The following is a 69,468-nucleotide window of genomic DNA, read 5'->3' on the forward strand; positions in this document are numbered from 1 at the left end:
CTTTCTTGACCAAAGCTGCGTTTCATGCACCGAAAGCTGCTGAGCCAAGGGTAGAAAAATTGAAACTTACCCTTTATATCCTGCAATCCCTCCCCATCATCCCACCCCCCCTCTCCTACAACACCCAGGCATGCACAGACGGCACACATGCTCACGCACATGCACATAAACGCACACACCAACCCCCTCTTATAGTTGCTGCCTGTAAACACACCAGCTTCAGTGGTATATATGGTGCTGCCTATTGAACAGATGTTGTGGAATTTAAGATGCAAATGCACCCCCTCACCACCACCACCACCCTTACACACACACACACATACACACACACACACACACACACACACACACACACACACAGAAACATAGACACACACACGCACAGACGCACACACACGCACGAACCTTCACCATCTCCCTCCCCCTCAGCTGGCCCTGCCATGAATGTGCCATGTGGCGCTCCATTCCCCCTGGCACTCCGACTCTGGCTGTTCCAACTCTGCCGCGTCTGGCCGCCGCCAACTGGAAAGACCAAGAAAACAGCAGACTCAAAGTGGACTGTTTCTTTGTGTGCCTGCTGAAAGTGTCTGTGTGTGAGTGTGTGTGTGTGTAGGGGGGGTTATACCTGCAGAAGTAGAAGACTCTGCAAAACTTGAGTTGTCATTTCGAGTTGTTTACTTAAAATTGAAGAGGAAATTATCCGACATTCAGTTTTTCTGTGTGAAAAATGACTTAAATGTCCTGTTTGTGTGTGCGTGCGTGTGTGTGTGTCTACATTTAGTGTACCTTTTGTATGCCAGTGCAGGTGCACGGCGTATATGCAGCGTGCACACAGCGTGTCACACTGTCAGTCCGTACATGCCGGCAGCGAATTCACTTGGGAATGGCGGTGGAATTCCTGTTACCATGGAGATGTCCAAGCTCATCTGTAATAGAATTTCAACTTGAGAGAGATTAATTCAGGGGAAAGTGTTGATTTATTCATCCTGGTGGATACAGATGCACTTCCTCATTCGCTCTGATCTTTGACTGCGATGGCTGCCCATTCGCTGACTGGTTTTCATTTTTCAAACCGTGTCACTCTTGAAACTAACTGATGCGGCTGCTGCTTTTTTTTTTTATATCTTCATCACGCGTTAGTATTTTCTACTTGAAAGTCAACAAATCCCATGAACGAGCCAAAACCAACTGAAACAGTCCCACTAACAACTTTTTCATGTGTAACCTGAAATATCTTTAAAGCTTCAAAAATGGTAACAGCAACAAATGGTTGTTTTGCACCTTCATGACAATGACTGTGAGCATTGTAGTTTATTTGAAGTCAATCCAATGCTCACTTCCCTGCTGTTCACTATAGAGAACCAAATGTGTATTTATCCACAGCTGAAAAAAGACCCCAACACATACAGTACACTACTCCTGTTTGAGTAATGTGTGCTCACATCTATACACTCTTAGGTAATTGAGTTAAAAAACATATTGCTGATCACTGCTTTTTTTTAGAGTACCAATGGGCTGGGGGCTGAGAGCTACACAAAGGGACGGTAAGACAGAAAGTACTGATAAGGCTCATTTATGCTCCATGTTAGATGTGTACACGTTAATGGCTGGAGCCTTATGTCCGTACTCTGCGTTCATTTTGTCCATTACATCTTCTGAAAACTTGTGGATACGGACGAAACAGACAAAACGGAGCCGGACCACAGGAAATCGTGGGGGGGGGGGGGGGGGGGGGGAGTGTAGCCAATAGTTCAGTTGCGATGACTGACGGGAAGCAGAACCATTTCTGTTGTTTACTGTCAAAAACTCTCGACTCTGCACCGCCCTCTAGTGGTTGTATCGTTTGACGACCACGCCAACGTAAACGACGCATGGAAGTAAGTGTCAGTTATGATTAAATCGCTTTTCTTATTTACAGGCAGCGTAAACGAGCCTTTAGATTAATTGACGTGTTGCTGATTTAGGTCTTCCTGTGGGACTTGTGGACAGTCAGAGGTTTATGAAAAAGCTTTAGCCTTGAAAACGTTAATAATCTCCAAAAGGAAAATGATTATTTTTCAAATGAAGCGTATTATTTGCCTGTTCATTAGTTCCTGGTGCCCAGAAAGAAGCTGGTCTCTGAACATGAGCTTTCACTCCCCCCTTTAAAGCCTGTTTAAAATACATACGTTACACTGATGTTTTTTACAACCCTGTCAATTTGTCACATGTCGTCACCTATTACACAACACAGACAAACATGTGTCCTCATTGGTTCAAACGATGTTGATACACGAGTGGTGCCGGTCCTACGCCGCTGTGTATGTTTGTGTACAGATTGATGCATTCCCGTGTGCATATGCATGAGCATGTGTTTCGATATCAGGGTGTCTCTGTGCGACCCTCAAGTCTCCCTTTCATTCAACGCATGACCCCCGCCACCCTCCACCACCCTCCACCCCCTCGTCCCATGCGGCGGCGGGAAGAGAGGGCTCCTCTCTCCATCTCTCTTCTGGTAATCTCTTCTCATCTGAAGAAGGGGGCGCAGGGGCCGCTGTGACAATACCTCATCTCGAGGCTGCCACAGGGACGCACACTCCATTTTGTTTACTTCTTCTCAGCATCCGTGCAGGGGTCGAGGGGGACGGATCAGAAGACAAAGAGAGGGAGAGGGGGATCGAGTAGGGGAGAGAGAGAGAGAAAGAGAGAGAGAGAGAGAGGAGAAGTGGGCACAGACTCATGGGAAATGGCGAGAACGGCGATGACGTACAGGTTTGACTTCTGTTAGACATCATGAGAGCGTCGAGATAAAGGTCAACGATACCGAGTAATTATCAGGACATTATTGCCAGTCATTAGTCATTTGCTACTCTACATAATAACGTGTAGCTCGAATCAGTCATCGTGATAAGGAGAACGTTTATAAAATGTATCTTTGAATGCGCCACCACTTTATATATGCTGGATGATGTCATTAAAACCGTGACATAGGTAAAACATACAACGCCTCTCTAAATAATCAAGCTGTAAACCAGCTCAACATGTCTTTCCAACCATGTATTAACAGGATTAACAGCACTGCATTAATTGTTAATTACTTCACCACAGTGAGAGGCTATTTGTCAACCTGCACAGTTTCTGTTCCCTCCATACAGAATACTGTATACGGTAGCAGCTAAAGAAAAGAATTCACAGTAAAGCACATAACCACTTGTCTTTTCCTTGACATTAATATTAATATTATTGATATCATAAAAAATCAATATATCATAAAGACCAAGCGTTAAAATCACAAAGAAAGTAAAACCAAAGGTCAAAATCTGATCAATGAGTGATAGATAAGATGTTATGTACTTCTTACATTATTGTGCTGTGCATCTTGAAGTATAACAAATACGTTTGGAATTGATGACAAAATATCTAATGCTTTTATAAAGAGAAAACAGAAAGTCCCCTTTTTAAAATCACGTTTAAATTCACTACATCCTTTTTTTTCTGATCTGCATCAAGGTGCACACACTCAGAAATATCAGTCCCCTAAACACATCCGATTTTTTTCATCAAGATGCATGAATTATTATCTGAAATCAATGAAAATGTTGCAAAACATCCTGGCTGGCAATGACAATAATGACATTACTTTAAGTAGGATTAACAAAATTTGTCCTTTAATGTTTCCTGCATGTGCACAATTTGTCATTTGGCTACAAGAGGATGTAAAATGTGTAAAAATGAAATGTCTTGTTAATCAGTCTGTTTAAGTCTGTTGCACTCCAGCTAAAGATTAACAAAGAAATATCTTAAATAAATCATGACTGACTGATGTTATAATAACAAGCCCATAGTAAGACTGATACGTTACAGTTACCGTGAATAAGAAAGCAGACGGCCGGTGAAAATAGCTGGAATAAACATTAGAGTGATATTACATAATGTGTCGAGACACTTCAGGCTGCTCCTGAAAATGAAAAACGGGAAATTCTCTCCAACCACACAAAGAACATTTTCCAAAATGAACATCATTAACCGACCTGTTTCTGATCCGCAAACAAATGTCACACGTGCACACAAAACTAAATAAGCATGTCGACAAATTCACACTTAGAGGTCAGACCCACACAAAGTCAAAACCTGTGGGTGGCTGCTATACTTGAGGCCAGCGCTTAAAGAGCTGCATGCATGTTTGTGTGTGTGTGTGTGTGTGTGTGTGTGTGTGTCCGTGTGTGTCATGCATGTGTGTGTGTGTGTGTTGTGAGCATCTGCATGTGCGAGACTGCGGTGTGTAAGAGAGTTTAAATTCAGTGACAGCTGTTCATTAGTCCATTACAACCCCACACTGCTGATTCCTCAAAGCAGCCGACACCGGCAGAGAGAAACACTGACGGCACGAGCTCTGCAGGAAGGACAAGGCATATTCAGCGGGTGCAGAAAAAAATGTTCATTTGATTCTGTTAATTTCTAGATTGAATATTTGTATTTATATATATATTATCTTTATATACACATGTCATATACAGATCTTGTCCCAGTTTATGTGCGCTTTTGGCAGCGATGTCCTTTTTTTTTGCATAAATATGTGTAGGTGGAGCTCTTTGTTACTCTCTGTTTTGCCATTGACCCATTAACTCACTCATTACTCCAGGGGACATTGGGGTTCAGTGCCTTGCCCAAGGACACAAAATGGAGGAGCAGGGGGTTGAACCACCGATTTTCTGGTTAGTGGACTGCACCTTTGATCAGGTCTTTGGTGGTTTCACTTGCAGGTTCTGATGCTTGGAAATGTTTGATTACATTGGAAAGGAAAACAATGTCTAACTTTGAATAAAATATCCTGCATCACATGTTCAGTCTCCATTTTTTCTGCTTTAGCTCTAAATCAAAATTTCTCCTTAGAGCTGAAACATAAAGTCACACAAAGTCAACACAAACTTAATTGCATTTTTGAGCCACTTAACTTTTTGTTTCCTCTTTATTTATATTCTCCCTTTTGATTTTTTTTTTTTACTGTGAGAACAGGCCTGTCTGCACCACCATCTTCTTGTCGTGATACACTCCACTTGCATCTTGGCTGTCGGCCTGGAAATCTACTCTTCTGTTTTATACAAGCAGCAATTATACGGCAACTATTTCATGTTATGTGGGAAATTTTGCAGGTTAGAGAAAAAACGATGCATCATAGGAACATCCAGACCTACGTGAGTAGTAATATAACTTTTTACTGACCTGATGTCCTCTCAGTTAACATCTGATCCTCTTATTACATTTTCAATTTCGTCAACCTCTAACTTCACCTGCATCAGTACGGGGCAAAAAAGACAGACGCGATCATACGAGTAGGAACCATCCTGAGTGTCTTGCTTGAGGCGTGTTTAAGTGTGAAGAGTTTGTGTATGAGTGTGTGTCGTGTGTGTCGTGTGTGTCGTGTGTGCATGTGGGTGACCGGCGATGAAGGAGCTAAGCGAGGGTGTGATGTACTTTACGAAGTTGAACGTGTTAGATAGACATGACCATGTGCCATCAGTGAGAAAAACTGGAGAGGAGAGAGGAGAGAAAGGTGAGGAAAAAAAGTGATATGCTGGGAGGGCAAAGTGGGAGAAAAAAAAAAAGTGATGCGTGTGATTAAAAGAAAAGAAGGGAGTTTGGTGTATAAGTTGTGTGTGTGTGTGTGTGTGTGATGAATCAGTGAAGATGGGTAAAAGGGCAGAGAAGGGAGGGGAGCAGAAAAGAAGCGAAGAAGCAAAGATGCCAGGGAAGAAGTGCAGACAGAGGGAGAGAGAGGAGAAAGGAGCAGAGGAGCGAGGGCAATGAGCTGGATTGAATACCATCTGACAGGTCCAGCTGGGAGTTTGCCCACCCCACAGCACCGCAAAACCCCTCAATATGGAGGCCAATTACTGCTGCCCGCGTGACCGTGGCATGGCAGCATCAGAGATGCAACCCTCCTCCTCGCCCTCTCCTTTTCCCTTTTCCTCCGCCACCCCCCATTTCCTCAACCCACCCCCCCCCCCCTCCTCCCAAAAAAATAAATAAATAAAAAAACACTCCCACCATCTGTGCAGAGTGACAACAACCTCTATACCCTACTACGCACAACACAGACTGTACACTGCACACACACACTTGGGGCAAACACACACATCAAACATGACAAATCCTCACTCATGGGCTCTGTGTGCTTTCATACTCGACAGCAACTCTCTGAGTGTGTGTGTGTGTGTGTGTGTGTGTGTGTGTGTGTGTGTGTGTGTGTGTGTGTGTGTGTGAGTGCGTGCGTGCGTGCGTGCGTGCGTGCGTGCGTGCGTGCGTGCGTGCGTGCGTGCGTGCGTGCGTGCGTGCGTGTGTGTGTGCATGCATCTTCTTTGACGAAAGAAAACATAAAAAGGTCTGATACTTTCGCACTTTCTGCATCCACTATATGTAACACAAAGACAGTTAGACACAAGCAGGAACACACACTCACATGCACAAATGCACTCACACGCCCAAACTTGCACACATGCACACACACACATGTGGGGCAAACACACACTTCAAATATGACAAATCTTTACTCATGGGCTCATGTGTGCTTTTATTCTCGATGGGTGTGTGTGTGTTTGTGTGTGTGTGTGTGTGTGTGTGTGTGTGTGTGTGTGTGTGCATCTTTTCTGACAAAAGAAAACATAATAATACCTTCACAGCCGGTCAGGGACACCCACACACACTTACACACACTTGCACACATGCACACATGCACAGAGGCACACAGCACCATCATTGTTCAACAGATGCAATGGAATTTCGCCCTATGCCAGCTTCATCTCTTTTCACAGAGCTGGGCGTGGTGCTCGCAGGCTGGCAGGGTGGGGATGGTGGGAGGGTGCAAGGTGGGTGAGCGTGATGCATGTGCCCGCTGTGGTGGAGGTGACTCCCAGCTCCAGCTCCATGAGCAGCCAGACAAGCTCGTCTAAATGGGTGCTTTTTGTTTTTGTGCCCTCTCCTGAACCGGGTGTGTGGGAAAGAGGGGAGTAAGTGACAAATAAAACATGTTGCACATATATCACGCGGACACACACACACACACACACACACACACACACACACACACACACACACACACACACACACACACACACACACACACACACACACACACACACACACACACACACACACACTTTTAAATATTTGAATTGTTGTGTTGGGATCGGTTGATTTCTGTCCCTGTCCTCTCCTGGACAACAAACCACATTCTAATTATGACACTGATTAATCCAAATGAAAGATTTTTTCCCCCAGATTAACCCCAAAATAATTAATCCAATAAATGTTTACCTAATCTGATGAATGGGGGTAAAACTCTCCAGATGGAGATTTATGTACAGTATAGGCTTGGGCCTGCTTCGGTGTCGCTGCGATTTTTAGCGGATAAGTTGATCTTTTATATTTTTATAAGCAGTTAAACTGAGCTGATGTGGCGGATTATTTCATTACAGTAATTGCATGGTATTTAACCGTTAATTTGAACAATTACGCATGAATTGAAATTCCAGATAATTGACTTTTATGGATATTAGTGACGTCAGATAAACCCACTTGTCAGAGATATTTAGAACAAGCAGCACAATAATGATCAATTCAGCTGGAGGATATGACTGCTGAGTAAAATCCATCAATATATGGAATTAATCATAATTAGTAGATAAATTAAAAAAATAGTTTACCCCCAAAATCTATTCAGTTAATCAATTAATTGAATCTTATATGATTGATTTAATGTGTTCGTGTAATACTACTACTAATACTACTACTAATAATTATTATAATGATAATAATAATCATAATGAATTGTTGACAACATGGAACCACAGGTGTATTAAAGTGGATTCAAGTCACACACTGTTCAAAAAGCTGCTGCAGGATTTAAACTCCTGTAAAATCGTTTCCTCGAAAAGTGCATGACCGACAATGTCTTTCTGTCCGGAACCGTGTGCGCGCGTGTTTGGTATGTGTGTGTGTGTGTGTGTGAGTGTGTGTGTGTGTGTGTGTGTGGACCCTCAGCCTCCTTTACCGGCGGAGAATAATGAACAGATGCTGAGTGAATTAGGAAAGAAATACTGGGTCCCTCCCACAAGGGCCACTTTGGCAGGGGCCGCCTGGCTGCCACGTGGCGCAGCTGGCACCGGGTCGCTGGTGGCGGTGGTGGCCGGTGGCTTTATCCCGGTCCCTGGCTTTACTGGTGCCGCGCAGACATTTAGCGACTTGGCACCGCGCTGCGCCGTCAGCCCCTCTGCCAGCCGCCGTGCAGCCCGCCCCACTCAAATATTATTAATAATAACATTAAATAATAAATGATTAAAAAAAGAGGTTAGAGCAGCAAATCAAATCAGAAACGTGTCTCTCACCTTGACCTTCACCGGGGACATGTGGACTAATCATGACCCAGAGACCTGCTGAACACAGACCATTACTCATTATTATAGTTTTTATTTATTTTGTCCTACAAAAAACACAATTATATATTTACTGCCCTCAGCTTTAGGCGTTTGACCACTCATACAAGTGTTTAGGGATTTGTCTCTCTCTGTTACAAAGCAAAAATTGACTAATTTCAAGACTTTAATTTTCCTTAAACAAAGTGTTTTCATATTGTTTAATACACCTGTAGCCTGGAAACCCAAAATGATCAGGTTCAGTTTCCTTAAATAAATAAAAGTTGGGTATTTACAGTATCAGTAGCTCCTTAGTGATCTCTTAATTGTTATTTGTTAATTACTATTTTCAGATTTATATTTTTTGTTGAGGAAAAAATTTAATTTCCCTGTGCATTTGCCAACTTATAAACTGAGATATTATTAGGAAAAATAAATAATGAGCAATATGACTCGTCAGTATGAAATGATGAAGAATATCCTGTTCATGTTGCAGAAAAATAAACCTGCTATTTGAGGAAAAACAAGGAGAAAGATCAGAAAATATATAAAAACGCCGCTTTCTGTTTGTTTGTCCTTGATGATTACCAAAATTACAGCTTTTCAGATTTATCGTGTGTGTATGTGTGTGTGAGGGTTTTTAAATGTGTGTGTGTGTGTGTGTGTGTGTGTGTGTGTGTGTGTGTGTGTGTGTGTGTGTGTGTGTGTGTGTGTGTGTGTGTGTGTGTGTGTGTGTGTCCATAATACCATCCCTGGGCTTTTTCATTTCAAACCAACGGGCCATTGATTCACCTGATTTCGCACCTGCCCAGCTCTTCCACTGATGTGATGAGTCAGATGGGTCTTTTTTTTTGGCCAAAATATAAAACAAATATATAAACATGCTCAAACCTTTTTTTTTTATATAATAAATTGTTTATTTTTGTGAAACCTCCTTTCAATGTGGAACCTGCTTACATCTCGTGGTGTTGTGTCTTCGTCCGGGTCAGTGTCGGATGGGACAGCGTCCACCCTGCAGTGCCCCGGTGCTGATTTCCCCTGGATGTCTGCACCAACATATGGGACCCAGGGCAGTGGTCCAAAGACGGAGCTGGACTCGGCCATTGATTTGATAAATCAGCAGAGATGTGATCCAGCCTACATAAACTCAAATGATCTTTATATTCATTGTATATTTTTAGAATTGTTCAAAATGACGGAAAGAATTTGGCAATTTTGCAACCGTCTGTGTTTAATATTTTCAGAACGGCCCCATGAGCAGGTTCAGGGAATAATCAGGTCTTTGAGAGTGTATCAGTATATTTGTTTTAATATATTGTGTAATGCATTTTTGTGAATTAGTACTATATCATTTTATAATTGTAATTTTATCATTTAACCATCCGGACAAATACACACTCACCTGCTGTGACCAGGCTCAGCTCCACCTTCAGCGAGCTGGAAAACAAATTGACCAGAGCTCGTCTTAAAATGATCTTTGTTTGTGGAATATACGTGCTGGTACTTGTTCTGTCTCGTGCTCTGGGTGACCGAGGCCTTTTGCTCTGCACTCTCTAACTCACCATCAACCACTGTTGAGTGTATCTGGAAGCTCAGAGTGAAATAACACATGTTGTCATCGTGGTTGTGTCGCTTTTTTGGTTCCAAAGAGCTAATTTGAGCTTGAAACCGTCTGATGTGCAGGTCAGTTTCTGCTGCAGCACCATTTTACTGATATAATATATATAAAATATGTATATTATTTATAATAGGAGCTCACTCGTGATTAGCTGTGGGTTTTCATAAAGCTTAACATGTCCATAGTTTGTAGGTTTGTCTAGGCTGTGTCCGTTTATTCCAGCCTGTTGCTGCATGTGCATATGCAACAGTTTTACAGATCAGCATTTCAATTTCACTGATTTAATCATTTCTACGGATGCATGCATTTGCACATTTTTAGCAGAATCGTTCAGAGCTGCCTTAATTTCTAGGCTAGACTGAGAGATTCAAGAAAAACTGAGAATTTAGACCAAAAATAAAGAACCAATTACAATCACATTTTTTCCAAACATCTTTTTTAAAGGTTTATGCATATTCTGTTCTCAGTTCCACCAATTGCTTTAACAGGTTTGTTTAATTTCTTCTATGTTAACTGTCCAATATCCAGTGTTTATTTTCTCAGAATACAGACATGTTGTCTCTTTTGATATCATGTGGTTATTAATCACATTAGTCATATATAGGCCTGCACCATGTTAGATTTTATATATCAGCCTGGATTGTTCTTCAGCTATATGCAACAGGCCAAGACACTAAATTCAAACCCTAAACCAAACTGTGTGTGTCTCTCATCATCCATTTTGTTTCTATAGATAACTTGTGTTTATAAAGTATTAATTTATAAAGATATATAAAGATTAAACTCAGGGGTTCATGTTTAATTTAATTAGACATTGTGATTTTTTTTTGATAAATCAAAAAAGTGCTTTATCGGAATAAAGCAAATGACATAAATCCCATTAAAGCAATCACAACACAGGCTGCAACTTTCACCACCTAAACCGATTTTAATATCTAATTTCAAGAGCTAATTTAAACAAATAATAACAATAATGATAAATAGGATGAAGTAACTCTAAATATATTTAACATACCTATAGACAACATATTTGATTTCAGTTTAACTTTAAAAACTCACTGGCGTATTTTTTTTATGTCCTTTACGAGTATTTATTTATCTACTTGTGTATTTATTTTTCTTGTGTGTTTGTGTGTGTGTTGCAGTTTTAAATCATTTAAGATATTTGAGTTGAAACAAACAGAGCCTAACCTCAAGGCCTCAGTCTCACTGTTCACAAGAAGATTCGTTCATCACTTCAGACAATTATAAAACATTTTTTTTATTTCTGTTTCTTTTTTTTTCTCGTGGGCCTGTACATCGTTTAGGTCAACTGCAGTCGTTCTGCATACATGATAATACCGGACACACTTTGAGAGGATGTACAACAGTATAGGGATGACATCAGTAGAATACAGAAGGTAAATCAGAGGGGTTCTGTGCCACTTCCTTCTCTCGTCCTCTTGTTTCCAAACATCGTTTTACACATTATGGGATTGTCACTGGAAGGTCGATGAGCCTGACTGGGGCTCAGTTGTGGAAAAACGCATTGAGGTCCTCGTATGGAGGAGCCCTGTCGTGGTGCAAGTGCACGTCGTGGAAGGGGGGAATGTTTTCCGAGTGCGGACCACCTCCTCCACCACCTCCACCTCCACCACCTCCTCCACCACCACCACCACCACCACCACTACTGCGGGCTCCCGAGGGCCCGAAAGGTAGACTGTGGCCTGGTGGTCGAGACGTGGTCAGTCCGGAGTAATGCATAGAGTAGTGATAGTTCCTGTCCGTGTCAGAGGACTCCTGCTGCCTCCCGGACAGTCCGCCGTTCAGGCACACAGGCGGGCTGTGCTGGCCCTCATAGTCCGGGCTGTTGTAGTCAGGAGACGTGCCCCCCGGTGGGTACACGCCCTCGTATCCAGATCCGTAGGAATGGCCCCGCAAGTTGAGCGCACCGCCGGATCCGGGCTGGTAGTGCGGGCTGGAGAGGCGGGAGCAGCGGTAGGAGTAGGGGTGGACGGAGAAGGGAGAGGTGGGCACGTGGAAGCGGGCTGTGTCTGAACACGGTTCAGTCAGGAAGTTCCTGGTGTTGAGCTGCAGGCAGCCTGCCACCAGGTTGGTGGTGGGCTGTGACAGGCCTTTGCACAACATCTGCACGTAGGCCACCACATCTGGGCGCTTCCCGTTGCGTAAAATCTCCCCCAGAGCTAAGATGTAATTTTTGGCCAGCCTCAGAGTCTCGATCTTGGAGAGTTTTTGGGTTTTGGAGTAGCACGGAACCACTTTGCGCAGATTGTCCAATGCAGAATTCAAGTCGTGCATGCGCGTGCGCTCCCGCGCGTTCGCCTTATGTCGACGCACCTTGGAGCGCTCCGCGCGCGCCGGGGTCATCTTGCGCTTCTTTGGGCCGCGCTTCTTGGGCTTATCTCCGCTGTTCTCGTCTCCGCACTCCTCTTCCTCGGCCTCGTCCTCCTCGTCGTCGTCGTCGTCGTCGTCGGCCATCTCAGACTCAGCTCGGCTGATGCCTTCCAGCGGCTCGTCCAGATCGTCGTCCCCGAGTTGACCGGGCTCGTGCACGTCGTCCTTGTCCTTGCCGTCCTCGCTCTCGTTGTCGTCCGCCCAGTCGGCCGCGAGCCTCTGGACGTCCGGCAGCACCTCGCTGAACAGACGGCTCAACATAGTGGCGAGAGACCTGCAAGAGACAAGCAAAGCTTCAGCCGGACTGTTGTGCGTCCTGCTGCTCTTTACGCACAGAGAGAGCCCGGCTCAGGGAGATCCACGAGGCCGGAGGATGCATATTTTTCCCTGGAGAAAATGTCCTATATTGTTCCCTAAGCAGTTAATTTATGTTTGTAAATATATGTGTTATGAGATTATAACTGAGGGCCTTTACGGAATTTATTTCCCCTTTCGATCTCAGGCTGAACTTATCAATCGCACATTTAGAAAATTGAAATCAAAGTTTTCTTGTTTAATCCGTCATAAATCTGGTTGATTATTGGTTAACCTGAACTAACTGGGCCTTATCTAAAGGTTTGTGTATGATTTGGATCATTTTCTCACCTTTTTAATTCTAACAATACTTGTGCTTGTTGTTATAAAGATTACCCAAAAGACTGGATATTGGTCTTTTTTTGAATTCTATGATTAAACGCAATTATTTATATAGCAACAGTGTCAGGGCCAGTCCTCGGCCTCCACACGTGCCTCGGTCTGTCCCCCTCCAGCAGTCCGGCACAGGGAGCGGAGCTGGCCTTCATGCTTCATGGTCCCCCAGGGACGCATTAAGGGTGCGGTCCCTCCTCCGTCCTATAAATTACACCAACCTGGAGGAATTCCAGCACAGCCACGGCTGCCCCGCTGGACCACTGGATCCCCAACATTTGACTTTTATGTCTCAATTAACAGGTTTTTGTCCAAATCCGATTTAAAAAGGACTTTACCCATACGACACCCATCCTCCCAGCCCCCTTGAGAATATCTCTGTAATGTAAAAATAACACACAATTCAGTGGGAAACATTTAAATTACAATAACGATATTGAAATTTGGCTTAAGGAGAAGAGTCCCTGCAAGATTATGAAGCCAATTTTGGACACCAAAGGGCCACAGACGTTATCCAACACTGTTCTTAGCTGAAATCCAGTCTGTTTAACTCTTATATGTCTCACTGACGTCTTTTTTTCCTTATTTAAAAATGCATTTATTGGTAAATCAAACCTCCATTGAAAGGTTCCCAGGCCCAGGTGTTAACAAGGTATTTTAATATTATAATTTGTCGGTATAAACGTGTATTTCCCTCTATGTTTATGGCATCACACTGACCAGTAATTCAGACTACTAGTTATTTATTAAAGCAGATTTTAAATGCTATGATTCCTCCATGTACTTTCCAGCATCCTGAGCTCAGCTGTGCGTGTGGAGTCGCATTTTTTTTCTAATCTTGTAACCACAATGTAATTAATGCCAACCAATACCTTGTCAATTACCCCGCGTGTCTCCACGGAGAATTATACCCCCACGGTGCTCTGAAGCACGTCGTGCGCACGGAACACACACACGCGCACACAAACACACACACAGTAAAAAAAACAAAACAATTATAACAAAACAAAAATACTCTCTCTAATGCTCTTTGAAAAGATAGAACAGTGGAAATGACACATGTCAAAACGACCGGAGTAGAATTCCTCTGAATTTGATCAATGTGGATTTATTGATTTACTGGAACGAAATATTGGGGGGGTCGATATCTTCGATAAGACCTGCGATGAAGAGCCTGAAGAGGAGATTTAAAAAAACAAAAAAACCCTAATCTGATCACGTCGCATGCGAGAAAACGACGAGCGAAGAGAAATGCTCCCTAATTCCAAAGAGCGGGTTTTAATGATCTCTGTCCGTGAACGAAACACAAAGACAGAAGCGACACATATCTGATCATGCACAGAATCGATCGATTGGAAATGTGTCCTACCTCCGTGGTGGAGCTCAGTGACGGGGCGAAGGCTCGGTTTGTTTACACCATGTCTCTCCGGGTGGGCATCACATCCACACGCCCTGCACGGATGCTCAGCTCTCACACCTCTCTCTCTCTCTCTCTCTCTCTCTCTCTCTCTCTCTTCTCCTCCTCTGTCTGATGCTGCTGATGCTGCTGATGCTGCTGATCTCCAGCCCAAACGCGCGGAGCGGGAGCCGTGCATGTGGCACCTCAGAGGCAGGACTGGGTGGGTTACATACCAGCTCTGATGCCAGGCCCATATGGCTGGCACGTCATTGGCAAGAGCCATCACATGAGAGCCGGTGATTGACATGCGGCCGCATTCACAGAGACTGGCTTCCCCCTGGGGGAGAGGGACTCGCCATCTGTCACCGAGCTGAAAGAGAAAATGGAATAAGGAGTGAATGGCACACAAAAAATCAAACCGGCTTCTGTTAGCCTGCATCTTTAGGTGAAAAAAACGAGGTTAATCTCATATAGAAGGTTTAGGAAAAACAATACCCTTATGAGAAATAATTATAGTAATCCTATATTAAAATGTTTTTTCCCATAATAATATATTTTACTGTGACATGATTCAAAATGTAGGCTACAGCGAATGAGAATCATCCAATTGGATCGTTATAGGATTATTTTTTACTGATATTGTCGGATGAGAAAAAACAGATTCCTGAACCTAAATCATCCACATAACCCCTGTGGGAAAACTGATTAAACGTCCTCCTGATAAATAGGCTAAAGGGAACAACTACAAATCCCTGTATAGAAATATCATAAGGGGGAAAGAATCTGGTTATACCACCAACAAGAAATAGACAGATAACACTACAGGGTCCACACAAAGGCCCTGGATGAATAAGGGACCTGCAATAAAGATCAGAGTCAGGGTGCAATTGCCTAAACGAGTCATTTGAACTGAGCTAAGCAGAGCGTCTTGGTTTGGGCTGCCAGGCTTGGCACAGGTGCCTGTGGGCGGGCTGGTGCCAAAGGTGGCAGAGGCACAGATTGCAGAGAGGGGCCAGAAGATGGGGCCACACAAGAGAGGAAGAGAGAGAGAGAGAGAGAGAGGAGGAAGAGGAGTGATGGAGAAAGAGGTGAAGAGGGAGAAGTATTATTATCACCACTGGTTTATTTACCACTGTCCGTGCACAGTTTGTGTTCAGTTTAAATGCTTGAATCACAAGTGAAGGACAGTATCTCTGGTCATGGCTGCCTCTCAAAATCCTCTACTTTGAAATTTTCAAATCACACACATTTCAGTTTAGGTTCTAAGTAGTAATGACCTTTATCTCCTAAGGTCACGTATAATTCCATGTGTCCATTGTATCATGTAAAGATGCAAAAATAAACGTTAACCATTGCATACTATGAATTCCTCTCATTCCTCATTGTTATAATATAAACAGAGCAAATTGACATTTGACAAATAAAGAAAGGAAGCTCTGTTTCTTTATAAAATAATGATTTTTGATTTATTTTCTTTTTATGCTACAAACCATGTTGCTTCCACTCCTCAATGTGAATCTCTTATTGTAAAGACATGATGTTTTTTTACAACCGTGAATGCCAAAATTTATGCCAATTAAATTCTAGAGAAATCTGGTTTCTATTATTGTTTTAGTCGAGTCGGCTTTTAATGGTCAAGGTCAAAGGTCAAGAGGAGTCTAGAGGTTAAAAACAATGTTGAAACTTAAACTTCATTTCATAATTATTCATACACATAACTCAGTATCAGTTTTATGGTTGAGTTTGAGAACTGGAGCTGCAGTTCTCTGTTCATGTTGTTTCTAAAGTGTGGGGGACATCTAGTGGTTTCCAGAAACAGGTGCATGCGAGAGAAACAAGTTATGCATCACTTCCTTTACTCTGTATTAACCAAGCTGTGTTCTGAATTTCTGGTGATGAGAGTGTGACAATGATGGGAAAATGTCTTAATCTTGCAAAGAGGGACACCCTGAAGACCTTTAAAAACATTGTGATATTGTTATTAGAACAGTTCGGCCTATATCAAATGTAACTGGTCTTTATTCCAGCATGTTTAATGGTTTGATTCCTGCCGCTTCATTTTCTGATTTGTCTAAGTAGCCTGAAGGGTTCATATTTTCACTCAGGTTTGGATGTGTTAGGTTATTTAAAATGCTTTGAATCAGGTTCCTGGTGCATTATCCCCCAGTACATTCAGATTTGATCGTCCTCTGTATAATTTCATCATGAACCTTTGCACATGCAGTTTATTTAGTTGCCAGACATTTATCATCCGTCTATATTTATCAACCATGAGAGAATGTTGTATGTCAGTTGGCGCCTCCTTGTGGTTTTATGGACAGTGACAGTGTGGCACATTATTGATACTAACACTAATGGGTATGTTATATATCTTTTCTGGTTATAACACAATAATCCTAAAGATTATTTCTCTGCAGCTCGGTGCATTCAAATTACATCTGAGTGATTGATTGCGGCGCAGGATGTTGTGTGTTTACCTCCTCTCGCTTCCATTCAAATATATCTCCTCTGTTTTAAACATTTAAAGTCCTACATTACACCTTGACGCACAGTGACGCAAATGTTATCGACCATATGTCCGTTTCTTCGAGGTCAGCAGTCGTCCTGAGAGCGAGCCGAGCCACAGATGGCCTGGGTTGAAATGTCCAAGGTGGTGCTTTTGCTTTTCATCCGAAGAACTCTCTCTGCAGGTCTGAGTTAACTCTCCCCGGAGCTGACAGAGAACCAGAGTCTTTCTCAAGTTCACACCAGTGCAGGGTGAAGAGGAGAGGCTCACTGGGGGCTGGGAGCCAAACGTGGGAGCCCCCAGGTCACGGGGGGGGGGGGGGGGGGGGTGCTGCTGCTTCTTCTCCGGTCATTAGGAAAACAAACAGTTTGTCTGATGAGAAAGTGAGAAACTCCTAAGCTACAGCTACAGATGTTCACATTGTATATTCATGTGGGGGTCTAAGAGAACGTGGTTGGCTGAGGGCCTCCCCCCAGCCTATAACATATCGTTTATACATCAAATTAAAAGCAATCAGTTATCAATACATACGCTAATTAAATGTGCAAGAAGTTAAATTAGCATTGATTTAATCTTTCCCTTTATCGCTCTATCACTTTTGTTTAAACATCATATGTATAAATGTGCATGTGTAAGCTCCCTCAGTCATACACACAGACACCAGCACTACACACCATGCACACACTACTCCACTGCAAACACTAAACTCTGAGAGGAGAAACTGTTTCCATGGCAATGAATCTCCCAATCCACTACCTCTTATGTATCTACAGCACTTCTGTGTATCAGATAACCTATGAATCCATGTGGAGACAGAATAATTTCATGTTTGACTCCACAGAGAAACACTAAAAAAGACAAACCCAACACTGTTTAAAGGATAAATGCGATTTCAAATGATTCAGTGATGAAAGTGGATCTGGTCCTGCGCAGACAGAAAGGAACATCGGTCTGTGATGTTCTCAACTCGCTTAAATGCAATCTCCCAATTCAGCTCACTTGTTCCAGGAAGATCAGAAACAGCCAAAAGTAGCAATGATGATCCTGCTTTTTTTTATATTTAGATGAATTAATAAAGGGGCCGTTGCTTTTATAAGACTTCAATCAAGTCTCAAACCTGTGATACTCATCATCTAAAGTATCTTTTAATATTTTTACTTTTTACTTAACAGACCCTCGTGCAAGTCGTATTTCTTTACAATGCACTTTCATTATGAATTATCTCATGCAGACTCAAAAAGAAATAGGTTTTGAACTCATGTGACACTGAAGGCATCTCAATCGACACTTTTAGAAACGTCTTATTTTCAGCCCAGCTCAAGGGAAATTGCTTTCTGGGCCACTTTTGAATTGGAAGCCAGAGACATGGGCGGAGTGTGTGTGTTCCTGTGTGCGTGTGGGTGGGTGGGTATATGTGTGTGTGATTTAGGTATTACTCTTGTTGTGGGGACCTAAAACTGTTTACACAGTCATATTATTGGGACATAACTAAAACATTTAATTGTAAGGTGAGGATTAGGAGTAAGGTTATGTTTAGGGTTTAGATTAAAGTCAAGTTTAGGTTTAGGTCAGGTTTAGGTTAAGGCTACAGGGTTAGGGTTGGGCAAGTTACTATGTCTCCAGGAAATCAGTCTAAGTAATGTCCTCTGAAGTCATGGAGACACGATTGTGAGAGAGAGAGAGAGAGAGAGAGAGAGAGAGAGAGAGAGAGAGAGAGAGAGAGAGAGAGAGAGAGAGAGAGAGAGAGAGGCTGACAAACGCAGCTGAAGAGTCCACAGAGATCTGCTGCATGTGGCAGGAGGATGCTGCTGGTACCCTACAGCTGAATTATTATTACATTATCATTAATAATATAATAATATAATATTCAGTCAGTGGTATTAGAGATTAAGACGCGGGCAGTTTAATCGGATCTGAGTGCGCTCGGACCTCCTCGGACATCTGTGCACTCGGGCTCCGGAGGCGTCAGCGCTGGACGCCGTCATGGACCCGCTGCTGCCCGCGGACACCGAGGTGATGGAGCGGGACGTGGACAAGGACGCGAGGAGGAAGATCCAGTTCTCCGTGCCTTCCGCCGTGCCCACCCAGCTGGACCCGCGGCAGGTGGAGATGGTGAGAGCGCAGGGATAGTGTGGTGCGTAAGGCCTGGCGTGGATGAGGGTGATAGTGGCTGTGATGGTTGTAGTGGTGATGGTGGAGCGCGGGCATGTGTGGACGAATGAGGTCAAACCTGGGTCAAATTTCCCAAACTGTGTGAAGATAAGTTTTCTTTAACGTGCAGACTAAGAATTGATATCTAAACTTACATGTGGGAAAGTTCATGCAGAGAGTCACTGTTATCTGGCATTGTGGGTCAAAGTGCAGGTTGGAATATGAATCAAATGCCTGCCTGCAAATTTAATCTTGTCTTTTTAAATAAACAGATGTGACTGTTGTCCCCTTTCCCCTGAAGTTGACAGACGGTTACATAACCAGTCTAGCACGACTTTTGCAGAACTCCGTATTTTGGATGTTGCGTATTATCCTCGCAGAGTGTGTGGGCAGCTGGGATTAAGCTGAGCTGCACAGCCTCAGTTGTTTGGAGCTCTCGAAAGTGATGAGGCATCTCTTTTCCTGCGAAAGTAGAGTGGAAGAGGAGGAAGTGGGAGATAAAGCTCTGTTTGTCATTTAAAAAATGAGATAGTGTCCCTGAGTAATAAATCTGTGAACCAAAACATCCACTTGTCACATTATTAGAAAGAGGGGGTGAGTGCATTGTGTGAAATAAATAGAGCATGGAGTCAGTTCTTTGTAGCTTCTGCTGAATCATCCCAGAGTGAAAGCAGGTGAAGATGCTAACGTGCACGGACAGTGACCCTGATTGGTGAAATATTGCTGTGTGATCAGGAAAAATATTGGCCTGTGCAATATGGAGGCAGAGCAGCTATTAAACTTAAAGCTATTAAAGTCTGGCAATGATAACGGTCCATAAAGGTCGTCAAGGTAACACTGAGATAGGTTTGAGATACAGTCTCCCTCAGCAAATAAAATGTAAGTGTACGTAGTTTCTCCTGCTTTTAAGACAGTAGACGTACATAACCAAATGGTGGGACGCTCCCTAGAGGGAAATCTCATCGGCGACCAGACGTCTTTATTACTCCCTGGTAGAGGATTTGGAAGATTTAGAGCATGTGTTTGTTTCAGAATGGAAAATAAATGAACAAATCAATGTCTAAGCACTGAAATGTTTCTCACACATCTGTTGTTTCCAGCCCAGCTTGGAGTCTCTTGAGCTTTGGACTACTTTCCTTTTGCTCCTTCTAGTGCAGATTCATTCCTTCATTTGCTTTTCCAAACAGCCACACAGGTCTGATTTCATGAAAATGTAAACACGCTCATTCAGAAACACAGTTTGAGGTTAAATAACTCTGATTCTTATAGTAGGACAGGTTTGGATAACTAGACCTTCTCATTACTGAAAGTATTCTTCTATTATTAAGACCGCTTCCCTCTTGAATATCAATTCCTTGAACTCTCTTTGGCAGTTTTCACTATAAGGGCGATTTCATAGTTTCTGCTTCCACCAGTCCACTGGAATCCCCTATTGTCCCTGTGATGTAAATGTGGTCATAGGGTACGCACCCCTACGCCTGGTCACACATACGCAAATTCAGAGCCACAGGATTGGCCTCGCCACAGGAAGCGAATGTTTAATTTCCCCCCCTCACTCACACAGATTGGAAGTGAACAGAGAGCCGAAGGCCCCGAACTAATATGGTAGAACCTTGGGCACATACAGTACATGTGACCAGAATGAGTACGCAACTCTCATTGGACACGGAAAGTATGGTCAACCCTCAAGATGCAGTTTATCAACTCAGGACCTAAGATTACTTCAAATCTTCCATCATGGATCTAAATGAAAGTAGCAGCATTTCCTGGTAATTCACACAAAAGGTTAGGCGGTTCAAATGTTATCTTGCGTCTTAGGCGAGTGACCCTGAATCTGGTGTTGCAATGTACAGGAAATAAGAAATTCTACAATGTTTAAGATGCAAGAATTCCAGCCGAGGGGATAAACACTCATCCAGCTGCAAAATTGGTTTTATAATCCATATTGTCGGCCTCCTGCACGAGAATCCCTCTTGTTTCGTATTCTCCAGCAGTGCAGTGCTGTAGCTGCCTTTGTAGGTGAATATAAAAATGGTTGTGTCATGTGGGATGAGACTCAACTGTACTTGACACGTACTTGAATGCTGCAAACCCGGCGCCTTCCTGGATGTTCTAGTTGTCTGTGGCAGCAGCTGATCCGGCGCGTTTGTTGTTCACTTTTATCCAAACCACACAGAGGATTTCATTTTCACATATTTTGCTCATCACTTATCACGTCTCATGTAGTCTGCAACGGTACTGTTTAGATTCTGAGTGTTTGGTTGATCTACTGTTTAGATTCTGAGCGTTTGGTTGATCAGTCGTTGACTCAACACGACTCATGACTCCTCAAGAGTCTGAGAAGTGGCTGTTTGACAAGAGCCAGCTGTCAGTGATGCCTCTTCACCCCATTTTTAGAACATCAAATACCAAACTAATCACAAACATGAACACTTGAGCATACATCCGTGTGATAAGAAAACCCTAAAATGACAGAAACCATCTTGAGAAAATTTGGGAGAAATCAGGTGAACTTTGACTTTTTACTCAGGGCCATGTCCCATCCACTGACACGGAGGAGGTGGGGTTCATGACCTACACTGCAGCCAGTCCCCAGCGGGGCGCTCGAGACACTTTGGCATCACAGTTGGGGGAGGTGTCGTGTGAGAGATGTAGAGCAAGCTAAGTGATTGTGCAAAACATTTCCAAAACAGCCATAATATTAGCATTGAAATGGCAGTAGCATGGAAAAACAGGCATGAGGAGAGATAAGCAGAAAGAGTTGAGGGGAATGAGTGAACGAGTGTTGAGGAGGACAACAGTGAAAAAGGAAAACAGAATAACTGACAGAAGGCAAGTCGGAAAGGAAAGGAGGAGGAGAGGAGATGACTGATTAAAACCGAAGAGATTAGCTGTTGATGACTGAGGCCCAGAATCAAGGGCAAAGAGCTAACGCCAAGAACAAATTCCAACTGCAGCACAGCCAAGAGCTAAACTCCAGCAGAGACTTATTCCAACAACCCAACGTTCTTCCTCCTGCTCCTGTTGAGATTATTCCTAACAGGGTAATAATGAATATTAGAAACTGGAAGACCAGGTGAGCCAAAGTGTCCTGATGGTCATATCATAAACCCTGCCTCCTCCATGTCAGCGGATTGTACCAAACTAAAAAGTCAAAGCAGATGTTAGGTAAATTCGTCTCAAAGATGTTTTCTGTCATTGTAGGTAGTTCTTATCACCCTGATGCATGTATGTATGTTCAAGTGTTCATGTTTCTGATACGTTTGGTTTTAATTAGTTATTTGATGTTGTAGAAACTTGGTGAAACATCATGATTGACAGCTGAGACTGACTCACGATTGGTTAAGTGGTTGTATAGACGGGACTTCGCTACCGTGATCCTTACCGCGCAGACTCTGGCTCCAAATGCACAAGATGGCAGCATTAGCATCAGCGATGATTGTCTTCATTTCTGGACAGTGGGAGGAAGTGGAGAACGTGTCGTCCATCTTTAAATACATTCCTTGGAGTCGACCTGGAATAGGAAACTTCCCCTATCGAGTGCACATGTGTACAGTGTGTGTGTGTGTGTGTGTGTGTGTGTGTGTGTGTGTGTGTGTGTGTGTGTGTGTGTGTGTGTGTGTGTGTGTGTGTGTGTGTGTGTGTGTGTGACTCGCCCACGTCACTACTCCAACAATATTGTGTTTCCAGTCAAATAATCTGTTTGAATGAAATGTTCAAATCAGGCGCTAAACTATTTTTAAGAATTCTTCGCTGGGAAACAAAAGGTCAGAAATGGCAGCGGTGGGTTTGATTTGTCTCCTGTTGAATGTGCTGCGGTCAAATCCAGCTCTGCACAGGATTATTCACAGAACTGATTGAAAGCATTGTATGAACAAAGGACTTATGCTTTCACTGAGTGGTTGTGATTATTAAGTGGATGGGTTATTTCTGTATAAAGGCCTCTTTAGGACACTGCACGCATCCGGTGATACCATTTTGCCTTATGAACATCCAGATTAATGCACTGAAGTTGAATGTTAGGTTACGATGAAGTTCGTCCCACATACCAAAACTGAGTAGGGGGTTTACTGATTCATGGTGTGAACATTACACTGAGGCCCTGTGCTGCTCCCACTCCCCCCCTCATCCTCATAGTTTCTGTGGCAGAGCTACTGCAGCATGGTTGGAGTTTCTAATTTCGCTGGATCGTTCTCAAACAGGGAATAAAAACAGCGTAAAATCAGAGCAGTAAAATGTACAAACACATGAGACACACACAGTTGGCATAGAGCGGTCGGTCCAGCTGTCCTCACTCTCACTGGCGTGTTTTTCTGCGATCTGTTGCACCAAATATGATTTGACCTTTCTGGCCATGTTAGCACGTTTTCGTAGAGAGATAGCAGTTTGAATAGAGAAGAGCTGTCCTTCCAAAACTCATGAAAATGTGATCCATCTACTTGTAAACATGTGCTCAAGTGCGAGGCAATAGTTTTGTAAAATGGCCATCACAATGTTTTTCATTAAAGTCTCATCCAATCTTTGTACGTTGTTGGGCAGATAAATTTGTAGAACAAATCAGGATGGGCTGTTTCAGTCCATGTTTGAAAATGATTTAAAACAAAACAGACACACTGACAGAACTGCAATGATAAATAAAAAATAAAAAACAAACCAAAAGTGGTAGAAGCTAATTCCTACAAAACCTAGGCTACATAATGTTCATGTAAACTTGTCTAGGCCATGTGATACCGGTAAATCCTCCAGTTATTAAAGAAGAAGAGTCATTGATCCAAATTCTTCTAAACTAACACAAGGAAATGGAGTTTGATCCACAACAAGCTCAGATAGGTCTTTAAATACAGCCACACTGAGCTGCTACTGATATTTAATTATGATTTCAAACATGCACAACAAGGTCCTGACGGAAATCCTGTGTTTCCTGCAGGTGCTTCACCTTCTGGCTGCAACACTTATAAAAGGTCACTGGGCCTGGACAGGCTTTCAGACAGGTGCTCAACCTGTGGTGTAGTTCACATGAGGTCTGTGTGTGTGTGTGTGTGTCCATCTGCTTGTGTGAAATTGCACACATGTTTGTTGGATTACAGCATTTAAAATGTGGATTCCCTGGTTTTCCTATTTAATCCATATTCAAATTTGACCAACCACACACACACACACACACACACACACACACACACACACACACACACACACACACACACACACACACACACACACACACACACACAATGGCAGCATATGTAATTTTGTTGAGTGAATGATGAATATGTATGAGTCCCAGCACACAGAGGGAGGTGAGAGTTACTCCAACGTGAGAGCTGCCCACACGTTTCCTGCCCACGCTCTCATCTGCCATTGGCTCGGCAGCAGCTCGCATCTCGCAACAATCTTATAAACATAACATGTTGTAAAAATAGAGCTGATGTGAGGGAATATATCACATGTGCCAGTACACCTTTATTTATTGTTAGTCTGAATAATGTGTTCTATGGTTGTATTTACTTCAATATGAATAATCTCTTTATTGTTGTGGTGGAGTTTTTCTAATCATGATCTAATCAAGTAAAATACGCTATGACTGCATTATGTTCCCAAAGTACATGAGTGTTGTGAACAAACTTTAGTCAGTATTAAGAGTAAAAGTACTTAGATGCAACAGAATGACCCCTGCCAGTGTTATAATATTATTGCTGCTCTAACATATGAGGAGTTGCCTACTTAAATTATCATTAAAGTGGAGCTAATTTTACACACTTTAGATGCTGGGAGGCAGTTTAATGTCTAACATTTTATTAAATGATGTTCAGCGATGATAATAATAACAGTGCACTATATTTACATGGCACTTTAAAAAAAAAAGGTTTACAGAGTGCTTTACATAAAAACTGAAAATGCATGCAGTGCAATAACAAATTTAAACATTTTAAGGCAATAAAAGAAACATCAGGACGCATAGTTTGGGTTTTAGAGGTTGTTCGAATAATATGGTTTGTTTAATTAAATGCCTAATTTGAAAATTAATTGCTAACCAGCTCCAAACCAAACGTGTTTCAGTAAATAAAAAACAATATTTCCCTCTGAATAGTACTTGAATAAGTGTTTGTATACCTTCCACAACAGAAATGCTTTTACTATAATCAAAATGCTGTAAAGTGGCTTCAAAGTCAGTGGAGGTGGAATTATTAAAATGTATTCAGAGTAAATAACTGGATAAACTTGAATATCTCATTTGATATTCCTCATCATTGTCAACGTGCAACAGTTTTATAACAGCCGACTGAAACCGATTTGAGATATCGAAGTTGCATTTCATCAGTTGTGTAACCATTGATTTCTGTGACTCACTCACGCTCCACACATAAAAATAAAGGAAGATGATGAATCTGCCGGATTTCAGATGTAGAGTTTTTTGAGCCCACAGTCTGTGACCCGAGTGGAGACCTCAAGTTCTGTTCAACAGCAACAGAGAGGCGCAGCACTGGTTGTATTTCATAGCTGCAATAACAACTGGAGATGGTTTAACACAGTTTATATAAAGCCTGCTCTATTTCCATTTTACTGCAGCAATAATACAACGGTCGTAAACAAACAGCAAAGACGTCTCCCTTCATGACTTTATTTTGAAGATCATAAAAGCTAAATAACAGAAAACCAACATTCAAACATTGACACAGCCACCACCAATTCCCTGAGAATTATAAATCCGCAGTGTGACGTTAGAAGGTTTTAAGTCGAAGCAGAATCACGTCTCGTGGTGAAATAACACAGTGGACAGCAGCAGAAAAATAATAAAAAAAGCTCAATGATTACAGTCATGTGATGTGAACATGCAGGGAAACAGTGAGTAAATCCAGTCGCCATCTATGACACGATGTAATCCTGCTGGGTCATTCAGGTACAATCTGCACAACAATCTTGTAAACGTTGTCATGTAATGTCATGCGTAGTTGTCATGGGGAAAAACATGTCAGTAAGCACACGGGGAAGAATTGTGTTGATCGCTGGAGGGATATTTGTGCACATACAAATCTCTCTCTCTCCCTCTTTCTCTCTCTCTCTCTGCTAAGATTCGAAGGCGGAGGCCGACACCAGCTACACTCTTCAGATTGACAGATCCCCCTTCACCAGATGAAGACTGCAGCCCACACCAGGTAGACCAGATGGTGACCGTGCACCATTTGGGGATGAGATGCCATTTATTTCAATGACAGAGGTCCCAATGCATCAGAACACAATGCAAAAACATGTGTTTTGATTGAGATGTGAGCCTTTTATGTTGGGTGTCATTACAAATCCCTCATTTTCTATCAAGCTCTATATGTTCACAAAGTGGTTGCAGCGCTCTCAGGTTTGTCCTGTGGGGGCCGAAGAAACGAAATCAGGCAAATGGTGCAAATTCACTGTGGGAGCAGATTTGTATCAGGTGGGATGAGAGCCAGTGGGCGCACAGCAAAAGTAAAGTCTCTTCAGAACTAATGCTGCATCTCAGGCTGATAATTCGTGACTATCTGGTGTTCCTCTGAAAGTCTAGAGGCTGTTTGAAGAGGTTCTTTATAAATAAAGTTGTAGCACAAATGTAACACAATGTACTTTACAGAATAAGAGCAATAAAAACAATGAAAACAATAATAACTACAATAATAAATAACCCCACTGAGGAAATGCCAAAGATGATAGAGGAGATTAAATTAAAAAATAAGGAAGGAAAACCGTACCAACCATTATCTTCATCTTGAAGGATTGTGTCATATTTGGTGCCTTTCGACTTTGATGCCAGCAAATTAAGAGAAGACAATAAGAGCAATTTATTATATTTCATTATTTATCTGAGGGCACAACATGCATTGGGACATAACACCAAAACAGATTCTGTACACACTGTATATCCATCATCTTTAAAGCATGTTTGACCTCCACAGTGGGTTCTGGGGGAAAACGGAGCCTTGAAAGCCAAACTGGTTCACGCGAACACCTACCAGCCGCCGTCACTCAAAGGTAAATGCTGTTTCCCCTTCCTCTGTCATTTTACATAACAACTGACACAAATGAAAGAGTCTTGGAGGCTTAACTCATCAACAGCCATGTGGTCTGTGTCTGTTTGGACTACAAGCATCTCCAAAAAACACAGGGAGAGGTGTGTGTGTGTGTGTGTGTGTGTGTGTGTGTGTGTGTGTGTGTGTGTGTGTGTGTGTGTGTGTGTGTGTGTGTGTGTGTGTGTGTGTGTGTGTGTGTGTGTGTGTTGGGTAAGATTAGGGGCAGAGGCAGCTGTGGGTCTGTCCGGGATCATCCTGGATTATAGGATGGGCACACAGCTGCAACACGGTCACACACATACAAACACACACACATACATTCAGATACACTCAAATATCTGCTCTTTTACTAAATTCATGATGGTATTTTTCAATATTATTGTTTGTATCAAATTGTGTATTTGACATTTGCAAACATGACTCATATTTATCTCATAATATTTTATTAAAATATTGTATGGGTGATCTGTAGCATGTTACAGTATCAGTGCAACATACCGATGATCTATATTTCATGAATGAAAATACCAAATATCATCAACAACATATTATCATCTGAATACTTAAAATACATAAACATACGACCATATCAGTTTAAAATGCAGCTGAATACACAGTAGAAAAATACAGTTAGTGTGTTTTTGCATTTAACAGCTGGAGAGACAGATAAAGACTAAAAACAGAGTCAATATTGGACGTAGAAACATCAGGTGGCCACAGAAAGTACTGAATTCACTGTAATTAGCTGTTGCAGGTTGAAAGAGCAACAAAATAAAAAACTAGGAGGGTGCTTGGAGATCGCAGACCTCCGCGATGCTGAGGTCTCAACTCGCCTTATTAAAGAAAGTGAAAAAACAATCCAGGATCTACCTGTTTATCCGGATCTGCTCCAAAATTTCATGGAAATCTGTTGAGTAGTTTTTGGACTAATCCTGCAGACAGACAGACAGCATTGAAAACGTAATCTCCTTGTTCGGAGGTGATAAAACATAAATAATCTCCTCCATGCACCTATTCGTCCAGTCGTGTCCGTTAAAGAGGTAAACTGATCCTCAACTCTTTGTTCTATACATTGATTTGTGTTTCCAGCTGTCCAGAGGATGGCCCAGGCTCACATGGCCTCCCTGGACATGACCTCTGTGGACAAAGAGGATTCCTCTTCAGGTGAGGAAGAGGAGGGACGAGAGAAAACGAGCCATCAGACAGACTCAGCTACCGGTGGGTACAGGACAGCGTGGTCTTCTTCATCTTACACTGGCACTTGGCACCGCTTATAGAAACTGCTCACACTTGTGAAATCTCTTTCTTGTCAGATCCAAGAGAAGAAAGCAAACCACTCAGGGATCAATGCGCTCCGTCGGACATTTCAACGGCGAGTTCTGATCCCAGCCATCGCCGAGGAGATGAAGGGGAGGCCAAAGAAAGAGAGGAAGGAAAAGGGGAATGACAGAAGTACGCTGCTCTTATGTTGGCGAGGAACCGACTTCCACAGCACATGTGTGGGCCATGCTTGTGTGTGCATGGGTGTAAGTATGAGTGTGTGTAATGTGGACGTAGGAGTGTGGGCATGCATGCGAGACAGAGTTGAATGTGGAAAGGAGAGAGCGAACAGACGGGTAAAGGGGAAGGTCAGAATTTTAATGAGGAAAAGTTGAACACGGGACTTTGGGAAGTCACGTCTCGGTCAGCGAAAGGAAACCAATCATCCAAGGACACGGCACAAGACAGAAGGAGAACTGCCGAGAACAATGAGGTGTTGTGTTTTTTGCAGGATTCGACAGGATTTGTCTTGGGCGAGTTTTCCACTAAACTATTCATGTGTGAAGAATGAGATTGAGAATTACCTTTTCGGTGCCAAGTGTACACACTGTACAGGCCATTTCACCACACTGGTACTAAAACTCACACCTCATGAACAATCAGAAATAGCAGGCGATGCAAATGGCTCGGGACGGGACCCCAATTTCATGCACGGGGACAATTAATACATACACTTAACACGTATGAACTGTGGAGATAAATAGTTTCTCAGTTCTGATTGTGTATAATGAAAGTTTAGTGTCGTTGCAGCACAGAAGCAGTGACATTGAGGTCGTTGTTTCATGGTGTCTCATACAGAAAGTGTGAATAACGTCCCGGGGTTTGCATAGTATATGATATACTCTATTAAATTATATACACAATATGTTACAGCGTCAAAAAAAATTAAAAGCCAATCAAAATGCAATCACTGCTGCTTCTAATTATCATCATCTTTCGGTTTCATTCTCTCCCAGACGTTTACACGCAAGGTCAAGGAAAATCAAAGCCGGATGGATTACAGACGATTTCGGTGCAGTCACAGCCACAGCAGATTAGATCACATCAGCCTAATCCAACTAATCACGATAATGCAGCACAGTTATTCTGGTTTCATATCATGAATCTCTGGGAGTTGGTACTGTGGGCAGGAAGAAGACTCATATTGTCAAACACAATATGTTCATGAGGAGGATTAAAAGGTTCATTCACGACCCTGTATATAAACAATGTTTTGTGTTGGTTGCTAATAAAACAGTTTTAATGGGCTGCGGGAGTTTGTGTCATTGTATGTCTGAGGAATTCAATCACGACATAATTCATTTTCTTAAAGATCAACCAAGTCAAGCAAAAATAAACCAAGAACAAACTGTTTTGCCTTGTTGAGAAAAATAAAACATATCAACAGAAATGTGTTCTGAACAATAATATGGATCCAGTTTGGGGTCAAGAGATATTTTCAGAGCAACTCAAGATGACCAAATACTGACACCCAGTGTTCAATACTTGTAATTACATAGTTAATGGCTCTGTGCGTGTACAACTCCCCTCATGAGACCACATTCAAATTCACTAGATCTACATTATTGTTTTTCTCTGCACCAAATTGCACACAGTCCCCTAAACATGTCTCAACTCTGATTGTCAACAACATTTAATGGCGTCTTCTTTAGGTCATGTCCCACCCCTCCACAAAATGTAATGGAAATATGTTGTTTAGTTTTTGCGTATTCCTGCTAACAAACCAAAAAATGCAAACAAAACATAATCTCCTCAACTGAGGAAATAAAAAAGTAAATATTGAGATTAATCCATAAAACTGCAATCAAGTGAATGATTTTAAAACCACAATTATATATTTTTTGCAATGAAAAAGTCTCTTTCAATACAGAAAATAAGTTTCTATGAAACACACTTTGAGATTGAGAGAATAATTACGACAAAAGATGTTTTTTTTAATAGTGAACGTCATCAGAATAGACATCATTTACTTTTTAACTTTAACTTTTAATATTATTTTTCTATTTCCATGCTCTCCCACTACACATGTTGTCCTTCATAGGGTTGCTACTCCATCTATTTTAATATTGCAAAGAATTCTATCAACACAATGTGCAGAAAGAAAACATGATGACAAAAGCATTGCGTTAACATTTCGTCTTTATTCACATTGTCACATATTACAAAACACAACAGGACACTTATCAACCTCTGAAGCACAAATAAATATTCAGCATGTTAAAATATACTGTGTGTGAACTGCTGTGTTAAGATGCTAAATTATAAACTATGATATAACAATGAGGACAAAACTGGAGCATGACTTTCTTGATGCTGTATTCTTATTTTTATTTTATTCATTAATATCTGCATGGCTACTTTAACATGTATTACTCTTTCCTTTGCCTGCTCTCCCACTTCATCCTTTTAGTCTTTTCTTGCCTTTACAAAAAACACCCCAGTCACATCATCCACCCCGACCCTCATGTCCTGAGGCAGTGTGTAAACCTCCAGCCGGATCAGGGTGAAGCCGCTCTCCTTCAAACTAGCACAGACCTGTTCCTCATTCAGTGGGACCACAGGGATCTTTACTCCAGGGCCCCCGAAATAGTAACTCTCTCCGAGGGCCCCGATGAGCAGGAGGTGGCCACCGGGCCGCAGGAGCCTCCCAATGTGGCCCAAAGCCTTGGTGAAAGCGGCCAGGTCGGGGCTGACACTCTCCAGGCAGAAGCAGGAGACCAGACAGTCGGCCCCTGCTGAAGGAAGGGCGCCAGGGGCCATAGGCTGAGGGCGGTGCACATCAACTGGGAGGACGTCCATGATGACCTGACGTAGCTTGGCAGCTTTCTCCGTCCATGCTGAGGGCCTGATAGAAACAATGAAGAGTGAAATGTGAGATCTGGAAACACTTTAAAGAACCTGAAGAATTCTCAGCAGGGATCAGGTTGTACCGTCGTCCTTCCAGCTTGCACACGTGCTGGAGGTAAGGCGTCCAGTCCAGGTTGCAGCCGCCCTCGTCCTGGAGCCAGCGCCTCAGCTCCTGCCTGTTGACCTCCAGAAAGTCTGTGAGCAGCACCTTTTTGAAAACCTCACAGCCGCTCAGCACCTGGTACAGGGTCGGACCGGAACCTATGTCCACCAGCAGCTCACCACTCACATCACCTGGGGAGAGGTGCAGGAGAAAAGGAAATTCTGAGAAACAAAGAGTTTGATACCAAAACGTCAAGTTCTTCTAAAATATTTTGACAAAAAGAAAAGAAATAGATGTGGTTTTTTTTCTGGTTCCTGTCTGTCATTTTGATAACTGTATTTCTTTTTTTTGTTATGTAGTATTAAGAAAGGTTAATTGGAAAGAAGAAGAATTTTGACAAGACACAAATATTTTATATCCAGAAATATCTGGATACACACCAGTTAGGCCTCATCGTGCATTTTTCTCAAATCCAACATTTCAGAAAAATAGCAAACAAGAAAACAACTGTGAAGAAACAACGTTTTTGGCTCCAAAGACGAGTAAGAATACCTCCCATTAAATTCCTAGTATTGGTGTGACATTAAATTCACACATATTTTCAAAGCAACTATTTTAAAACAACATAAGTAAATGTACGAGTAAGTTTCTTTGGTCCATCTCTTTACCTTCAGTGAAAGCTCGGTGGAGACAGGCCAGTTTCCACGGCACGATGCTGTCCGTCCTCCCGAAATCCGCCCTCGGTGGAGTGTAGTTATACTGCAGATACGCTGCAGGATCAAACCCCTGGTAACAGGCGGCCATGGCCATTACGCCGCTCTCTTGTCCCTTTTCTTCCATCCTCACTGTGCTGTTCACAGTCTCCAGCTTGGTGGTCAGTCTTCAGGTGTATGACTGGCCCCCTCAGCCACCTTATATATCTGTATGGGTTCATCTCTCATTACGTGTGTGCTTTGGGCTACTCTGAGTTTCCTGGGCAGAGATAGAGATCATGTTTTTCGGCCTGTGTTGCTGCCTGATAGCATTTGTTCTGTTCACTCTCCCCCGGGCACTGATACCATCAGATCAGGGGGCTTCCTCCAACACTCCACCTTATAATGGACTCCTCACAAGGCTTTCAGGTCTTCCACTCAACCCCTCAGAGATCCTCCGTATCTCCACCATCACTCCGACGGGCCTTTTACGCTCCAACCATTGACCACTTCTGCCTCAGGGAACCATGTTTTAAAGACACAAACAGGTCTATCTCCAAGACAAAAAGCATGCGTCAGTCTCTGTCTGCTGTTTTACTTTGGTGAGTCCCCATTTTAGGAAATGATTGTAAACAAAATAGAGAAAAACAACTATATGACCGACATTTTTATCTTTAATTTGTGCATGTTAATGCATTGATGTGATCTGTTTCTGTCTGCATACATGCATTTGGAGGAAACTTATATTTTAAGAAAATAGAATATTTCCAAACATAAAATAAAGCTTAAAATATAGTTAAAATAAGATAAAAGGAACCAAATTAAATAAAGTAAAGTAAAAAATGCACAATATAAAATTAAAACAGTAATGCAGGTGGAAATAAAGCAGAACTGACACTGTAGGGCCTGGATGGCTCAATTCTCAAATATTACTAATCCCTTTCTCGGGATAAAATAAAACAAATTTTAAATGGTGAATTGTTAACTTTAATCTGATCCTTGTGGAGATTGATTAACTTGATTTATGACTTGACGATTCAAATCACGTCTCCTTACTTTTCTGTAGATGTTTAATATTCTGGTTATATTGTGCTGTAGAATTGTAAAGTAAAATTTATCGTTGCAATAAAATAACTTGTCAAATCTCGAAGCGAGTCACCACTGTGGCCAGCTGACAAAAAACATCCCCTGATAGAATTTCCAGTGTTTGCTGTCCATTACCAGCTTTTACCAAACGGCAGCTGAACAAACATGGAACGTAGCCATGTGGTAATCAAGTGTATTCCCCTCGTAGGAGTCTCTTAACACCTTGTTCGACCCTGGCACCTGCTTATGACATCCGAAACAATACAGTGTCCGAGGGAGACAAGGTTTTAACTATGTGGAATTCTGCCATGTGATGCTGCTGAAATCATTTATTTAGAAATTATATATGAGTATAAGAGCTGAAAAATACAAAACCAATAATAAATAAAACAGCATATATTCAAGAACATAAGCATGTAATATATCTATTTGTTCATAAAAAGATGCACTCATAGTATAGTATAGTATAGTATATAGTATAGTAAAGTATAGAATAGTTAGTGGATTAGTGGAGACCGGGGCCGCATGAGGGTCAATTTCTTCCCCTGAGTCAGATGGACAGATAAAAGAACAGGGAGGAGGAGGAGGAGGAGGAGGAGGAACACAGAAGAACAGATAAAGGACAAATGTGGACGACTGAAAACAAGAACAGGACAGATATAATGGAATAATTCACATTAAGCCTGAGCAACAGGAGCCAATTTAGTTATCTGTGGTGCTGGGGGGGAGGCGGGGTCCGACAGTGCCTCTCAACTCTGCTCTGGGTGACTTTTTATTTTGTAACAGCAGGAGAGCAGGTACAGATTACGGAGAAATATTGTCTGATGAGATCAAACAAGAATGTTTCAGTTTTTTAATTTGGCGACTTATATATACACACAATAAATAACACAAACTATACATTTATAAACTAAGTGACAACATTCAAACATCATCATTCACTTCAACCACCAGTGATTAAAAACATCATCAACTAACAGTTAAATGAGAAACTGGTCATCAGGGGATCAATCAGGACAATTGAAGTAAAATTTTATTAAATTATTAAATTTAGAATTTTTAAACATTTATTTTTCTCTCTCCCTCTCAACAGCCGAGTTTTATTTTGAAAATGTGTGCGCTGGAAGAGCACTTCCGCTCCTTTTCCGTGGTTTCGCCGGGTTTTTCCCGACGTCACTTCCTGCCACTTCACCGCCACTTCACGAGACTTTCCACGTAAAAAAAAACAACAACCGCACGTGAACCGTCAACTTCTCCCGCAGCAAGGAACCAGCCCCCGGTGCTTCGACTCCCTGTAGCGGGACTCCAAGTCACGGAGGCCCGGGTAACGGGACATAAACGCTCGGTCCGTACTCATCGCAAACAGCGGCAATAGTTTCATCATCATCTCCTGTCAGTCAGAGGAGGAGGAGGAGGAGGAGGAGGCGTCACGGTGAGTCCTCCTCTGTGTAAACTACGTGTGATAAATGATGAAATAACGGGCTCGGGAGGATGAACTAGGCCGAATAGGAGGCGACACACGGGGCGAGACACACCAACACACCACCGGGTAAAGTAAGAAGAAACACTGCATCCAGGGAAACTGCAGGATTATTAGATTCTCACTCTTTACAACCCGGTTTAAATGTAGTGTTTCTCCATAACACCACAGTTTAATGCTGTTCTCTCACTGGATCCTGTGTGTGTGTGTGTGTGTCTCTCTCACTCTCTCTCTCTCTGCTACAGGCTGTAACTTCACCACCATGCTGCTGCACAGGCTCTCCCTCTCTGCCAGGATCCCACTGGAGTCCCTGAGACGCGTCCGCCGCCTGCTCACCACGACACCGACACCAGGCAAGACGAGCTGCCCCATCACCACGCTGTCACACGGGCTGTCCTCATGCTCACAGACATCCTCTCATCCAGCAGATTAACACACCTCACACATCTGGGGGTTAAAAGAGAGGATTCTGTTCCTTTAAAGATGTTGATTACCTTATAAGTAAATTGACAACATATTATGTTAAGAGCAAACTATTGAGTTGCATGATTCATTTATTTTCCTTACTCGATAGTGAACAGAGTATTTTCAGGGTCTTGGAGTGTTGATCCACTAAACATTCATTTTTAAAACAACACAGCAGGCTTCAGCAAGCTTTGGTGGATATTTGTCAACTATTTTCCTGGCACTTTATAGACCCATCATTTACACACTTTAAAGACTAATTGATACGTAAGTTAATTATTATATTGGCTTGTGTTTTGATGTGAGTGCTTGCAACTTTTGCCTTGTTGCATCACTGTACATTTTGGGGTTTGGAGTTTTGCTGAAACTAAATAAGTGATTCCAAGAGGTCACCTCAGGCTCTGGGACATTATGATCAGAACAGTAATTAACCCATAACCCCCCCCCCCTTTATTATAAATAGGAAAACATCCTGTTGTCATAAGTAAACAAATACATAAATAGGTTCATGATGATTTTATGTCTATGTCACTACAGTCACCTTATCAGTGAAGTATGTGGAGGCAGATGTGGTGAATTCCAGATGTTCATACGATGAAGTGCTGTTGAAACGTGTCATCATATGTTTGAGATTTTTATGCTTGCACGAAGTTTTCTGGACAAGAAGCCACAGGTCTCTCTCTCTCTCTCTCTCTCTCTCTCGCGCTCGCTCGCTGGCTCTCTCTCGCGCTCTCTCTGTCTTTCTCTCTGTCTGTCTTTCTTTCTCTCTCTTTCTCTCATTGTCTCTCTCTCTCTTTCACCCTCTCTCGCTCTCATGCGCCTCATTGCTCCAGAGAGATGTGTACTGTCAGCACAGGCTTTCTGCTTGCCCTGCTGATGTGGCAATTCGAAGGCTGCGATTATCTGTTTCCCAGGTTACATATGGATGTAGGGGAGGGCTTCACTTTTTTTTTTGCCTCAGTCGTGTTAGCAGTGAAATGAAAACCATGCAAAACACAGTTTTTTTTGTGTTTTACAATTTTTTTTATTGTGGGTTTTTTTGTTTCTTGAAAACACAGTTAAAAGCACCATCGTTATTTAATCTGATTATGAGTTTTCCACGCACATATTCTCAAGATTTCCTCTACCACTCTCTGTATGTTTCTTTTGAAGAATAAATATTTTTATATAAATGAGATAAAGGTGAATTCTCCATCAACATCTCATCTCTTCACACAGCTCCCCAGGGCAGGGTCCATGGCAGCTCCTTCGCCCACCGCGGTGAACTCCGTCATGCTAAGAGGATCGTAGTCAAGCTGGGCAGCGCTGTGGTCACCCGCGGTGACGAGTGTGGGCTGGCTCTCGGGAGGCTGGCCTCCATTGTGGAGCAGGTGAGCACCAACACAGACTGTATTTCAAACAGTGTTTGGGTCTTTTATTAAAATGTCTGTGGTTCTGCTGTTGTCCAGGTGGCCATGCTGCAGAACCAGGGCAGGGAGATGATGATTGTCACCAGTGGAGCAGTGGCCTTTGGAAAGCAGAGATTAAGACATGAGATCCTGCTGTCACAGAGCGTCCGGCAGGCGCTGCACTCTGGACAAAATCAGCTCAAAGACATGGTAAGAACAGCTGGAGGGATGTTACAGTATCCATCAACACTGAGTCACATAAAGAAGAGGCTGCTGCTGCTGCTCTGTGTTGGCTGAAACTTTCAATCAGATACTGATAAACTGTAAAACTCTTGCATTAGTGTGACTTGGTTTGAGTGAAGTGTGTCTCTGAGAAGCCAGAAACCTGGAGTGATAATCATTTTACAGAAAGAACCAATGCAACCAGACATTTACTGGATTTATGTTGCAGTCTCTGCCAGTGCTGGAGGCCCGGGCCTGTGCTGCAGCGGGGCAGAGCGGCCTGATGGCCCTTTATGAGGCCATGTTCACCCAATACAGCACCTGCACCGCACAGGTACTTATTTTAACTTCATAGAATAATGACTTTGAAGTGCGACAGAAGAGTTTGTATTTTATTCAAAGTAACTTCATCCCCTCCTCTGTCAGATTCTCGTGACAAATCTGGATTTCCACGATGACCAGAAGAGGCAGAACCTGAACAGCACCCTGCAGGAGCTGCTGCGCATGAACATCGTGCCCATCATCAACACCAACGATGCTGTGGTGCCTCCGCCGGAGCCCAACAGTGACCTGCAGGGGGTAAATGTGGGTACAGATTAGAATGGGTGTGACGCTGCTGGGGGTGAAGGCAGCGGTGGCAGTAGGAGCACAGAGACGGTGTTTATACAGTATAGACATGCACTGTTTATTAGCTACTGTATTCTCCACCATCCACACACACAAGGAAAGACCTCTGCCACCCTGCCTCACCTTATTTGCTCCGCCCTCGAGCAATACGGCATGTGCATGCTGGGAGGGGAGCGATGGCCGTGCATGGAGTCACTGGTCAGGAGGTTCTGTCAGAGGGGACCTGGACTAACTTCTGTAGGTAGACGCCTCCTTCTCTTCCTGCAGAAATGACTAACACCTCTTTTTTTTCTGTAGATAATCACGCTTCACTCTGTCATTCATCTTATTTACACATTTTATGTATTCTCACCACTTATTTTGTAATTTCTCCTTCAAATATTATACAAATATACTTTGCTAAAGTAGATAATTTTTGGTGCGACATTGCTTGTTGGAAATTTGTCTTAAAACTCAACTAATGCCTAACTTAAATGCAATACATTATTATTCTGAAAAACCACATTATGTTAATTCTAGTTTTCAGAATAATAATGATCAGCCTTCCAATCGAATATATATAAAAAAAAAAAAGGAAATAGCTCAAATTAGTAAATTGGCAGATGCCGGAGTTTCCACAAGTGGTTTTACATAAATGTCCTGGTTCTGCAGGTGATCAGCATTAAGGACAATGACAGTCTGGCGGCGAGGCTAGCTGTGGAGATGAAGGCTGACCTGCTCATCGCACTCTCTGATGTGGAAGGTATGCCTGTTACCACAGCAACGGTCTGGATCAGCTGTTAGGTAACAACACCATCTGTCTGAGAAGAAGAAAAACACCTTTTTCAGGGTCATCTGAGTCATAGGAGAAGAGACAAACACAGACCTTCTGCCATGATGATTGAAATTGATGAGGCACAAGGTGGTGGTGTGCACGTGTCGTGGCTGTGGATCCACTCAGCATAAATTCTGAGTGGATTTTCTTGAAAGAGTAAAAATTGGGACCATATAGTAGGAGAAAGTCTTTAATTTCTATTTCATAACCTAAATAAGAACTCACCCAAGTGTACGTAATTGTGTATGAACAAGTTACATAAGAGTTGTCGATTTGTCAGGACTCTACAACAGCCCCCCTGGAACAGATGACGCCAAGCTCATTGACATCTTTTACCCCGGAGACCAGCAGTCCATCACTTATGGTACAAAGTCCAGAGTTGGGATTGGAGGCATGGAGGCCAAGGTTTGTTTTCGATCCATAATCAGTCTGAAAGTTTTTACCTTTTTTCAAGTTAAGTTTTATCCTCAGTACGTGGGAGGGGCAAAAAGGGAATTGCCTTTTGCACTAAGGGTTTTTCTGGACTTCACTTTGCATTTCATGTTAAGTACATAACTTCCTCTTTACTCTTTGTCTTTTGCACAACTTCCCATATCTGCAATGTATATGAAAGCAAAACTTCAGCAACACTGAGCCAATGAGTTTATTTAATGTCCTCTAGAACCATTATGTGCCTCTGATCACCAACTGTATAACCACTGTTATCCTGCAGAACCACATGAAGTTAGCGAAAGGCTAGTGTTCATGTTGCCAGTGAGAAAACAAATATTGTAACATCCTTTAAAAGAGAAACTGCCACTGTAAGTTTGAATAGAAGTCTTTCAAATTGAATTTGTGTTTGTCTGCAGGTCAAGGCTGCGCTGTGGGCTCTGCAAGGCGGCACCTCCGTGGTCATTGCAAATGGAACCCACCCTAAGGTAACGGGCCATGTCATCACTGACATTGTGGAGGGCAAAAAGCTGGGAACCTTCTTCTCTGAGATCAAACCAGCAGGTGAGTTTACCCAGGCTGAACGGACTCTCTCACTCAGCTTCATGTTTGTATTGTTGCAGCCTAAACTGCAGCTTATAGCTTTAACTCTTTGACTGAACTCAGTCTTGTCTCCTGACTCCAGGCCCAACTGTGGAGCAGCAAACAGAAATGGCTCGCAACTCTGGAAGAACCCTGGCATCTCTTCTCCCAGACCAGGTGATATATTGTTTTAAATAAAGTCTATTGTTGTGTTCAGTCAACATTTTAAAAATCAATGAACATAAGTAAGTTCAAATAGTTTATAAACACTCATAATTTACTAATTGTCCTCAGTCTACCTTTAGCTGATATAGAGAAACACTGCCTCCTTGTGGAGATCTGTGCTACATGCTCATCCTGCCTGTATTTGTTGGACTGTGTTGTCAGAGGAGTGAGATCATCTGTCATCTGGCAGAGCTGCTGACTGAAAAGAAGGACGAGATTCTGGCTGCCAACAAGATGGACATGGACCTGGCCGTTAACGCAGGTAGCCGCTCAATCAGAGAGGTCACTTTCCCTCCGTGTTGATGGCCCCCGTTAGTTCACTACTATATCACCTGATAGCTGACCGTGTAACCCTGCTTTCCTTCCTTCTCCAGGCCATTTGCCACCAGTGATGCAGAAGCGTCTGAGTCTGTCTCCAGCCAAACTCAACAGCTTGGCCATCGGCCTGCGTCAGATAGCAGTGGCAGCCCAGGACAGCGTGGGTCAGGTGCTGCGCAGGACCAGGGTGGCTAACAACCTGGAGCTGGAGCAGATCACGGTGCCCATCGGAGTTCTTCTGGTCATCTTTGAGGCCAGACCTGACTGCCTGCCCCAGGTAGAGCTGCTCTAACACAAACACCCCAAGCAAATTAATCATTATATAAAAGTTTGTATATGTACAATACTTTTAGTTACCTCTAAAAGCTTCTTAAAATAACTGCAGGAATAATCACCCCCTGTTTTTATCCAGGTGTCAGCTTTGGCCATAGCCAGTGGTAATGCCCTTCTTCTGAAGGGAGGCAAGGAGGCGGCCAACACAAACCGAGTTCTCCACGAGCTCACCCAGGAAGCCCTTTCCTTGCATGGCGTCAAAGAAGCTGTGCAACTGGTAAAATTGGTCTCCTGCAAATCTCTCAGCAGATACTTCCAGCTGCTGTGATTCACAAACCTCTTTTTGTCGCTAGGTGAGCACTCGTGAGGAGGTGGAGGATCTCTGCCGACTGGACAAAATAATCGACTTGATCATTCCTCGAGGTTCATCCCAGCTTGTGAAGGACATACAGCGAGTGGCCAAGGGGATCCCGGTGCTGGGTCACAGCGAGGGGATCTGCCACGTCTACGTCGACGCAGAAGCCTCCATTGACAAAGTTATCAAGATCGGTCAGCAAATGCATTTACAGAAGTTCATTTCTGATGTGTTAACTACAATAACACGCCTCGTAACCTGAACATGTCACCAATTGATGTTGATATTTTCTAATTACAGTCAGAGACTCCAAGTGCGACTACCCAGCTGCGTGCAATGCCATGGAAACTCTGCTGATTCACAGAGACATCCTGAGGACCCCACTCTTTGACCAGATCATTGACATGCTGCGCACTGAAAGGGTGAAACACCAAATGCACACACATACACATACACACACACACACACACACACACACACACACACACACACACACACACACACACACACACACACACACACACACACACACACAACACTTACAAAAACTCCTCAAGAGAGACTATATTTGACTTTTCAGCTGACAATGATATGAAACTATAATTTAGATATTTTTATAGTCATCCACCAGAAGATAAAGGATGTATTTATATGTTTTTTTTTTATCTGCCTGGTGTCGCTAGGTGAAGATTCATGCAGGCCCTCGATTTGCCTCCTACCTTACGTTCAGCCCATCAGAGGCCAAGTCGTTGCGGACAGAGTACGGTGACCTGGAGTGTTGCATGGAGGTGGTGGACAGCATGCAAGATGCTGTGGATCACATCCACAAGTATGGCAGCTCCCACACAGACGTCATCATCACAGAAAATGGTACGTTTCCAAATGTTTTAGTGCTGGTAATTTGTTTTGTTTTTTGTATTTTCTACTTTGCAGGAAGTTTGTGCATTTTAAAAATAGTTTCAGTCATTATTTTCCTAAACAGCATCATTCTTGTCCAAGCTGCTTCGTATTTGTGTCTCCGATAGTTCTCCTTACTCGTCCGTCCCACTTTCCGCCGCAGAGACTAATGAGCTGTGACACTTGTTGACAGGATGAGTGTTCAGCCTCCCTTTGTGACTCCATTGTCGGGGACAGAGTCCATTTAAAATGTAGAGCTGATGCTAAAAGACAGTTTAAAAGACTTAATACTCTGGGTCATGTCCAAACAGATTTGTCTTTCATCTGAGCCATCACTCTGCCTCTCTTTAACTCGTTGTGATAGAAAGCTTTCTATGCAGAGCAGAGGGTATTTTCCGTCTTTCAAATGGGGACATTTTTTCTGACACAAGCAGCTCAAATAAACCATAACCTGCAAACTGGACTGATGTGAGAAAGAAGATCCCGTAAATATTAAAGATGTGTGGAAAGACCAAGGTGCAGATCACTCATTAAAGGGGAAGATTAAAATATAAAGAATATTTCACACTTTTCCTTGAGTAATTAGAAAAAAACAACGGTGAACAGCATTTCAAAAATACAGGAGAGCGTGTTGAGTGCACGTTTCTACACTGAGGATTATTCTCACCTGCAGCGGAGGATGTACTGCTGACATCTAGTGACGACAAGAGGTACCTCAACAATTTATAACCTCCATTGAATTGTTTCTGTGTATAACTTCAAGGAGTGGTGATAGATCGGTAATAGACATTCAATAGATATCAAAAAATGATGTAGCTGGATAATAATTACATTAAGTAGATATTGTAGATATGGCACAGATTGATGGATCGATGACATTTGATGCCATCATGATAATTATTAAATAACTTCAAGATAATAAGTTTGTAGCACGTGGTGTTTAACAAATGATATGAGCAGAGGTATTTAATTGGTTAAATTGCAATGCGGTAATTAATTCTTATTATTATTCAGTTCATTAATTCATTATTTCAGCTCAGGCTCATGACATAACCACAATTAATAGTTGTCATTGTCACATACTTCATGTTGGTGCCTGAAAGGTTGTAAGATATAGATAACAGGTTTATGAGCTGGTTGCACCAATGAGCTGTTTTTCTCCTCCAGAGGAAACAGCAGAGCAGTTCCTGCATCAGCTCGACAGCGCCTGTGTTTTCTGGAACGCCAGCTCACGCTTCGCTGATGGCTACCGCTTTGGACTGGGTATGTGGTGGTATGATCACCCTGTCGTCTGTCTTGTGTTGCCTCTTTCCCCGTGTTTTCTTCTCTCAACCGCCTCCTTATTCAGTTCACTCTCTCATGACGATTACATTCTTCTTCTTTCTTTTCCCCCCACACATATGTTGTTTACCATTCTCACGTACTTTCTTTCCCTGACTTTGCCTCCAGGAGCAGAGGTTGGTATAAGCACAGCGCGTATTCATGCCAGAGGACCTGTGGGCCTGGAGGGGCTGCTCACCACCAAGTGGGTCCTGAGAGGTGATGGGCACACAGCGGCGGATTTCTCTGAGCACGGCACCATGAAATACCTCCATGAAAACCTGCCTGTTGGGCAGCCTCTGGCTGGACAGAGAGACAGCAACTAGACCACAGATGTTTTTGGCTGATGCCACTGTTTTAAACCCCTGCAGCACACAGCACGGAGAGAGATGCTCAACAAACCAGCGGCCCGTTTTATCAGCACAAGCAGAAAGTTGTCCTATTTCAGATGATACTGTTGTTCAATGACTGACCTCTACCTCAGCATATTGTACTTTATGAGATGGGAAACTCACCCTCATCACAGCACAGTATTGCAATAATGGAGAAATTGTGACCAGGAAGGGAAATAACTAAGATCACTTTCTGACAAAGTAAGCACACAATATCAAAGAAAACTGAAGGTCTTTTTTAAATATATATTTTTTAAATAATGCAACCTCAGGACGTTTCAGCGAGGACATTGATTCAGTCGCTCTTAAGAGATCCTGCTATGTTGGCCTTAAGAAGATCCCTTATTTAGCTGTTTTTTTTGTCATTACTAAAAAAATGATTTTGCTTCAGTGTGTAACTTTTGGACGGCATGCTGGCGTTGCAGAATCTCATGTAATTCAGTAGCAGTGGCGTCTGTCCTTCTCCAGCTCTCCCTATTACAATGATCATCTCGAATCGTCTACAGAAACATTTCATCTTATCCATAACATGTTCATGAGTAAGGAGAGATGCTTTAACATCGGTACAAAATTTTGCTTTTGCCAGTTTTATTGTGTAAAACCACCCAAACATTAATGTGTTCGAGGGTCAGCGATAGTTGGTGATTCTCCTCAGCCATTAAAAACACAGTATTATGAGGAATGACATGTATCATTATCAAACATATTCATTCTATCAAAATCAAGTTCTAAATATGATTGTACATATTATTTTTAATTGTAGCTGATGGAATTGGCTCATTACTCAGAAGGTTAATCTGATGTACTGTTTTTTTTTCATTTAACATTTCAACAACTTAATGTTCTTGCTTTAACTCCAGGATAAATGTTCGGTTTACTTCTAATTATGCAGGTATTTCAATTAGCTGAGATGAAGATTATATACCACTACAGGATGGAATTAGGGTTTCCCTGTAATGAAACTTAATAACAGGATTAAAATGAATATTATCAAACTTGATACAGAAGTATCCGGGATTTACCAGTCGTGTTGTAAAGCTACACAAGTATGCACTTCAACTTGAATGCATCAGTTTTTATTTACAATTGTATTTATTTGATCATTGTTACGAGTTCTGCTCCTCTTTCCGCGCTTCGCTGTTTTCCTGTTTGTACCTTGTGGCGCCCAAAGCCTTGTTCAGAGTGGGAACGAGTAATTGACAAGCTGCCTCCTTCAAGCTGGAGGGGAGAACGCAGCTGCTTTTAAATTAAGCTCCTCTACATTCCAGCCTCTGAGCTCCTATCTGATGTCTTGCAATGCACACTTAAGGACTGGTTTGAGTTGTTTAATAGCAGCATTGTAGAATTAAAAAAGAAAATGTTGAAAAAGAATATTTGGATATTTTTCTTTCTTTCTTTGATTTCTTCTTTTTTTTGCAGTTGAAATGTTGAGGATTTTTATTCGCTTGTTCGTCTCTGTCCTGGCGCCGAGTCTTTCTACTTTCACAAAGAGCGCAAATTAATGGGGAAAAAAGTCGAACTGATCTGAAAAACAGATGTCTAAAAAGGGCCTTTTTAAAGTTGCCCATAGGGGAATTCACATTGCTGGAAGTGGGGCAAGGAAGATGGAAGACAATACTATAGAGGTTTAATTATCCAGCCATCAGAAATGAAAAGAGGGAGAAGGAGAACTGAGACTAATAATGGAATCACAGGCCTGTGTTCTGGGTTTCTCTTGTTTCGCTCTCTCTCTTCTATCATCTAAAGAATTCATTCTCCAAAACGCACTACTTACCCTTCAATCAGCCTCCCATCACCAAGTCCAAAGGGTTCAGCGATGAAGAGGGAGACAAAACTCGGATCTCACTATTTTGTCCTTTTCATGTGTGAAGCGCGTGAAAAAGAAATCATCTAAACGACTTGAGGTAGAGACGGAACAATCCAGGGACACAGAGTATTGTGTCTTTGATGAATAATGTTATTATATTATAGAATTTTAAAAGATTGCATGCTTAAAAGTTGTTTGCTACAGCATCAGCACTGTAGTTATTACATGAAGGTTTAATACCTGGTTTCAGTAAGACCAGGACACGTCATGTTGTAAAGGGGAAAGCTGCCATTGCACAGATTCTTTACTCAAATGCCTCTGTTGTACTTCAAAATGCTAATTTTACATGTAAACAATCATATCTGTGACTTCTGTAGATCAAATGATCCAAATTTCCGTTTTAGTTGTTCCTTCAAGTGCTCATCGTTCGATTCCCTCTCATGAACTGAAATATATTTCTGTTTGTGCTTTAGAGAAAGAAAATATGATTCAAGATGATGCACAATGTCAATAGAAAGTATATTCATATATTTTATATTGCTGTTTTTTTCTGGATAAGCCCAGTTCTTTCCTCTAGTTATGTACCAACAAGAGACTTGAGGGCAAATTACAATGATATTATAGCAGAACTCAGCAGATGATGCATCATGACTGAACTGAATATTTCAGCAAGGATGTTTGCAGAGTCTTCGGGTTTTTTATGTGAAGCTTTTCTGCAGTTCAATCCAGGTCCAAAGTGTTTACTTCCTGAATTTGTTTAATATTTGAAACCGCTGCCCCGTCATGACCTTAAATTAACTTCCAGTTATGGCAGAGGCCTGTAATTTCGTTCTCATCTTTCATCTGTGCTCGCCCCCAGGCTCCAGCTGATCACATCCCCTGCTGCACCACTTGATGGTGCATTCGCTGCTGGGGATTGTTGTCCACAAAGATATGAGACGCCTGATGAGGGCAAATCACTGGACGTGTACAGCAAAGCTGACAATCCTTTAATTGGACATTACTCAAGGCCAAAACTCATATTTCTTGTTGTTCTTGATCTTAAGAGATTTTCAAATGCACTCCCCACTGGGCTTCAATTTTTTTTGAATCAATAATTAATGGTCAGAGTTATTTATTCATGTGTATCTTCACCAATTACGCAGTGTCTAATTACCAATTTCAATAATTGATATTTATTTCTGAAAGGGTCGAGTATCTTGGGCTGATGAAAAATGCATGAGCAGGGATGTGGACTGGGTTTTGCTTTTTGTTCTGAGAGAGCTTGATGCTCGGGGCTAATACCAGGCCACTTTGACTCCAACTCTTTGAGTTGGCACTGGCCCTGTGATGTGGATCTAATATGGGCATCTTTCATGGACCCAAAGCGCTTACTGTGTACCATGTGATCTCATAAAGACTCCTACATGCCCATCCTCAGATATACCCCTTCTTTTCGGTCTTTAATACCGAACTTCAAAGAAAAAGCTTCTGTTTCCTTGATAATTTTTCATTGTGTATGTGGAATGACAATATCACGGCAAACTGCGGAAACTCGTCTTGCTAGGACCTCGGTGGTTACATCTACATCTAATTCTGTGGCCTGATGAAACTAAAGTTAAATCAACACGTTAAAAAAGAAAATGATCCCTCAGATTTCTGACAAGCCCTTATCCCCCTGATCTTTTGATAGTGACAGCTGTGGTCGTCAATAGAAAATTAACAAAGGCTCACTTTAGCTGACTTTCATCAAGTTTTCATTTATTGTGATTCCAGTAGGACAGGAGGTTGGGGACCTGCGAGGCAAACCATTTTGCTCAGGTACGCCCCAAAGCAAAAAGAAAAAGAAAAAATCAACACTATATACTGTGAGCAATGCTTGAGAACTGAGTTGGGGAGGAACTTTATCCACCAATGCAGAGCCGCCCAACAAAACCAGAACCCAACATCAGACGCACCAGAAACCCCCCATCAGTAGAATGTAAAACTTCAGGTTTGGACACCACAGTGCTGTGACCACACTGAAACACTGCTGGCTTTAGGGGAACGAGAGGGTGGAGGGCTCAACAGTGAGGGCGAAAAGTAACTGAATCAGTTGATCTCGGTGACACGTCTCAGAGAGCCGATGGTCGGGCTGTTGCTCCCCCACTCGCTGTGCCTCCTGTACTCGCCGGGACGCAGGAAGTACTGGCGCCCCCTGTAGTTGGAGTGTTCGTGCAGCATCCAGTAGCCCTCCATGACGTTGACGGAGGAGATGTCACGGGTGTGGAAGCGCTCGTGCAGGTCGGGGCAGTCGTCCATGAGCTCCAGGTTCTGGCCGCCAAAGTCGGAGCGCTCGAAGATCTTCATCCTGTAGTTCCCGTTGTACTGGAGAAGAAGTGAGAGAACACGATGATACCGCCATTAAACAGACATACATGTTCACCGCATATATTCTCACAGTCAAGTAGAACAACGTGGCTATTTGACAAAAAGTGATGGATAAACTTTTCCCCCTCATACTGATCCAATGACCCAGTCTACTTTTTGCACTGCTGTTAAGGGTCAAGCCACAAAGAGATGATTTAAAATAGCCACAGGTATTGGCACTGACAGGTGAGAACAGTGGGTCTAGGCTTGAGAACTAAATCATCCCAACCTGGCACTTCCACAGAGAACCTCGAGTGGGAACAGTGCTTGCATCAGTTAAGACTCACAGGTGGCACCATACGGCAGGAGCGGATGCAGTCATTGAAGCCCGCCCAGCGCTGGTAGTCGGGGTACTCGCCCTTGTGCAGCATGTACTGGTAGCCGGCGTAATTGGGCTTCTCGTAGGCCACCCAACAGCCACTCTCAACTTTTATCGAGTTGCAGCGGCTGAAGTAGTTCTGCATCTCGGGGCAGTCACTACTGCACTCATAGTGACGGCCCTGGAAGTTCCTGTCTTCGTAGAAGATAACCTGCATGTGAAGGATAGTTGGATGTGATTACCACAGCCATGCATATATAGTACACCTTTACATTATAAGTTTACTCCCCTCCATCTGTGTAGACTCTCATCAGCAATAATAAGTAAAACTGCAATGTATTAGCACATATTCTTTTAACATAGAATATTAGTAAGTGAAGGATTTAGGTAAAGACCAATTAAAGTATTCTGAGAAATGTCCCAAATGATATACTAGAGTAAAAGTTGAATGACATAAAGTTTATTATTGCATCTGGTATATTTCAATAACCAAAAACTCTAAGCATATTAATAACTGCACTTTTTACCATCCTCATCAGAAGACAGAGGCGTACAAGTGTTTCTTATTCAGTGAAAGTTGTTTAATTTCATTTATTCAAATTTTGTATCCAATTCCTCCCTGTATCACTCAGTGAAGACATTAAGCATTTTATTGACAAAATCTATTATTTTGTTCTGCATCTTATGTGCAGCATTTATCAGTTTAGTATTGATTAGTACACAGCATCAAATACTAGAGTTGCTGTTACTACATATACATTTCAAATAGCACACTTACCTTGCCCATTGTAACTGTGTTAAGTTCAGACCAGGCCAGTTACCGGGCAGTACCAGGCCTCTTTATAGACCCCGCTTGGATCAGGGCTTTGAAAACACGAGACAAAGCTTTGTCGTGTCAGCACACTGCGCTCTACGCACAGCAGAACACTATAGGACGGGTGAGCTACCAGCCGTCGCTTTGTCTCTGTCAAAGCTCTCCGTCTGTCTATGGAAAATACTGTACAACTGCACATTCTCACCGGGCTACAATAAGAGTTGCAACATCTGCCTTTATTTCTGTGAATTCATTTTTTTCATTCATTAATTAATTTGGACTTATTTCGAGCGTTTAAATAAAATAAAAAGAGAAATTATCACACAGAGATAATGATAATAAATACATTTCTGTGAATGCCAGAAAGTGTGAGGAGGGGCATGGTGGCAAAGAGAAAAGGTTTGGTTTGTTACTGAAGGTGTTTGATGTGATGTAGAGTTCATGTTTGAAAGTTTGAACATCAACACTAAGTAGGAAGCAAATCTACTCCCAGGACCAATTATTCTGCTTTAGACTCGTGCATATTTGCAAGGATATGTTCAAATGACTTCACAGGACGCATTTTTTTGTTTTAAAATCAAGTCTTTAATGTTCATATGAGTTGCGCATTAGGTTACATGAGAGTCCTCATTCTCCTGAGTGAGCCCACCATGGGGTTGTGGCAGCCCCAGTCGCCACAGGCCCTGTACTCTCCAGGGCGCAGGAAATACTGGCGTCCCCTGTAGTTGGGGTGCTCGTAGAAAATCCAGTATCCCTCCAAGATGTTGCAGGAGTAGATGTCACGGAAGCGGAAACGCTCGGACAGGTTCGGGCAGTCGTCCATGAACTCCATCGTGTGTCCCATCAGATCAGGCCTGTTGTAGATCCTCATCCTGTAGGATCCTCTGTACTGGAGGTGAGAGAAAGCGGAATATGATTATTATGCTGTTCGGGTTCTAGAGAGCACTGTGGAAGAAGAGCTGTGTGTCCTCGGCTGATCCTTCCACTTTGGATTCATTTGCGTACTCGGTTTCTTAGTAACTGCAGATGCCGAAGAGCAACAGCTCTCTTCCAGCATGACAAAATTAGATTCCCCCTCACTAAACTGCCAGAAACACTCAATGTGACTAACAGAATTAAGATGAAGGCACCGAGTCTTATGGGGGGGTGCATCATATTCTTTTTAAAGACTGACTCGGTCTCCTTGTGGGCCTTGCAACACAGACTTTCATGCCATGACCTGCCTGAGTACCTGCAAATGACATCAAAAGGCCTGTGATTGACATCCATTTCTAAAGCGGCATTTGATGCGCACAAGGTGAGTGGTGGGGGAGGGAGGGAGGGAGGTGGGGGGGGGACAGCCGGTCCTATCTGTCTGTTTGATTGACTTACGGGGGGGAACATCTGGCAGGAGCGGACGCAGTTGTTGAAGCCCATCCAGCAGTGGTAGTCGGGGTACTCGCCGGGGCCCAGGATGTACTGGTAGCCCATGTAGTAAGGCTTCTCATAGGCCACCCAGTGACCCCCGCTGACACGGATGGAGTTGCAGCAGTTGAAGTGCTTGAAGGTGTCCATGCAGTCGCTGCTGCACTCCCAGTGGCGTCCCTGGAAGTTGCGGCCTTCGTAAAAGATTATCTTGAAAAAAGGAGAGAGAGAGAGAGGGGCATGCATCACTCAAGTCAGGTTGACTGGTTGCAATACACGTGAGCGGACTGTAGGGGACACTGCTCTCCCTAGTACAAGCTCAGTTACTTTTTCATGGGTTCCTCATTTGTTTAAGCCTCTTCAGTTTTTATACAATTGCTTCCTTTTATTTAAATAACAACACATCGTCCAAACTGAGCACGCTGTCAAATTTTCAAATTAAAGGAGCCCAAATATTTGTTGTCACACAAATACAATACATCTGTCGAATGTGGAAGCCATTTTAAATTTAAATTGTTGATGTCCAGAGACACTTTCCTTCTAAACACCTATAGTTAATGAGGTTAGTCCCAACTAGCTTTCTACCTCGCACTTGTTCCGCCTCTCTCCCACTTTTGCTGAATCCTCTCTCCCTGTTACAATATTCGACACACGTTCCCAAACCATTTTCTCTCCACCTCCTCGTCAAAGCTGTTTCCATATTGCATGTGAGCTCATACCTTTCCCATGGTTGCAGGGCTGTGGATGTTTGCGCACCATGGACCTAGACACTATTACTGGTCCTTTTATACTCTCCCACTGATGATGAGGCCTCTGACACGTCAGGAGCTACTAGTCTTTTTTACCTTTTCAGATGCCGACCACTGTTCCCTTTGTCTGACAGCCCACGGGCAACTTATCTCCTGTCTGCCAGAGTTTACCTATAGAATTGACGTCCCCCCTCCCCACCCACCCAAACCCGTGCCAAAAATGAACACCACACAAGTGCTATTCTGTGTTTGCGTGACCCTTGTTACGCCACGACCTTGTGATGCAGCCTTTTGAAATATCACACAAAGGCCCTTTAGGTGTGCGGCCCCCCAACAACAAAGCCTTTAAAGTGTACAGTTGGGTGGGTCGCTTTGGGTGGCGCTCTCTAAAACTAGTACTTAACCAAGTCATGATTTTCATGTCATGTCTCGCTCGGGTAGAAAAATAGTAAGTTACTTTTTTTTTTTTTATCCAGTCCCCTAGTTCCAGTGAGTTTGGACGGGCGCCTCCTCTAAAGTGGTGCAGGCCATGATGTAATTGTTGTTCAATTCACGTTAAAGGGAAGTGGTGTTGATACTGTGGACTGAGTCAAGCTTTTGTGTTGATGTAATCTACAGTGATCTGTTGTCTCTTTTCGCTTCCATAGCCTGCAGTTGTACTGTGATGCCAGACGGGACCGGTTTGTTTGCAGATGTACAGACAGAACTGCTCTGTGTGTTTCTGTGTGTGTGTTTGTGTGTGCATGTGTGTATTTGTGATATAAAAGCAGGGGTTTGGGGCATGTGTGCGTTTCATTCTTTTGTATAAATTGATAGATGTTTGGACTTGGAGTCTTTGGCTTGTAAGCATATAGCCCAGAGCTGAAGGGGAAAAGGCCAGAACGAGTTGCTGCCACGCATTGTGTTCCCAAAGCCCAGCTGATGCCAGAAAGGTCACCTTTTTCGCCTTTCATCGGGATAAAGAGCTCATGCCCCCTCTCCACTTTGTGTGGGTTTTGCAGCTTCAACTGTGTCAAAAGGCAAATGTTTCCAGAAAGCACAATAGCCATTATGTTCCCGGGCCAAAAACACTGCTATATTGTGGTGGTATATCTGGAGCCATATGACACTGTTTCACTTTTTAAGGAACAGCGTTGATAAGCTTTTCGCGTCTTTGATCATTCATCAACTTGAAACCCTCGCAGGCTTCAATAGGTTTCATGTTTGAAGCTGCACTCTTTTTCCTATGACATAAGTAGATCATTGATATTCTTTCATCACACTGTGCCGCGTAATTGTGGCAGATTATCAGACGGGATGTTGTTTTGTTTTTTAGAGTTTCTGGAGCAAATAGTTTCTCCAGGAGGTACGTTTTTTTTATTTTGTATAAATCAGAACGTATAAGGAACAAATGTGGAGATGTTTCTTATATGTTCATTCCTGGATTAATGATTTCTTTCATCGTGCCAATTAAATGTAAGAACCCTTTTTACTTGATCCAAGAGGGTGTTGGAATGACAGGGAAGCTCATGTCTGGCTGGAGAGTCTAACTCTGGAGCAAACATCCACTGAGCTGAGCTGTCTCTGATTGGGAGTTCTGCTCAGTCTGACCTCTGACCTCTGCAGTGACAGAAACATGTAACTGAGGTGCAATACGATCTCTAAACCAAGAAAAAATGATGTCATCATCTTCCTCGCTCTAATTTTCGTCACCGAGGAACATCGCCTAACCCTAACTCATTAGGCGGGACCTTGACTCCCTCCACAAAACGTAGCTTCCAGAGGGGAACCTTGTTTCGCAGGCTCTCAAATGATCATCTTTAGCTCTGCTACAAGACATCTCCTCCCCACCCTGAAGGGAAAGTAACATCACAGGGGCCCTTGCCTGCTTTCTCGGTTCCCCCCGGAGAAGAAGAAAGCTATCCGCTGTGGAGCATTCCACTCTTCATCTCCAGAAAGACGTAAGAAAAGGAAAAGGAGAGGGGAACAGAGTGGGGGGGCTAGATCTGCGGCTCCATTGTGTCCGAGGATCTTATTGTGCAATCTGTGCAATCGCGTGGGAGATGACGACACTATTAGCCTGCAGAATGACTGTCAGTCGGGGACCTCTGTGATTGATGTGCACCCCACAGAGATGGGAGAAACTTTGACAAGACAGCAGCCCCAGCACTAGTTAACTTGCAACCCCATCCCCCCCCCCCCCCCCCCCCCGTCTATCCGGCTTTCAAATGAAAATAAAAAACCCCTACAACATTTGTGTCGCTGATACCTAATTACAATTTGAATGTGCAATTCATTCGGTAAAACACATTTCAGGTCAGAGGAGACTTCTTTCAATTCAAAACAAATCATGTTCCCTTAATCCAAACCGTGGTCCCTGTGACTCGGCAATATACAGTAAGTCTCACCCCAAAAATGTTGTAGGAAGAGATAGGAGAGCAGCCGCGCTCGCAGTGACTCCAATGTGCTTTTTACTGAACAGTCATTACAAAAACACTGTGCTACTGAGGTGTAAACAAGGGGTGTATGCGAGTTCTGCTCCTGAGGACTAGCTAATCTGGTCCTGAAAATGTGGTATGATCGGAAAGCGCTCGCCAAAAAAGCCTCCCATGCCGGGAGTAGAATGAGGACCTCTCTTTTGCTGAGAGATCATCCTCTCCATTCTTTCTGTCAGTAAATCTCCAGGCATCCTCCCTCTCTTGTCACTGCCAGCGCGCAGGCTCTATCGGGATTGCCAGACGCAGGAGCCACTATGAGCCGGTGCCAGGGCCAGGATTTACCGCGATGCTTCTGATGTGCTCCATCTTTTTTTTTTTGCTGGGGGATAATTAAAAGAGGAAATGGTGTTGGAAGAACAGAGTGGAAAAAGCAGGAGGAGGGGCCTTCGACCGAGCAAATGGATGCAGCTGTCAATTATGTTGAGTTTGTTTTTCTCTCTCTCTGACATCTCGTGTTGAACCGCTACCCGTCAGGATTTAGTTTTTTTTAAAGTTTGTGGTAAATCTCCGCTCTGTACATGGGATTAAAAAATAAACATTTGGGCTAATTAAGAACTGCTCTCAGCAATGAAATCACCATAAAGACTTTCTCTATAGTTTGGTTCTGATGACCTGCAGGTGATCCTATACAAACCTGAGAGGAAACTTCTAACATTATACCTGTTTTACAACTTTATCAGGTTTTATCCTACAGAAGAAATGTTCATATAACTGGAAGGTTCCTCTTGGAAATGTGCCACACTTTGCAACCGGTGTTGTACTAACTTGTGTTTCTTATAATATCACTAATTTAAATCGTAGTTTTTGTCTTGAGCTCAGAAGCAACAACCAAATTATTTTTCTTCACGTCACTACAAGCTGTCTTTCAGGGAACCTTGATCGTTCAATCCCCTTCCTTCATTTTGGCTAAATCTTCATGCTCCACCGTACAGCATGACCCAGAGCCTGTAAGAAAAGCAGGACTAACTCCTCCGCCTCTCAACAGACGCACTTGGGGGAGTGATGGCTTTCAGTCGCTCTCACTCCCCATCTCCACGCACTGTTTTGACGTGGCGCGTCTCCCGTGCCCCCTGAAGCTTTAAAGGTTTAAAGAGCAACTTTTCACCCTGTAATCCAGGTGCCTTTCAAACAAAGTCACACGCTGTTTACTGACACATGACAAAAAAGTTCAACCCCCCTCTCATCTCTCCGCTTACAAGACTGTAACGCACCTCGGCGCCTGGTAGTCATTCCTCCAGAGCAGCCCTGAACAAACAGAGCCTCAGCGAGAAGGGGCCCCTGCCTTTCACCACGCGCTAAATTTGTAATCAGATGTGATGCTGTTGTTCACTTCTTCAAATTTGTCATCAAAGCAAATGTGTTCTGACAACAGCCAGTGACAAGTGCACCAGAGGAGAGGCACCAAATCAGCTCTTTTTTTTTTTTTCATGCTGCATATCAATTATTGATCATGTTGCCACCTTCCTCCCCCACACCCCTCCCCTCCCCCACACCCATGCAAGTAGACACCTTGTGATAATGAAATACATCAATTTAAAAAATAAATAATAAACCGGGGTCGACTCCATTGTTGCGGAGCTTTAAGAGCTTGATTGACTGCCTGCACATTTTCCTCGTTGGCAGTCAGGCACATCAAACGCGGGTTCCTCTTATTGCCCAAGGCCACTTGCAATTTATTTAGAGGAGCAGCGCTGCTGTCCCAGCAGGTAACATCACTGGGCAGAGACACTCAGGATCATAGCTTTGAGGTGCCTCTCAAATCCCACCTCTGCTGGCTTCATCATGTGCACAAAAAAAAAACATGGATGCATATGATTTACAAAAAGCCTTCCTTATTATAGTAAATCAAGCAGCAGATAGAGCTGCATTCATTTTCCTCACATGCATTATGCAGTTGTTCAAAGACGGTGACCTCAGATGCCCAAAATATGTTTGGGCCAAATGTCTCACAAAGTGTTGGATTGTTTATTTGATTTCGGTGTATTTTATAATGTCTCTCTACACAAATGTGAAATATTAAACCAAAAGTTTAAGTATTTTTATTTGACAATAAAGTTTTGTGACAGGGAAAATATTTCATGATGGAATAAAATTTCTGTGCACAATCAGGAACAATAATTATCTTAGAATAATTATATGATTTGAGGTGATAAATATGTGAAAGAGTGTAATGTTACCAAGTTACATTAAAAGACAAGTCACATTTTTCAATAGTGTTTGGCTCCTTGATTATTTAGATTCCGAAGACCCATTTGCTCATGAGATTTAAGATAATATAATAAGTCTCAGATCACTTCTCCATAAGCACCCGTCAAAACAAACAAATTTATTTATTAACCACTTCTATTTCTTCTTTATTTCTATATAACAAATTATAACTCGCTTACAAGAAACATTTAAGTTAATAAAATCTAAACCAGATTCAATTTTCTGATGAAGAGATATTGTAATCTGCCTAACAAACAAATGTTTTCATCATTTTGATTACAATATAAGAACGTTATTTAGATGATTTAGACTCAGTCCGACAACAGCAGCACTTTCTATGGGGCTGAATGTAAAAGAAAAGCTATGTATTCATGTAAATTAGCCTGATTGATCTTATTACAGAGCAATTTGATGGGACTCTGCAGATAAGCTGGGGACATTGTTTGAAATAAGCCTCTTTTTGTAGAAAGAACATTGTTTCTTTAAAATATACAATTATTCATGTTTAATAATTCTAAGTCAATTTCCTGCATTTTCACATATGAGATCATTCATTCAGAATAAGCTTTTTTAGTAGATGTAATATATCTACACACAGTCACAGTCATGAAATCAGAGACAATTGTGTCATATATAGAAATTTTAATCTTTGAATCTGAACCTAATTTAGACAATTTGTATTTTTAAGCTGCAGAACTGCACATGTTTGGACTTATGGAGCAAACATTGGTGTTTTTATGATTGTGAATTTCTTTTATTCTCAATTACATTTGTTGTTATCTGTCTTTTAAACCTTTTGCCCTATTGAAATTGGATGTCACCATGTCAATATTAATCAGGAAATAACCAACTTTATCTTAATTAAACACATTTTAAAGTAGTTTAAACACAATTCGAGCTGTATACATACACATCACATTTGCTCTTCTGCATTCGTCCCATTCAGTCCCACTCAGTTTGTCTGCACAGTCGGCCGGTTTGAGCACACATCCCAGTTAATTTGCCAGGTAGTTCCAAGCACTAGAGGGCACTAGAAGCCAAAGCATCGGCTGTTTTAAGTTCTTTAAACCGCTGCCATGTCTCTGAGCAGCTTGCATGTGTGTGTGTGTGTTTGCTTGCATGTATACATTTGTAAGTAAAGCCTGGACTTGCAAGTGTATAGACGCGAGTTGGACAATGGCACAAATTCATGCGCTGCGGCTCCGCGTGTGTGTGTCAGTGCCACGGCTCCTGTCTGTACTGAAGCCTATCAGTGCTCAGACATAGTTTTACCAGGGGAGACGTTTAAAAAAAACATTCACTAACAGGCTGACATGACCTGTGTCCCAGCACAAACACTGCCTGTCCACTTGTTTGTAGCAGCAACACCCACACACACACACACACACACACACACATTCGCTGCACACACACACACGCACTGTAGCATTAGAGTTGTTTAGAATGCTACTTTCAAACAAACTTGGACTATACCCACACACACACACACACACACACACACACACACACACACACACACACACACACACACACACACACACACAAGCTCGTGCACCCACAGCATGGTCAAACAAAGTCTCAGACAGACATTGAGCAGTTAGCTTTGTAGCAGTTTCAAGCCAGTGTTGTGTGTTTTTGAACTGCAGATGTGGATGCTGACTGAAGAATCGCTGCACAAACTGCAGGACTGCAGAGATGGCAGTTCCCCCATAGGGTCTGGAGCAGCCCGGGCCTTTGTGCTGTACCCCATTTACACTTTCTCATTTAGCCACGTTGACGAGGTGCTGGTGGTCTGCGTCTGTGTGTCGTGCCGGGGGATCGTTCGAAAAGCGCGTCCGCAAAAGCCCACGTGCGCACATTTGTACGCCACATGCAGTTGGTTCGTAAGATTTGTGGAAGCACAGTGTTTTAAAAAGATTTTGTCCGGGGACATTGAAGACAGCGGAGCGAGAATCTTAATTGAGTTGTCCATTTTCCTGTCGGCATCGGAGGCTACACATCTTAGATTTATGAATTCTGCAGAAAAGGGCTTATCTCAGTCGCAGGCACTGGTTTCCATTTCTACTGGGAATTAATTGCACAACCATGAAGTGAACCATGCGAGATGGTATCACGAACGTTATTAACATTTGCGTGCCGTAGTTTTTTTTTTTGTTGTTGTTGAAGGATGGGATAGCGAGAAGCAGGAGAAGCTTGACCTGATCTGAGCGAGGCCTCAGAGGAGCCAGGAGCGAGGCGCCGCCGTGTCCCTGCACTGCAGCGAGAACGGGGCCCTCAGCTGAGTCCCCGGAAGACCGAGCGCTCCACTCCAGGGAGTTTCAACCAAATTAAAAAACAATGATACACCAAGGGAGAATCTAATGCCAATTCCCATCATCAAGACCCACATTCTTCACTGTTTTGCTTTTAACTTTTGTTTTTTTTGTGTTTTTTTTTTTCTTCCACTCTCCGTGTCTGACTCTCTCTCTCTCTTTTCCCTCTGCACTGTTGTTTTCTAGTTTGTTTTCCACCCGTACTCCTCTGGCTGTCGCCGAGCGCTACAGCCACTTTCAAAGGCTTGGCTGTCACGCGCCGCCTTTGAGTCCCGTTTGAAATTTTAACGTACATGTTGTCAGGGTGCCGTCAGGAGTGATTGACAGGTCCGTCCCAGAGCAACACCGGGCTTGGCAGGCTGGCTGTCTTTTGTCAGAGGCAGCCGAGGAGAGGCAACAAAGGAGAAGGAGCAGAGGAGGAAAAAACACACATAAATAAAACAAAACTGCTCTTACCCATTTCTCAATAAAGACCAAATTAGATTAATCTTACGGCGGAGCAAGGCAGGCAGGCAGTTGTGGAAAAAGACTTGATATTTTCCCTGGCTTTGTTCCCTGCCATTGATGGTGCACTGCTTAAACACCCTCTCAACAGGACACCAAAGGCGGCACAGCAAGCGTCGTATAAAGAGCCAGCTGTACATATTAGTGTTCATTATCACCTCCCTTCAATGCAGAGAAATTACAAAGTACAGAGTTTGTCCCGGCCTCACCTTTTATTTTTGAAATACGGAGATGTGATGATTGTGGCCTTGTCAGCTTTTGGCGTTTTAAATAGTACAACTGGTGACCACTTGGAGTTTGCCTGCAGGATACTGAAATCCAACCGCTTTGCAATGAACAGGGAAGTTTTCAACAATTTTTAAAGGTGGATTGTGAAGGAATTTTGCGCCAGACAATTGAAATAATGTAGAAATTATTATTAGTTTTTTTTATTGATATTACAGTGACGGGTTCAGAGAGACGTCTCGCTGTCAGAACTTCAGCCCCCCCGGTGAAAGAGAGGAGAGCGACAACACGAAACTCCTTCCTCTTCCTCTCCTCTGTCTCCGTCGCCAGAAACACTTTTTGTTCTCCAGCCAAAACATTTGAAAAAAGAAAAACACGACAAAACCAGAAATAGTGTTTAAAGTGATATATTTCACTAGATCTTTCTTGGACCTCTTTAGTAATTAGCTTATTCTCTCTCTCTGTTGTGAATACTGCATGTTTCTGGTATTTTGCCTCAGATGAACGTCACCTCAAGTACTGCCAGAGATTGTGATTTCCTATTTCGAGATTAAAGTTGCAGATTTTTCACTTTAAAAAACAAAAAAACAATCCAAGAATAAAAATAATGCACAAGAAAATATTTGGTGGAATTCACATCAGCTGTCGGTGCCGCGGTTGCAGCTGAGCTCGAGGCCCAGCAGCGAGCACCCGGTTTGCTAAAGTGTCTTTGAGCAAGACACTGAATCCCTGCCAGCTCCAGTCTGATCTCTGACCTCCCCGCACAGCGAGCGCCAAAGCACAAAGAGACATTCTCGGAGTCGAAATCAAGAATAATGAGAATAGACACGTAGGTTGGTGTGGAGTATGTGCAGAAGTTTGTTTGAACGGTGCAATAGAGAAAGTAGCGATTGATTCAGCGGCGTACATGAAAATGAGGGCATTAACAAGTCTCGCCGCTTTTGAGAAATCGAGGACATCGTCGCCCCCATATCCCCGTTTGTACGAGTGCCGCTCTGCGCGATGGGAGCCGAGCGACATCAGCAACAGGAACTGGAACACCGAAATACAACTGTACAAGTGGTGTTGAGCAAGCTGTTGCTGTCAGTCCAGGCTGATGATTGTGACATGTGCAGGGCCACATGATGCAGAGGAGCGACGAGCGCTGCAAATTATCTTGAAGCAATGTTGCATCTAAAATTCACTGTGTATTGAGAGAAATGCCTGTTTTTCTCACAATATAACGAGTTAATTCTGTGCTTGAAAGTCAATAACTCCCTGGAAATAGGTGTTTCTCACAGATCCGTCTGCTTCAGCCGTAGAAAACTTGTGTCAACAGCTCCAGATTTGAATCAGAGGGAGAAGTGTAAGCCTTGTAAAGAGCAGGGGTTTTGCTTGTGTGCAGTGCCGCACATGATGGGATGAGTGACTTCCACTCACTCGCTGAAAGGTTAGGCTTTTCCTTCTGCCGGTATCTTTTTAAAAGAAAACATGTCTGCTGTTTGATAACCGCTTGACATTTGACAGTCTTTTCAGACCAATCAGACAAGTTTTTTATTTATTTATTTTTCTTCTATTTTTTTATGTCGGCCGTCTGGAGGAGCAGCAACGAGGAAAAAAAACAAGCAGCGTTGCCACTTTCCTCAAACCTTTCAAAGGCGGTCTTTCGCCACAGCTATCAACATCAGATACCACGGGGGTGCTGTGCTCCTTTTTCTTTTCTTTTTTCTCCATTTGTTTATTTCTCTCTTTTCTTCTTTTTTTTTTTTTGGCCTAACCTAGTCTGCCGAGACCTCATCGTTACATCAGAGCCGAACTCCAGAAAAAAGATCACTATCTAGTGTCAGAAGTGTCAACCACCTAACCTCGCTGCAGTTGTTTGCCGCGTTGTGAACCTTCTCCTCCGTCCTCTCCACTTCTCCGCAGTTTTCAGCACTGAGGCGCTCGGTTTTGTTCTCTGTGGGGCATTGTCGCTCCATCTTTCTTTATAGTTTCAGGATGTGTTCTACTGTAAATTATCAACTGTATGTTATCTTGGAGGAAAAGCGAAGAGCTAGAGGGAAGCAACAAAGCCACTCGTCTCTCCGGTTACATAATTCATGTCAGCCATATTCAAATAAAATTTATCACATTGTCAATCATTGGGAAGCAAACGTGTATGCGGCTGTGTGTGTGTGTGTGTGAGTGCGTGCGCAAGAGCACATATAACTCTGAAGTGATAAATTAATAACGTCCTACCATGGGAGCATGTGAATGAGCGTGTTTAGTCATTCTGTTTGACAACACAAGGAAACGGCCTATTCCGTGGGGTAGAAATCAAATTTCACACTTTTCATAGATATTGTTCCCTCCTCCAAATGTTTAAAATATGGAGCCTTTCTCTGGCAGGGAAGTGGCTCATGGAGTACTTTGCACTGGAGTAACTTTTGTTTGGCCATAAACCAGGAGAACATTTGCTCCGAGACAGAAACAGTATGTGGTCTGAATGTCCTTGGACTAAGAATGAATTGTTTACTAAGGAAAACACTGGTTCGTGGCTTGTAATGATCTTTTTATGGGCATCTCAAGGATATTTTTAAAGAATCCTCCTGTAAATAATTGCTCCCCAGTAGGCCTGATACTTACAGTTTCTTATACTTCAAATTTGTTTTTAAAAACTGCAATAAAATGAAGATTTTTTTTATTGAATTACACAAACAATCACTCGCACGTGTCCTCAAAACCAATACAGTGCCCTACCCACACCTGCTCTCCAGTAATCTCCTTATGATCTGCCTATAGAGGAAGATCTCCCCGAATGCATCGGCTTGAACATGTGAGGAGTGAAAGGATGATTAAAAAAGACGGGAGAGAGACGCACAGACTTCTCCACTCATTTCAGCTCTGAAGTCAGCCAGCCAGGTGTCGAGCGTTTGGGAGATGTCGTTTGAAAAACTTGTGAGAGCGCGAGCGAGAAAGAGGGAGAGAGAGAGAGAGAGAGGGAAGTGACTGATTGAGACTCTGGAGCGATTATGAGCAAGAACAATGTGCCACAGATAAACAAGCCCTCACATCTCAAAACTGGAAGTCTTAAAATGTTCAACGTTTGAAACTCTCTCTATTTTTTTTCCCGGCAGCATGTGTTTGCAGCATGCGTATCGGCACAGACAGCCTACCACCATATGCACCTTCTACCTCCTCCATCCTGTCCTGCTTTGCACGCCGCCGCCGTCTAAACGGAGGCAAGCCAAACAACTCTTTCTCCTCTTTCCCTTTCGTTTCGTGCCGGGCCGATCTGACCCCTGTCTTGGACCAGGTGTGCGTTTCCTTGATCCCGCTCTCCTTCAACCCTCCCCTTCATATTTACACCCCTGCCGCCCGCAATGAATGATTCACTCGGAGAGGCTCCCTTCCTCCATCAGAAAGCTTTGCAACTATACACTGCAGCCCAGCCTCCATTTCTCTGATCTCACCATGTTGTGTAACGCTTGAAAAACCCTTGCGTTCTCGCACTTGTTTCTGTTTTTTTTTCTCTCCACGCTCCCTCTCTTGCTCTTTCTCTGAGTTACATTCAGTATTGACTGTTTATGCTTTTTAATGTTTGCGGAGAGGGCCCGGGGCTTGCGGATGGGGGAAAAGCGCTCTTCTTGACACACTTACGCCCCCGTAGTGAACTCTAGCTCCCAGCACTCTAGCAAGTACACAGACCTTCTTCTTTTTTCTCTCCCTCCCTCCTCTGTCTCTTTCGCTCCCTCTTTCTTTCTACAACTGGGAGCTCCTCTGAACACCAGCACCCCGTGTTGCTCCACTCCAAAGATCACCTTATGGAAGATTAAGACGCTCAAATGCTCAAGCAAACATATTTACACAATAACCCCCCTTTTGCATCAAAGCCGAGGCAGTGGAGTTGAGTGGAGTGATCTCCGGGGGGGCGTTGGGGGGGCGCCGGAGAGTTCAACAGTCACCTCTGAGCAGGGAAGGCCTCGGTCAAACCTGACAGGGAACAAAAGTGATCTCTCCATCTTTAGGTCCTGCATGTGTCTTCCATCTGTCAGCCCACCTTCAGATCCCCTTTTGACTCATACTCCCTTTCACACACTCGCTTCACCGATCGATGGGCTGAAATCTCTCCAGCCCAGTGGTGATGAGGAGTGACTCCAGCAGATGATGCTTAATGTGAACACGCAGACTTTAATACTTATTTGTCTGCCTGGTATATTTAACTCGCTTTTCCTCTCATCTGGCTGCCAGGATTTATTTCTTAACTTCGTCAAGCAGCTTCATTTTGTGTGGGTATTCTCAGTAGAACGGTATGGAAATACACTTTGGCATATAGGTGTACAAAGGAGCCAGACCAGGGACCATATGGCGAGTGCTGTAGGCAAGTGCGGGTCTCTGGACGCTCGACGACAAGCAGGACCTCAACTCAACGCAAACTGTCGTCATCTGCCTGCAGCTGATACCGACCGACAGCTAGCCGCTCGCCGAAGGGCTAGCGTCTGCTCTTTGTGTCGACGCCGATTCCTCCCGATGACCATCTTAACCGCGTTCAGCGGGCGTGTGCGGCCCGTGTATTATCACTGCATTTTCTCGTGTGTCCCCGCTGCTTTGATATCCGGTGATTGACTCCTCGCTGGCATTTTCAAGAAAAAAAGAAAGAAAAAGGAAACTTCAAGTCCCGTTCGTCTTTCAAGTCTCGCTCATCCGCTTAAAGAGCATTTCATGGTCAAAAATTGCATTCAGGCGCCTCTTGTTCTAGAGGCAGCCACTAATAGAGGCGGTTTGAAGGCTGTTTGGAGTGTGTTTAATGAACACTGGTACACAGTCAGATCCATCAGCGCCGGCTCTTTGGCGGTGACAACCAGATCCTGTAATGTCGATGTTTGGAGATAATGCTACAAATTAAACAAGCACATCTGTCCCATTGTGCCCACGGGGGAATATACGTTGCAGTGAACGAAACAATGAAATACAACTCCATCCTCACATGCGACCGGATACATAGCCATGATAAGAAACGCTAAATGGGATTCTAATGTGAAAAAAAAAAAGCCAAGGTCTGTTTCTACTCCTAATCACAGAGAGCAGTGACAGACCAAAGACGATGCTTTCACCGTCAGACAAAGGAAGAGAGCGGCTGAATCTGTGGTGGCTAGTGGGGGGCGAGGGGGGGGGGGGACACGCTGCTTCCCCCCCTCCATCCCCTGCGTCCATCCTTTTTTTTCAACTAAAGGAAGACATCATTATGAGTAAATGACATGAGGCGGTTGGTTCTGTTCCACTTTTGGCCCCCCAAGGACTCTCTTGCCCCACTGTGTAGCCTGCTCCCATCCTGCTTTGCTGCTGGCCACGGGCCTTCAGAAGCCCGGGCTCGGGCTGCAACTCAAAGAGATGGACGCTCGCACATTATTGATTGGATACTCGATAAAAGGTCACGGGGGTCCTCCTCTGCTGTGGGGTCCAGGGCTGTGAGTAAGCCCCTCTCCATCCAGCCACACACAAACACAAACACACACACAGACACACACGCGAACACACACAGCACTGTCCCCTGCACCAGCCACCTGGGGGATAAGCAAAGCTTGCAAACAAGATAATCATTCCCTCTCTTTTCCTCTCACACACGCACACACACACACACACAGACGCGCAGCAGCTCCTGAGTGGCTAACAAATGTCAGAATGGCTTGTATGGGATTTTTAAGAAAATTATTTATTAATTGAACTGGTTAATTAGGTCCCTGAGGCCTGCACGCTAATTGAGAGCCACAGAGCTGGCGAGGCAAGAAAGCCAAAACAAAAGCGATGGCTCAAACAAATAGACAAGCGCTCGAGAGCTGCTAACTCTCAGACTGGAGACACACACAAAACATACACACAGTCGCCCATAAATTAACGGAGAAAATAAACAAACAACTGTTTACATTTTTTTTTTCTGCCCGGGCTTCCCCTTTTCCTCGCATAATTTTGTGACCTGCCAAATGTTCTCCTCTTCTTGATGTTCCAGCGATGGAGAGAGACGCGCAGCCACTGAAATCTGCCACATTGCACAAAGCATCTGTCTCCGCACAGCGCCCTGCATTCATTAAGTTTGTACCAATTAGCAGCCACAGCTTATAGCACAAACATCCATTTGTGCCTCCCACTTTGAAAAATCTTCCTAAAGTGAGTGTGTCCCTCAATATGCCCTTGTGTCACCCAACTTTATCTTCACAAAGTCTTGTTTTCTTGCATAATTAGGAGAAGAAATGGATTTCGTCTCTATCTTCTCCCCGGCTCTGTCTTTGTCCTTTTTTACGTCGAGCTCGAGTGCACCTTGAGAGCGGGCGTGCTTTTGTCAAGAAATCACACCAAGGTTGTCTGAAAGACTTTATGAGATGGAGTCATAGGCGGAGGTTGGTTCGGGGACCAGAACACAGAGAGAGGCACGCTGACGCCTCGACAGTTACACCTGTTTCAACAATTATCCCGCTCTCTGATAAGAGCTGAACTCCTTGGATGTGTGCTTCGTCGAGTTAACCGAAAGTTTCCATTGGTGACAAAGTCTTGTGTATTCTAACTTCCAAGCCCTAGATTCGCTGCATTTGAAGGTTGAGTTATTGTGAAGAATAAAGAGGGAACCGGCTGATGCTGAACATTATAAATAGATCTGTAAAGCTTTCTGTATTTTAATTTAAAGTGCGACATAGGAACATAAGAATTTGATCCGTGGCACAGACTTAAAAGACGCTGGAGCTTAATTGGTAACCTCTCTACAGTATTGATTCTCCGTGTCAAACGATGGATGATTTAGTGACTTCTGGTAAACACCCGTGTTGACACTGAATATCTAAGTTTAAATGTGTTTTATAGGTCATATACATATAAACTTAAATAAGTAGTAATTTTGATTTGGTGCATCCTGTTCCATACAATACATGAATACGCCACACATTTTCCTTCATGTGAATACGAGTTGAAGACAGTTTGAGGGGGTTAGCATGTTCCTCGTGTGAAATGTTGGCAAACGCTCTGCACATTGTAATTCTAATCGTTGTAGCATGTTGCGGTCTCCACAAAAGGTCAGTGTTTCATATCAGGGGTAATTTTGAAGACTTTTAAAACAGTCCTCCTTAACATTCATAAGCAGACGTGACCCCGGCAGCCGGAGCGCTATCACATTGTGATTACCCGCTTAACACTATCTCGTTGTGATAAATTGACCCCCCCCCCCTCCACTCCCCCTCCCCCTCGACACCGCCACCCCCCTCCCCGCGTAAACTCTGCCTCTGACCCGCATTCCCTCACTCCGGAGAGATCGCTTGTGCTCTGTCTCGGAAGGGAGAGCCGCATGAGGGGGCACCGGGGTCAGATGCTATTGAGCGATGCTTCAAATAAATGTATGAATAAATTACTTGATAAATGAACTGAAATCATTGGAGAAAAGCAAAGATTTGTGCTTCACCGAGTTGCGGAGGAAAAAGGGAATGGAGAGGAAGAAAAAATAAAAACAATCTGAAACTGTGCTCTCGGTTTGGACGCTCGCGATTTGAATTTCTTATCAGAAAAGCCGAGTTTTGATTGATTAATGAGAAGCTCACGTGAAATTATGCAGCATCGTCTGAGATTGAAACCTAATGTGTGTTGGTTTGATCGCGAGAGAATCAAATGTGCAGAATAAATACTGCAGCTATATTTTGAAACCTGTCAATCATAAATAAATATGACTGACTTATGACATACAAAAAATACAATAAAGTTCAATTAGAAGTATCAAATCTTGCCATAGTCCAGGCCTTTAAATCACTATATAGGTTTTTGAAAATGAAGGAGAAAAACCTTGATTAAACAATCAGCTGCTGCTTGTGTTTTATTTTATTTTTGAATTTTATGAACCTGCAGACAACATGAAAATGTACAGATGTTCAGTTCTATAGCATCAGGACAAACAAGGCAAACAGTGAGTGACCAGTTGTAGCTAAAAGCATTCATCAGTTTGAACGATGACTGAAGAGCGTTCTCTCGCATGGTAGATCTGATATTTCCTGTTTGCTTTACACTGCCCACCTTTACCGCTCAAATGCGACTGAAGATTCACACACTGTGATGATTCTCAGTCTCATTTGCTCGTCACGTTTGTTCTGTAAACGTAATTTGCTCGTTACAGAGGAGCCGCTTCTCTCTGAGATCTGCGGTAGTTTGAAAAGTTTGTGCCTGAGTGTGTTGAGGCGGTGAGCGTCATTTTCAGTTAATGTTAAATACTCTGAAGATTACCAAAGACACGGTTGTTGTTATGTTTTATTTGATAATTTCCTTCTGTTTTCCATCACATCTGATATGTTTCTTGTCAGTTATATGAAATAATCCTAATCTTTTTCAGCCTGGAATCAGTCCAGAGAGCTGAAGGTGTCCAGGCAGGTAACTGGAGCTCAGTAGAATAGAAAGGAGGACAAACATAGTGCATATTTACATATAGGTCATTAACATGGTTTGTTGTGTGTGACAATGTTGTCGACACATTGTGATGCCTCATAAATCAAAAGACCTTTGCTCTAGTGCAGATTTTCAGTGCACACACACGATGTGACAGAACAGTCATGAACAAGTTGTAAACCCAGTTCGAGTTGCACACCATTTATGTCGCATTTCTCAAACTTACACTATATATTTTTTTGGTAGCAATATATTAAAAGGAGCAAATAATTACCATAATTTCAAAAGTGCACCACGTTATTTTATATAATTTACAGGAAAATAAATCTATTTATTAAAAAACTCTACTGGTCAATAAAATTACTCTAAACAAGGCCTGAGTCTGAGAGTTTTTGTATTTTTGTTTTTGACATTTTACACATGCACATCAACAAATGGAAATGGAGAATGTGCACAAACCTTGTTGTAGCTGATCCTTTTTATTTATTTTCATAAAGCAGCTGAAGATAAACTCATATTTAACCGAGCTTCACCATAAGACACGTGGAGTAGCCAATACATTTATTTTCATAAAAGGTGAACGTTAAACAATTCTAAGGAAATTAATTATGACACATTATCAGACTTCCTACATTAAGGCTGTTGTGAAGTCGATCCAGGAAGAAATGCTTTGTTCAGTCTGTTAAATATAAATAAGTGATAAACACAGTTATTTATTTTATTCATTCATTCATATTTTTGAAGGATATTGATCAGCTCAAATCTTTAAATATTTAACACTTGATTTTTTTTGTATTGGTTTTCAGATTGTATTGATCAGAGCCACCGATGTGTGATGGTTGAAAAGATCAATTTAAATTAAATGTTAGATTTCCTCACATTGAAATGAGAAACAAGGCCCGTAAACATCTGCTCTGTTTCAGGAGGGAAATTAGCCACAGTGTCGTCTGTGTCTGTGTCCAAGCACAAAAGATTTCAGGCTGTGATTGTGGCTGTGCCTCATCTTCAGCTGATGAAAACCCTCCACCCAGCGAGGCTCTGCTGTCCCAATCCCCCTCAGACCGCCACCGATCGATCGCTGCTTGTTATTGACACGACACCTGCAGAGCCGGACTTTGAGCTATCGAAAACCGATGTGGCAGATCAAAAATAGGACGCCAGCTTTCATGTGTGTTAACAGTATCGATTTGCATAATAACCTTAAAAATTAGTTCCCCGGATTAGGCAAGGACAAACCTGTTTCAGCATTTGTTATGATGCTCGCAGCATATGCCTAATTAGAGGGGGGGAAAAAGGCCGAGGCTGTGATCGGCTTGGAAAACAGGCTGTGATCGGCTTGACAAGTCGGTGCATCGCTGTCAACACCTTTTGGTTTGCCACTGTTAATGAAAGCCATTTCCCATTAAATAATAAAATAAAAGCACACCTCTAGACTTCTCGGCAGACAAAAGCGCTGATGCGTTACTTTTACATGGATGCAAATTATTGCCGCATGTCACAATAATTTATTCATGAGGGGGGGGGGGGGGGGGGGGGCCTTCTATCTGTTGGCGGGTTTACCTGCGCCACGGCAGTGCACTCTCCTCTGTCGTGGCACTGCAGCGCTGAGAGAGATGTCAGCCTCCAGGAGTGACGAGGAGACAGATGTAGTGAAAACACAACACGAGCACCACTCGCTTCGCCAGACAGGTCCAGTTTAAAAGCACTGAATTATGTATCTTAGCCGCCGACACAATCACAGAACGACTCGTCTGCGATGACTAGCTCCGTTTCCCGTCTCAGACAAACTGTGACCTTGTTGGCTGCCAAGGAGCAATGATTAGCTGCAAATGCCTACAGATGTTCAACTAATGCCAATTATAATGACATTTCCAGAGAGGTCTGTTCCTGCCAGCACCATCAGCTGCATGCCTGCGCCTTTAATAAGGACATTGTATTCCAGTGCCTGCAATTAAACCTGCAATCCTGTGATTCCTGTGTATTTTAGATTTTTTGTGTTTTGTACAATCCAGTGCTGCAGCACACAGGCATCACAACAAAAGATGCTGCAAGGCAAAGATGAAGGAGCCTTCCATTTCAACTCCCTGTTGTGGACATTTTTCGTATAATCCATTGCAACACCATTCCTGCAGCGAGAATTCCCCAGCGGAAAATGCAAAAGATTAAAAAAAAGAAACACAAGTTTATGGAAAAATAAAGGGCTAGTGGTGTCTGACAAGCCTTTAAATCTAGGACAGCCATCCCAAAGAGGAATGCACACACTCATTGTAGGGACTTAAAAGCCGAGTTTTAACTGTGCTACAAGGGAGATGGAGATGGTAGGCCATTAGTTGGATGCTGTTCTTATAGGCTGTGAAGACTTGTACAGCACCCTACATGTTTGAAAAATGTTGCACCAGCTTTTATACTTGAGACGATTTTTTTTTTATAAGAGCCAAACATATTTATTCTGGATCCATAGTGTCAAGAAGGACTGGATCAGGGCGTCTGGATAGAGCAACATCATTGGTCTGTAGTTTGTAGCTTGTTTTTTATATGTAGCTTTGGATCAACATGTATATAATCCATGTCTAAGTGCAATACATTCATGAAGAACACATAAAATACATGATTTCGTCGTAGAGGTGCAACTTGGCTGTTCCTGTTAGAACGCTCCTTCAGACGCAGCAGATTTATTTGTCCTTTCCGATCCTTTTTCGTGCCAATGAAGTGACAGAAGTGGGAAGTCCTCCATTTGTCTTGGTGGTCGACCGCTGAGTGAAGGCTGTCTCTCTTGAATAGGGACACAGCCAAGCTCCATGAAGCCGTGGAAATGGAGAATGACAGATAGAGATGGGCGTTTGCAATAAGCGTGGACGCAAGACTCGAATTCAAA

The 69,468-nt window shown here is 43.0% G+C and overlaps 6 protein-coding genes and 1 long non-coding RNA gene across 10 annotated transcripts in view; 2 read left to right on the forward strand and 5 right to left on the reverse strand.

The window, feature by feature from the left end:
* Positions 1 to 524, reverse strand: part of LOC117753355 — an 8,962-nt gene extending 8,438 nt beyond the window's left edge. Inside the window, exon 1 of the long non-coding RNA XR_004612235.1 lies at positions 406 to 524. This is a non-coding gene — a long non-coding RNA (uncharacterized LOC117753355). The remainder of the gene's footprint in view (positions 1 to 405) is intronic.
* A 10,724-nt stretch (positions 525 to 11,248) lies between these two features.
* LOC117753432 (neurogenic differentiation factor 2-like) lies at positions 11,249 to 15,371 on the reverse strand. Its single transcript, XM_034571510.1, has 2 exons — positions 14,459 to 15,371; positions 11,249 to 12,676 (listed from the first exon to the last, which is right to left on the reverse strand). The coding sequence occupies exon 2, from the start codon at positions 12,661 to 12,663 to the stop codon at positions 11,518 to 11,520; it is 1,146 nt and encodes a 381-aa protein (XP_034427401.1). The 5' UTR covers positions 12,664 to 12,676; positions 14,459 to 15,371; the 3' UTR covers positions 11,249 to 11,517.
* A 3,378-nt stretch (positions 15,372 to 18,749) lies between these two features.
* LOC117753435 (protein phosphatase 1 regulatory subunit 1B-like) lies at positions 18,750 to 29,891 on the forward strand. Its single transcript, XM_034571516.1, has 5 exons — positions 18,750 to 19,106; positions 26,216 to 26,299; positions 27,068 to 27,143; positions 28,271 to 28,399; positions 28,495 to 29,891. The coding sequence occupies exons 1-5, from the start codon at positions 18,978 to 18,980 to the stop codon at positions 28,626 to 28,628; spliced, it is 552 nt and encodes a 183-aa protein (XP_034427407.1). The 5' UTR covers positions 18,750 to 18,977; the 3' UTR covers positions 28,629 to 29,891.
* Positions 29,892 to 30,526: 635 nt separating this feature from the next.
* On the reverse strand, positions 30,527 to 32,694 carry LOC117753434 (phenylethanolamine N-methyltransferase). Its single transcript, XM_034571515.1, has 3 exons — positions 32,120 to 32,694; positions 31,432 to 31,642; positions 30,527 to 31,346 (listed from the first exon to the last, which is right to left on the reverse strand). The coding sequence occupies exons 1-3, from the start codon at positions 32,289 to 32,291 to the stop codon at positions 30,908 to 30,910; spliced, it is 822 nt and encodes a 273-aa protein (XP_034427406.1). The 5' UTR covers positions 32,292 to 32,694; the 3' UTR covers positions 30,527 to 30,907.
* Positions 32,695 to 34,410: 1,716 nt separating this feature from the next.
* On the forward strand, positions 34,411 to 43,490 carry aldh18a1 (aldehyde dehydrogenase 18 family, member A1). Of its 4 annotated transcripts, none has more exons than XM_034571513.1 (18): positions 34,411 to 34,661; positions 34,955 to 35,062; positions 36,393 to 36,544; positions 36,623 to 36,772; positions 37,014 to 37,118; positions 37,211 to 37,369; positions 38,063 to 38,153; positions 38,506 to 38,630; positions 39,074 to 39,218; positions 39,340 to 39,413; positions 39,624 to 39,723; positions 39,836 to 40,056; positions 40,192 to 40,329; positions 40,406 to 40,601; positions 40,708 to 40,829; positions 41,091 to 41,277; positions 42,472 to 42,567; positions 42,754 to 43,490. In XM_034571513.1, exons 2-18 carry the CDS (start codon positions 34,972 to 34,974, stop codon positions 42,948 to 42,950), a joined length of 2,349 nt encoding a protein of 782 aa, XP_034427404.1. In that variant the 5' UTR covers positions 34,411 to 34,661; positions 34,955 to 34,971; the 3' UTR covers positions 42,951 to 43,490. The 4 variants fall into 4 exon arrangements, with proteins under 4 accessions (XP_034427404.1, XP_034427402.1, XP_034427405.1 ...); XM_034571511.1 differs by having other exon boundaries at positions 34,648 to 34,783; XM_034571514.1 differs by having other exon boundaries at positions 34,648 to 34,783; positions 37,211 to 37,363.
* A 3,253-nt stretch (positions 43,491 to 46,743) lies between these two features.
* crygmx (crystallin, gamma MX) lies at positions 46,744 to 48,327 on the reverse strand. Its single transcript, XM_034571517.1, has 3 exons — positions 48,309 to 48,327; positions 47,499 to 47,741; positions 46,744 to 47,169 (listed from the first exon to the last, which is right to left on the reverse strand). The coding sequence occupies exons 1-3, from the start codon at positions 48,315 to 48,317 to the stop codon at positions 46,894 to 46,896; spliced, it is 528 nt and encodes a 175-aa protein (XP_034427408.1). The 5' UTR covers positions 48,318 to 48,327; the 3' UTR covers positions 46,744 to 46,893.
* A 578-nt stretch (positions 48,328 to 48,905) lies between these two features.
* crygmxl2 (crystallin, gamma MX, like 2) lies at positions 48,906 to 50,556 on the reverse strand. Its single transcript, XM_034571518.1, has 3 exons — positions 50,468 to 50,556; positions 49,716 to 49,958; positions 48,906 to 49,233 (listed from the first exon to the last, which is right to left on the reverse strand). Exons 1-3 carry the CDS (start codon positions 50,474 to 50,476, stop codon positions 48,958 to 48,960), a joined length of 528 nt encoding a protein of 175 aa, XP_034427409.1. The 5' UTR covers positions 50,477 to 50,556; the 3' UTR covers positions 48,906 to 48,957.
* Positions 50,557 to 69,468: the final 18,912 nt, after the last annotated feature.

The sequence above is a fragment of the Hippoglossus hippoglossus genome, chromosome 19, assembly GCF_009819705.1.
Source record: "Hippoglossus hippoglossus isolate fHipHip1 chromosome 19, fHipHip1.pri, whole genome shotgun sequence".
Lineage (NCBI taxonomy): Eukaryota > Metazoa > Chordata > Actinopteri > Pleuronectiformes > Pleuronectidae > Hippoglossus > Hippoglossus hippoglossus.

What these genes read in the sequence shown, in the direction of transcription:
- LOC117753434 (XM_034571515.1), bottom strand. Translation starts at nt 32,291, where the DNA reads ATGGAAGAAAAGGGACAAGAGAGCGGCGTAATGGCCATGGCCGCCTGT. An exon ending in CCACCGAGCTTTCACTGAAG is followed by an intron (nt 31,643 to 32,119) that starts GTAAAGAGATGG and finishes ACCTCTCCCCAG; the next exon opens with GTGATGTGAGTGGTGAGCTG. An exon ending in TGCAAGCTGGAAGGACGACG is followed by an intron (nt 31,347 to 31,431) that starts GTACAACCTGAT and finishes TGTTTCTATCAG; the next exon opens with GCCCTCAGCATGGACGGAGA.
- LOC117753435 (XM_034571516.1), top strand. Translation starts at nt 18,978, where the DNA reads ATGGACCCGCTGCTGCCCGCGGACACCGAGGTGATGGAGCGGGACGTG. An exon ending in ACCCGCGGCAGGTGGAGATG is followed by an intron (nt 19,107 to 26,215) that starts GTGAGAGCGCAG and finishes CTCTCTGCTAAG; the next exon opens with ATTCGAAGGCGGAGGCCGAC. An exon ending in TCAGACAGACTCAGCTACCG is followed by an intron (nt 28,400 to 28,494) that starts GTGGGTACAGGA and finishes CTTTCTTGTCAG; the next exon opens with ATCCAAGAGAAGAAAGCAAA.
- crygmxl2 (XM_034571518.1), bottom strand. An exon ending in CCTGCCAGATGTTCCCCCCC is followed by an intron (nt 49,234 to 49,715) that starts GTAAGTCAATCA and finishes TCTCACCTCCAG; the next exon opens with TACAGAGGATCCTACAGGAT.
- LOC117753432 (XM_034571510.1), bottom strand. Translation starts at nt 12,663, where the DNA reads ATGTTGAGCCGTCTGTTCAGCGAGGTGCTGCCGGACGTCCAGAGGCTC.
- crygmx (XM_034571517.1), bottom strand. An exon ending in CCTGCCGTATGGTGCCACCT is followed by an intron (nt 47,170 to 47,498) that starts GTGAGTCTTAAC and finishes CTTCTTCTCCAG; the next exon opens with TACAACGGGAACTACAGGAT.
- aldh18a1 (XM_034571513.1), top strand. Translation starts at nt 34,972, where the DNA reads ATGCTGCTGCACAGGCTCTCCCTCTCTGCCAGGATCCCACTGGAGTCC. An exon ending in CTCTGAGATCAAACCAGCAG is followed by an intron (nt 39,219 to 39,339) that starts GTGAGTTTACCC and finishes TCCTGACTCCAG; the next exon opens with GCCCAACTGTGGAGCAGCAA. An exon ending in GACCTGACTGCCTGCCCCAG is followed by an intron (nt 40,057 to 40,191) that starts GTAGAGCTGCTC and finishes GTTTTTATCCAG; the next exon opens with GTGTCAGCTTTGGCCATAGC.